General features: G+C 47.8%; 1 pseudogene; it reads right to left on the bottom strand.

Moving 5' to 3' along the window:
• Positions 1–36,493: 36,493 nt before the first annotated feature.
• On the bottom strand, positions 36,494–57,255 carry LOC102912407 (exportin-5 pseudogene; annotated as a pseudogene).
• Between the last annotated feature and the right edge of the window lie 14,150 nt (positions 57,256–71,405).

The following is a 71,405-nucleotide window of genomic DNA, read 5'->3' as shown; positions in this document are numbered from 1 at the left end:
CCCCATAAGTTGCTTTTCATTGTAAGAATGCCGAGAAGTTGCCACAAAATTAAACCAATTAGGATAATAAGGGGAGAAGGAGAAGATTAAATTTATTTCCATCTGATTTAACTTATTAATTTCTCAGGGGAAAGGGATTTCCCTGCCACTGGCTTCATGTTTTAACCTATGAGTCCCTCAAGCTCTCAAGACACGTCAGAGATTTGATTCATCTCTGCCTCTGTCTGCATCGCTAGCCTCTGTCTCTGGGAAGGAAGTTTGAAAAATGGCAGTCAAGGAACAAGTTAGTCAATACATTTGTTTGAAGCCTCTACTGTAGGTAGTTGTGGTGGTACACACCTGTGATCCAGCACTTGGGAAACTGAGGCCGGAAGACCATCAGTTCAAGACCAGTCTGGCCAGCCTGGATATATATTTATGCACTCGCATAAATAACAAGATTATAAACACACCAGCACACCCACCAATACAATAATCAATCAGTGCAGCAGAAAACAATGGGAGAGAGAAAGGAGACACATCCCTTCCCAGGCTGGGGATGTGGCTCAGTTGGTAGAGTCCTTGCCTGGCATGCCTGAGGCTTTGGGTTTAATCAGTCCTCAGCACCGCATAAACCAGATAGAGTGGCACACGCCTGTGATGCCAGCACTTGGGAAGTGGAATCGAGAATTTGATGTCATCCTTGTCTACACGGAGTGTGTCTGAGAGAAGTTCTGTGCGGCCAGGCAAGGCTGGGGAGGAAGGCAGGGCTGCATTACTCTCTTTCCTAACAACCCCACTGTTGCCTGGCAACCAACATCTTCTACACCCTTTCCCTACCTGACAAGAAGCTCCTCTAGAGAAAACGGTCAGGGAGGAATTGGTCGAATTCTCGTGCCTGCTAAGCTGTCGGTTTTTGATGAAACAAGAAACTACTGGCTTTTCTTTCTCAGACCCGTTGGAAATATGGCTTTAGAGAAGCTTAGCTGAGGCTTGACCCAATCACAGTGACCTTGCCGAGTCACCCAGCTCTGCCTGCTGCAGCCAGTATAAACCTGCTCTAGGGTAGGCTGATGGGAATAGGAGATATATAACACCGCGGGTCACTCAGGAGGGATGAAGATAACGATTCTAGGATGAACACCAAAGAACTCCTCTGGAGCCCGGGGCCCCATGAGAGTTGGCCCCTCTGCTGTACTTAATGTGGAACTTCAGTCACAGAGGGCTGGTGGTCCACCCGCCTCTGCCCCATCTCTTCCAGCTCAATGGGCAGCTTGTATTGTCCTGTCTCGCCTCATAACTCCATTCCAAAGCAGAGTCTTGAGTGGTGATTCAGTGAGGTCTCAAGTACCGCCTCAGGTCTTTGCTGTAACGTAGTTTTCAGGAGGGAGCCTGGGAAACTGGAGTAGGTGCCGGGCAAGGGAGTGTACCAGCGTGCCACCCTCGCAAGCATGATTACGCTATCTCCACTCAACCTTGGGCCTCCTTCCAAGCGCTTCTCCTGTGGTGTGCATGAAGGACAGCGGCAAAGCCACAATCAATTTCCTTTTCACAGCTTCGGCAGCCAGGGGGGTGTGTCCCCGGGCAACATTTGATCAGGACTGAGCTGGTTTCCTCTGGCCAAGGTTTGGAGGAAGAGTTGATGAAGAGAGGTTGTGTTCTGACTCCAAACTCTAAGGGGAGGGCAGCCGGGACTGGCTTTGCTCATTTTTTATAGCTGCCATACTAAACATGGATCTTGACATATAGGAGGCACATGGTAAATATTTATTGAGCAAACAAGTAAATGGATAAAAGTAGAACTGGGAGAGAAGCTTTCTGGCACCGCATACCAGGCACATTCACTTGGGCCCGTGTTTGTTTAACAAACGCTAATAACGCTTGCTCTCCTCTAAGAGCTTCGCAAATATTAACTCATTTAATTCTCATAATTGCTTGATGAGATACGTGCTGTTATTAATCCCACTAAAAACACAGGCTCAGAGAAATCATGTTACTTGCCAAGGTCACACACAGTCATGAAATGGCAGAGCGAGGGGTGCATGGGAATGGGCTCCCCCTCCTCTCTTGTGCTACCCAGAGAATTGCTGGTTACTGATTTGGTGTCCCTGGTGCATCCTGAATAACTGACCTGTGGTGAATGCAAGGTGCATAGGGCTTCCTCTTACATCTCCTATATCTCCTGTTCGGGGGCCTCTTCCAGGCTCCTCTAGATCGTATCTGCCCAGGTGTCTTCTCCCTTCTTCCTCTTCCATCACAGATGGGCTATGTGGGCCTCTCAGAAGTCCCATGAGCCCCAACAGCCTAGGTGAATTCCACAGTAGGCATGCGGCTGGGAGCACCATCCCTCTGCCTGGTTCAGGGCAGATCTGGGGATCTTGACGGCTACAGCTTCCCCAAGAAGCTGGTGCAGAGGCCTCAGCAGCACAGGGTGAGTATGCTGTCCCTGCTTCCCGACAGGGACCAGCAGTCACTCTCCCCTTGGCCGGTGTGTCTGAGGGAAATGGATCCCTTGTAAAGCCAGATGGAGAGAAAGCTCTGAGAAAACTCCAGGGCCCCAGGAAAAGGCTGCAAATACTCTGGAGGGCTGGCTCCTTATAGGTACGGGCAAGATAATTTGCAAAATACGACACAACACAACATAAAAACACAACACAACACAGGAGACCACTGACAGTTCTCACAGACCACAGGAGCCTGTCTACAGAAGCAGAGGACGAGGGAAGGAGGGCCAGAGAGGAAGGGTTACGCCGTTGCTTCCGAGTGCTTCCCATCCATCCCCCTGCCTCTGGGCATTGCAGCTCTTCCTAAGCTTGGATCTCTTCCCCATTGCTAATCCTCTGCTTTAAGACTATGGGAGTCCAGCCCCATTTCTTACATAGGGGAACATCCAACTTCATGTTGACAGAAAATTCCCATGAGATTAGGGGGTTGGGGCTTTCGGCATGTAGGGAGAGCCCCCCCCCCCCCCAGGTTAGAGCAGGCCGTGTAGTGCTGGACTTTTTCTGAGTCTCAAAATTCCATTCCCTGCTCATCTGTACGGAGCATAGCTTTTTCTTCAGCTAGTTTTTTTTTTTTTTCCCTCCCTCTGGTGTTTATATGAACTGGTTGAACCCATCACATGGTGACTGTGTTTATATTTGCAGAAGCACCACCCCGGGGGAAGTTCTGTTTGCACAGAGGTCACCCCATCTCCTGGGCTTGGCTGCAGCCCCACACTGGGGTTTCAGTAGCAGGAGCTGAACCGCATGCCAGGGCCCTCCTCCCTGTTCCTTGTTCGCTGGGCTCCCTTTCTAGGCTCTCCAGCACTCCTAGAGAGGAAGAAGAAGGTGACTCCGTGTCTTAGTGATGAAACACCGTGACCAAAAGCAACCTGGGAAGGGAAGGGTTGATTTCAGCTCACAGCTCTCCAGTCAGGCTCCATCCCTAAGGAGAGTCAGGGCGGGAACTCAAGGCTTCAGCTGAAGCAGAGGCCATAGAAGAATGCTGCTTGCTCACTTGCTCCTCATGACTCACTCAGCCTGCTTCCTTCCTTCCTTCCTTCCTTCCTTCCTTCCTTCCTTCCTTCCTTCCTTCCTTCCTTCCTTCCTTCCTTCCTTCCTTCCTTAATTTCTTTTTTTTTTTAAATTAAAACTTTTTATTTATTTTACATACCAACCACTGTTTCCCCTCCCTCTTCTCTTCCCATTCCCTCCCCCCACCACCCCTTCTCCATTCAGAAAGGGGCAGTCAGTCTGCTTTCTTAAAGCACCCAGGACCTCTTACCCAGGTGTGGCACCCCTCACCATGGGCTGGGCCCTCTCCCATCAATCATCAATCAAGAAAATGCCTCACAGGCCAACCCTATAGAGGCATTTTCCCAATTAAGATTCCTTTTCCTCAGATGACCCTAGCTTGTGCCAAGTATAAAAACTTAGTCAGCACACTGGGGAATGGAAGGGTCACCATCCCATGCTTCCAACCACTGTGCAACCCAGCCTCATATCCCAGCTCCTGCTGTACCCTTTCTTAGAGCCTCCCTGGTCCCTAAACTTGGATGGTAGAACAGATGACCCTACCCTATGACCCATGGGTAGCTGTTACTAGGCCAACTGGATTTAGAGTTAGGCTGCTGTGAGGTCGGCCTTTTCAGAGGGCCCTGATGACTCGGGAGGATCGCGACCATGGACTGGGCAGTCAGACAAAGGAAGATGGAACCATGCCTCCACCAAGTCCTCACCGTGTGGCCTTGGACAGTACCGCTGGAGTTTGGTATTTATCATCTTGGATGAGTGTAGTAGTCTCTGTCCCTTGCAATTTCCAGGAGGGATAACCTAGGGCAGAGGTATACTGTGTTTAAGGATGCCGCTACTGTGACTGATAACTGTGGTAGAAGTCAGGACCGGAAACCTTCCCGTGTTTTTCCGCTGCTCAGAGTGGTGCTCATCAACAGTGTTTCATTGGTACTCCAATAAGGAGCTTTTGCAGCTATTGATTTTCTCCTCTTCCCTTAGCACTCTTATCTTTCCATGGGTTGTGACACTTCAGAGACCTGGAGTTATTGTAATGACTCAGATTTTTTTTTTTTTTAATATTCCCTTGGGCTGGTTAGGATGAACTTTCAACTTGATAGAATCTAGGATCACCCATTTGATGGGCCTTTGGGCATAGCTGTGAGGGATTATCTTAATGGAGGTAGGAGAGCTGCCCACTGTGGGTGGTACGGTTTCCTGACTGCATCCCGAACTGTGTAGGACGGGGAAAGGGAGCTAGGCTCTAGCTAGCATGTAGTCATTGCTGGTTGTGATTGAGATTCCACAGCCATCAAATCAGCTGCCTTAAGTTTCTGCTCCCTTGGCTCTCTAGCTGTGATGAGCTGTACCTCAGACTGGGATTGAAGAGAAATGCTCCTCCCCTTAAGTTGCCTTTATCAGAGAAACTGAGATCCCGATTCAAAGCAGTGTTTCCCCGTTGATAATTTGAGTAGGAGGAGGCTGTGCTCACTGGGCAATCTGCAGGTGATCACTAGCCTTGGGTTAGACAGAGGGGCAATAAGCCCCAGTATGGCCCTGGCTCTCCACAGGAGAAAGGCCAAAGAAATTGAATGCTGGCCTCATAATGAGGACCCATTGACCACAAGGGCAGAGCAAGCCTCTTCTTCCATTATCCCTGTTGACGGTTCATCTCAGGATAGCTCTCCCCATCAAGAGAACCACAGATCAGGCCCATCGGCTGGAGTCCTTTCTTCTTGTGGTGTCTGAGGTTGTGTGGTGGCTGCATGGACCACTCTACCTGAGATGGGAAACCAGGAAAGTGAGACCACTTTGAATGGAGAGGAGAGGAGGGTTCCTGATAGAGAGAGGCAGTGAGAACACAGAGCTTGGTGCTGGAGGGCATGTGAATGATCTGAGCGCAAGGGGTGACTTACGTGGGGGAGAGGCAAGGCTGCTTCATGGGTAACTTGGTAGGATTATGAAACACTTGGTGAACCCCATCTTTTGGTGTCTCTGTGAGATTGTCTCCAGAAAGAATTAACTGATGGGAAAAGGCCTGCCCTGAGTATGGATGGTGCTGTCCCATGGACTGGGCTCCCAGACTTTTTTTTTTTTTTTTGGTTTTTCGAGACAGGGTTTCTCTGTGTAGCTTTGCTCCTTTCCTGGAACTCGCTCTGTAGACCAGGCTGGCCTTGAACTCACAGAGATCCGCCTGGCTCTGCCTCCCGAGTGCTGGGATTAAAGGCGTGCACCACCACCGCCCGGCCCTGGGCTCCCAGACTTTATGAAAAGAGGAAAAAGAAGACATCCAGCCAGATTTGGACGTTCCATTTTTTTCTCCTTCCCAATTTACTGAGAGATGAGCAAGCAGCTGTCATATGCTGTCACTGCCAGAGAGCTACCCACCGGCATGCCTTCCCCGTCACAGTGTACAATGTCTTCCTAAACCCTGAGCCACGGCACAGCCTTCCTTAAGTTGCCTCCCATCAGGTAGTTGAACACAGAGACTAGAAAAGTCACTCAAGTTGTCGGCCGCACTGCACACACGATGGAGAGCCCATGCACAGACTACTGTGGGAAGGTGCTCCCACAGGGTGCCATATGTGTGACTCTGCCCAGATGACCCTGTGAAAACCCAAACCTCTGATATCTCCTCTTGGGAATTAGGATGTCCACCTTTATAGTTCATTACGAAGGAGCCAAACAATCTGTTTCGTTTTTTTTTTTCTTTTTCTTTTTCTAATTCTTCAGTAGTGATTGGTGTGCCACCACAACTTGGTGTGTTAGGTTGGTGGTAGCCAAGGAGTAGGAGAGGTGTGTGTGTGTGTGTGTGTGTGTGTGTGTGTGTGTGTGTGTGTGTGTGTGTTATTGTTGTTGCTGCTGTTGTTCCTTTCTCTGACAGAGAGTAGTAGTGATCTTTGGGATAGCATGGTTCCAAACACTTGGGGTGACCACAGGACAGACCTAGGTGAAGCAGCAGAGCATCTTGTAAAGACATATGTAAAAAAAATAATTGGGTGACAGTGGTGGCGCACACCTTTAATCTCAACATGCAGGAGGCAGAGCCAGGCGGATCTCTGTGAGTTCGAGGCCAGCCTGGTCTACAGAGTGAGATCCAGGACAGGCACTGAAACTACACAGAGAAACCCTGTCTCGAAGAAACAAAAACAAACAAACAAACAAACAAAAATAATTCATGTCACTGTTTTGTTTGGTTTTGTTGAGACATCTCTCTGTAGCTCAGGCTGGCCTGGAATTCATAGCAATTCTCCTTTCTAAGTATTGGGATTACAGATGTGTGTCTCCACCCAGGGTTAGAAATGACATTTGACCAATTCCTGCAAGTTCCTATCTAGGCCTGAGAGGGACAGGGAATCTGGGAAGGACTCTTGAGTGACAGTCCTTTTAGCTGAAGTCTCGCAGCTTGCAAGGTGAACAGTGCTCAGATTCCTACCATTGGCTGGCAGTGTGGATTCTGGCTGGTACTTAGCTTCTAGAGGTGTCCTTTTAAGTGAAAATAAGTTTTTGTTTTTGTTTCTCAGGTTGGCTTAGCAATGCTGTGTTCAGGTCCTTTCTGCTTTTGACATTTTATGCAATCTATTTGAGACATTCTTTAAAAAGTAAAATCAGTATTATTAGTATTTGTTATTGCTGTTGTTGTTGTGGTGGTGGTGGTAGTGGTTTTGTGTGTGTGTGTGTGTGTGTGTGTGTGTGTGTGTGTGCAGGTCACAGTAACACCTCCAGGAATAGGCCTTCTCTTTCCCCATGGTTCCAGGGATCGTACTCAAATTGCCAGGCTCACATGGCAAGTGTTTTTCCCTGCTGAGCCATCTCACTGGGCCTGCCTGGGGGATTCTTCAGTCAGTCACGTCACAGTGTATGGGAGGGATGTGTGCAAGAAAGTGCTTGTGTCTTGTGGCTCTTTGAGTAGCAGAGACGTGCTCAGCTTTCCCCCAGCAGTACTAGGAAGCACAGACATCCCATATTCTCCATGTGTTGACACATGCGTTTCCTCTCTTCCCAGTCATTGGCTTCCTTCCTAAGAGGCCTCTTTAGTCCCGGTCCTCCCCCTTCGTGTGAGCCTCTATCTACCACGTGGCATCAGCTCTGCTTTTGCAGGCAGGGCAGCCATTGTGGGAACGAATCGTCACGCCAAGTGGAAGAGTGTGAGGCAAGGCAATGGCTCACTCAGCAAGGCTCCTGGAGCTTGACACTCAATGCGATTAGGAGTGGGGGGGGATGCTCACTCTGGCCTGACTTGCCACCTCACTTTAGTCAGCTGACAACCTGGGTGCCTTCACCACAAAAGGGAGCAATTTCCAAGACAGTCATGAGGTCTTTTTTTTTTTCTTCTTCACCTACTAATATGTGCGCTAGTCAGTTTTCTGTTGCTATAATACAATAGCTGAGACAGGGTACCTTACAAACAAAACAATGCTTATTTATCCTCCAGTTCTAGAGAATCAAGAGCATGGCCCTCTTATCGACTTGGTTCTCCTGGAGCTGTTCTACCTACATCAAAATGTGGCAGCTGGTGCTAGGACGGGCTAGGAAGCCACAGAGCAGGGAGGGGACACACTTGCTCTCTGTGCAACAATTCAGGGAACCAACCTGGGCTCTGAAAGAGCTCCATTAATCTCTTCTTAGCATGGCATCCCCGGTGGTCTACTTCTGGCATCCCTAGTGACCTACTTATCTTCCTGAGGCCCCATTCTTAAAGGTTCTAGCAGATCAACACCACAGCACTGGAGACCACACTTCCAATCCGTGAGCTTTTAGGAGACAAAGCCCATCCAAACACAGCAGCACATCACACTGTTAAAGAAATTAGTCGAAAGAACCAAAGCCTGTCCTCATGGCAGGGCATGGCTCATTTGCCAACCTCTCAGGACTTGGAAAACATCGTGTCTTGCCAGATTGTGGTGCTCATTGTTCTGTGAGCAAGAAGGAAACATTGATTTTCACTGGAGCCCTTATTACAATGCTTCTCTATTGCTTTGTGCTCCCAAACCCTATCTGCTTGTCCACTTGTCCATAGTCAGGAGGACAATTCTCTGTAGGATGCTGGGTAAAGGAAGACTCAGATAACTCAGTTCCTGGAAGCTGACTCAGAAAGGGCTCTCCAAAGAAAGTAGAGGAAGAAATCTAACAATTGATGGTGCTGGTCAATCCTTCTAATTATCACTGCAAAACCATGAAGAAATTCTCTGTTCTCCCAGCACTTCAGGCATCCGTCTTTGGGGAAAAGAGCCCTCCATGCGCCCTGTTGGGCATTTTTGGTTCAGCCACACATTTCTTCTTCTCTATGTTCTAAAGGCCACAGCAAGATTGTGTCAAAGCAACTATAAAGTCCCACAGGGCTGGATGATTTATATTTTCCTACCCAGCTGGTTTCAGCTGGTATTTCCATGGAGACTTGAGAGTGGGAAAGAGTTGATTCCTCTCCATGTTGGTCTTTATAACATCCCCCCAGCCTCATGGACTACAGAAGAGGTATTGAATGGCAAGGTGTGTTAGTTTTCCAGTCTAAGGTCGGGAAAGTCTGCTCCCCACACACCTTCTGTACCACATTGACGGTTGCCTCTCCAGAGGTTATTATTTCAACAAAGCAATAACTGCCCCACCCAAGAACACCTTTTCATTATTTAGCCAACACTTTCTGCTTCACATGTTACACCAAGTTCTATTTTGGCATCACGTTGTAGAGAATAGGAAGGTAGAAGCTGAGTTTTGGCAGAAACAAGACCCTAACTCTTGCTAATAGTTAACTTTTCCAAGCTCTCCATCCTAGAAGAAAGGTAAAATCAGGAAACACACACACACACACACACACACACACACACACACACACACACACACACACACACACACACACGGTACTCTCTCAGTGCATCCCACTTGGAACATGCCCAGACCAGAGAAAGCAAGGAAGAGAGACTGTGAATGTTCAGGACACAGGAAGGTACAGTTGTGGGCTGTGGGAATGAGTATGGATTTGTTTTACAAAGGAAATAAGTTCTTGAAGGACAGATCCATTAAGTATCGTCAAACATTAAATGCTTTTGGTAAAGAGGAATCACATCTGTATCTCTTGGCATCCAGGAAGAACTGACTATAATTTACCCCAGACAGAAAGATCCAGGAACTTTAGTCGTTTATAATTTACCTTACTAGTCAGCAAAAATGTCAAATAGCTTCAGTTTTCATTGCTCTTATTTTATTTGGACCATAAAGCAACAGAAAAGATTGCCTCCTCTGTTGTATTTGGAAGTGGCCTCGAAGGAGCTCAAACCAGGTGACTTCAGCCTTCCCTTCCTGGCCATGAATCATAATGAACGTTTTCAACAATCTATCCTCAAATTGGGCTTCGTCTTAGAAGAAGCCTGCATGAGAAGACTGTGTATGACATGGAGAAATGTGTGTGGTATAATGTGAGAGAAGAGGGCACCACCATAGGAGAAAGTGTGGATTGTAGGGTAAAGAAAATAGGAAGAAATAGACCAAAAATTCCACCAGGATGAAATTACCCTCATCCCACCATCAATTTGGAATCAAGAGATTGCAAATGCTCATCTTTTGCAAACATGACTCTGTTGGAAGAGGCACCGTGGTGACCTTCCTGGCTACCAGACTTGAATTAGACATTTATCTGAATGGAGCATCTGTAGTGGATTCTCTGGTTCTGTACTTTCCTTGGCTTCTGATTTGTTTTGTTTTGTTTTCCTTTTTGAGACACTCTCTTATATCTTAGGTTGGTCTTGAACTTGCTATTGACTTTGAACTTCCGATCCTCTTATTCCTCAGTGCTGGGATCACAGGTTTGTGCCATTTTGCCTGATTTATGCAGTATTAGATTCTAAACTCAGGGCTTTGTAAATATACTAGACAAGCACTCTACCAACTGAGCTACATTCCCAGGACACTTCTGACTCGTCACAGGTACATGGGTAGGCACACACACACATTTACATGCTTACTATCTTCCAATGTAAGCAGTGACGAGATGGAGAGGTGTCTCTGGGTGGGGGAATCTATACAAAGGACCTATGTGAAGGCCAACCAGCTGGTCCCAACCTTCCTCTAGTCACTTGAGGAACTCAGTGGCTGCAGAGTTGGATGTTGGTGCTGAATTCATGGGCTAATTGCTCCTAATCTAATCTGAGGGGACAGAGAAGAGAATTTTCCTAAGTTTAAGGGTTCAGGGGGCCAAAATCCTTCTATCCTTGACCCTCCTCCGAGGATTATGTTGGGGGAGGGCAGGTTGGCAGACTCCTAGAGGATGGTGTCAAGGTTCTTGAAATTCAGCCACATGGCCACCACCCTTTCTCAGGAGCTAGAGTTACACTGACCTCGTAATAGGACCCCTGTCTTTTTCCTGGCTCTGGGCCAGATGTCTATCTCCAAATTTGTCCGTGACTCCTCCCACCTTGTCTGTCCTCAGTCCTCAGTCCCACAACAGTGCAGCGAGGGAGAGTCAGGGGCAGGAGAAACCCTCTCACACGTGCGCGTGTGCTCATATCTGAGTCTCCCGACGACGACATACAGGCTAATCTTTCCAACGGTCAGGCTCGCCCCTGGCCTACAGACATTCGAAAGGCCTGGTTTCCTGTACTTATGTGCTTAGCGATCTGAGCGAGGAGGCCAGATTCTTGATCCATTTGCAAAAACCATCTATCCTTGCTCAGGTCTGTAGCCGTTGGCGGCTGTTCTTGGGCTTGGCAGTGGCTTTTGTTACTATGTGCGGCCAGTTGCAATGGCAACGGCAGCTAATGTTTATGGAGTGCTTGATAGGCATCAGGCGCTGTCGGAGCAATCCACATGCTAACCTGCTCAACCCCCAGCTCTGCACCACAGGGCAATTATATATTAGCTGTTTTGCAGATGAAGAGGCTGAGAGGCCCTTGCCCTTAAGCCAAGAGTGAGCGGGAGCCTGCTTCTGAATGCAAACAATATAACCCCAGAGGTCACTCATCCCTGTGCTTCCAGGGCCACGGCTGCTCTGAGAGAGTGGGGATGACTCAAGAGAACGTGACCCCCAGTATCTGGAAAGCAGGCCTCCAGCACGGCGGGGAGGAGGACAGGGGTGTGCAGGCCCTGCTGGCGTCCCAAGCCGCCATCTTGAATCAGCCACATCGCTCATCTGTGTGTTCCCAGTTACCAGTGTGAAACCAGACTCCAAGCACTGGAGGCTCGATTGGTTGACTGTCTTGTTGGGTTGGTAAGTACTTGCTTGAGTACTAAAGGGGTAGGAGCAGGTCTGTCTATCTGTGGATGATGCTGAGCATGGAGTAGTTCTGGTTACTGTTTCTTTCTTTTACATAGTTGTCATCCTCCTTTCCCCCAGCACACACATCACCATTCCTAATGGTTCTGCCCAAGGAAGTTTCTCTGGTGCTTCCTTCTAACTGATCTTGGTCTCTCTCTTCCTCCCGGTCTTGGGGAAGTTAGCTTCCCTAACTCATTCTCTGGGACTGACAAGCAGTCATCTAGAGGCTCTCCAAGACCCTAGGACCAAGGCTAGAATGCTTCCATACCCCCGAATTATGGAAGAAAGAATGGAAAACCCCAGCCTGGGCTTCAGGAAGTTTCCCCTGCTGTTGTGAATGATAAGAAGAGTTCACACTCTCAGCTTCCAGGCTGGACCAAGCAGGCATGTGCGGTGGTGCTGGTGAGTGGACTTGGCGATCACAATGGGACCTTGAAAGCTGGTCAAATGGCTGTAAACGTGGATGCTTTGAACACCTGGCTTTCTTTTTGCCTCCTGCCAGCTTGGACCCAGAACTAGCTGGACTCTGTCAAAGGGACCAGGGCTATAAGCAAAGCAGCTCTTACCCAATTTGGGTTGGCATGAGAGCAAACACATTGTCCTGGAGGCACATCCAGGTTGCCAACTCCAGACGATGGCAAGTGGTGTCCAGGGGCTCTGGCCTGGATAAGTGGGGCATTCTGAGTATTGACATGCAAATATACAGAGTACCATGTGTGTAGGTGGGCGGGAGCATTGCCTACAGGTTTAGGGCATTCCCCATGGGACTCTCAATTTCTCTTGAAGGCAGTGGCTTACTAGCCTGGTATAGTAGTGAACACTTGTGATCTCAGCATTCAAGAGGTTGCAGACAGGAGGATCTCAACGGTTTAAGGTTATCCTTGGCTACGTACCACGTGTGAGGTCAGCCTAGGCTATTGGAGACCCTGTCTCCAAAATAAAGTGTGGAGGCGGAGGGAGAGTGGGACGAGAGAGGAGAGTTCCAAGAAAAGAGAAAAGAAAGTGGGCAGCAGCGGGAGCCAGCTGCTAGGAGACATTGCTGGCTCATGTCTCAGGGGGATGCCCAAGAATGGACTTGGCTAGACCTCAGATGAAGTCTTGGCTGCCCAGGGTGCCCATCAGAAAGCTGCTCCTTCCCGCTCTGGCTGCTCCCATCCTGGGATCCCTGCAGGCGTACTCTAGACCTCTTGCTGCATCCCTTCCCCGTTGGCACGGGCACCTTGGCCGCATTCTCCTGGCTTCCCTGTGTTCTGTGTCCATCTTATCTCTCAGGTCTCTATCAGCAGCTTCCAGGTATGCAGCGTCCAGCGGACATGGAGCCTAGGCAGCATATTTGGTGACCTCCTCTCGGTCCCGTGACCCGAGGCAGCTCCAGGAACCTTGCTGCTTCCCCAAATATGGCTTTGCAGGGAGCTCTCCAGTGGGCCTGTTTCAGTGAGGGTAGGCTGAGTGCTTGAATGGTCAATGCCTTGATCTCAGTGGTGGCATATGATAGCTGTTTATTCTTGCCCCTATCTCTGGAGCAGGAGGAGTCGAATGACAAGGGGAAGGGCTTGGGGCTGGGGACTTCCTTCATTGTCACCGATTCTCTAGTGGGAGTCTTCACTGGCAGCTCTCCTGAGCAGAAGTTGTAGCACAGTGGTAGAGGGCTTGCCTGGCCTACTCAGAGAGCTGGGTTCCATCCCCAGCTCTGACACACACACACACACACACACACACACACACACACACACACACACACACACCACACACACACACACACACACACACACACACACACACAATGAGACAGCCAAATAAAATAAATAAAATAAAAGCAACTTAGCTACAGCTCTGAGTCTGGAGCTGGAGCTCTGCTCAAATGGCAGCCTGGTGAGGCGAGGGAGGACTCTCTGGGAAGATGACCTACCCAGTCTGTGGTGGCGCTCAGCATTCCTACCCATAGTCCCTCAGCTGATGCTGGGCGCACACAGGCCACCCCGGACTGGAGGCTGGACACGTAGGGCCTTGGAAATTAGAGATGAGCGTTTCGTGATCTGCTAGATCAACACTTTTCAACCTGCGGGTCCAGACTCTGTGGGGGCCGAGTGACCCTTTCACGGGGGTCACCTAAGACGGTTGGAAAGCACAGATAACTTACATTACAGTTCATAACAGTAGTGAAACTACAGTTATGAAGTAGCAATGAAGCCGGGCGGTGGCGGCGCACGCCTTTAATCCCAGCACTCGGGAGGCAGAGCCAGGTGGATCTCTGTGAGTTCGAGGCCAGCCTGGGCTACAGAGTGAGTCCCAGGAAAGGCGCAAAGCTACACAGAGAAACCCTGTCTCAAAAAACCAAAAAAAAAAAAAAAAAAAAAAAGAAAGAAGTAGCAATGAGAATAATTTTATGGTTGGGGGGTCACCACCACATGGGGAACTGTGTTAAAGGGCCACAGCGTTAGGGAGGTTGAGAACCGCTGTCCTAGATGGTCTTGAACATAGACACTTTTCAGTTTTGGACCACAGTCTTTGGTGACAGGAAGCCTAGAGTGGAAAGGTCAGCCCTACCACTCAGTGGTGTGTGCTCACCACTGCAGAGAAGCTGTTGGCTACTGAGGTTAACAATACACAGCTAGTCAAGTGATGAAGCACACACTCAAACCCAGGCCAGTGTGCAGTTACCCGGCTACTTGTCCTCTGGGCCTCCCCGTTCTCCATCTGCACGCTGAGGCTGGTGGTAATGGACAGAGATATTGTCTAAATAAACACTTCACATGGAATGCCACTGTCACTCCCACAAAGGATCCCGGGGTTGTTATGTCTCGCTCAATCCTGCCATGGAAGCTGGGATCCAAAGGTTAAGCTGAGTAAAAACTATCACTAAGGGGTCTCATTGTATTTATCGGAGACAGCATTGTGGCTTTCCTTCATGAAGACCGAGGCCAGAGGGGAATGAGTGCTTGGTCTCTGTGTGTTAGTGAGTCTGGGAATCGGTGGCTTCAGATGCGGTGTGATATGGGGCGGGACTTAGGGACTGGAGAAGTGGGCAAAGGCTGTGGCCGGGGCTTAGCAGGTGGGGCCGACAGTAAGCACCGAGGAAGGGGGCAGAGGAGCTGAGCTGTTCCCCTCTGGATGACGGGAGGACAAGGAGATGTCAGCTGGGGCCCTGGGGAGTGGGTCAGCAAGCAAATATGGCTGCCATTGAGCCTGATCGTCTGCGTTTGATTCCCAGACTCAGAGTGGAGGGAGAGGACCAACTTCCACAACTTGTCTGTGGACTTCCACGGGTGTGCCATGGCACATTTGCTCAAACCCCTCACCCAAAATAAACAAACAAGTAAATAGGTCATTGAGAGAGACAGAGACAAGGACAGAGAGAGACGGAGACACAGAGAGAGAGAGAGGACAGAGAGAGGGTGGAGAAAGAGAGAGAGAGGAGAGAGAGAGACAGAGAGAGGAGGGAGGGAGGGAGGGAGGGAGGGAGGGAGGGAGAGAGAGAGAGAGAGAGAGAGAGAGAGAGAGAGAGAGAGAGAGAGAGAGAGAGAGAGAGAGAGAGAATAGCTAGAGTCAGATTAGGGAAACGGAACAAAACGAAACTTGACTTTGGCCTGCAGACATCAATTGGGTCTTCTTGGCAACCCCCAGTCTTGCCTTTTGCTTGCCTTAATACCAGCCTCAGCATGTTGCTGTCACTTTCAAAGCTCCCAAGTCACGCTCCTGAAGTGGGGGTGAGCTGCAGGAAGAGGGTGTGTCCTATCCGCATGTTGGAACCTTCTAGAAGTCTCGGTAGCTCTCCTGATCTACCTCTCACCACCGCCTTCTGACTCCCTCCAACCCCTTCGCTTTGCTCCTGTTTTCCTAGTGCTACATAGAGTCCGAGCCCCCTCCATCTACTCGGAACCCCATCCTCCCCCAGGGCCCTCCTTTGTCTGGCGGGAAGCGCTTGTGAGTGCTTCTTTCTGTCTCTATGCACACTTCATTTCCTACCTATAACACAACTGACCTCGAGGGTAAGCAAATGTTTCTTCCTTTTCAGTCCCCGTCAGATACCAATCGACTGAGCCTCTACTGTGGTGATGTATGGAAGCAACAGTGTATGGCAGCCATCAGAACCATTTTCCACGGAGACAGGCTTTCCTTTCTCCTCCTCACTTGAATTTAGATGCTGCTGATGGCCTACTTAGGATAATGAAATGTGAGTGGAAGTGATGGATGTCATGTGCTATTAGAAAGTTTAAGAGCAGGTGTGAGCTTGTCACACCTGTTCCATTCTGTCCTATCTCGGACACCAACAATGTCTGAGCTGATGGACGTCCTCATCAGGCCGGGTCCTGGAAAGGGCAACATATGCATTTGCAGCAGACCCACATAAAGAAGGTGGTAGAATCCACCACTGGGCTTTTAATCCTTAGAGACTCCGGGGCTTTTTTGTTACAGCGCATAACCTCCCTGAATGTTATGACGGATACACTCGGTCACTGGTTTGGTGGGCTTCATTGTTGGCAGGGGTCACCATCCTCTGCAGATAGCGCTCTGGATTTCCGTGCACCATGAGATGCTTTCTGAGGAGAAAGATGATGTTAAAGTGATGGTAAGAAGCAGACCCAGTGCTCAGTGGGCTCACTTTGGACAACAGCAGACACTGCTGTCCAAAGAACTGAGGAGGTAGAGGCCCTGACAGGTTGTCCCTGGAGGATAGCGACAGGCCCTGTTTGTCTCTCACATTCCTGCATGGTCTGTGCAGGCTCTCGGTAACCCTCTGGCTGTGCCAGGACACTTTACAAGGTGGGATGTCATCTTGGGAACAACTTAACTATGTGGGTCAACGACCATCTAAATTTGTGCTTTTATGGGGCTTGGAGAGGATGGAAATGGCCATTTCATGTGGCTGGAACACAGTGGAGGGAGATGGACTCAACCATCCGTTTTCTAGGCCGCTCCACAGTTATATCTATTTTGGATCCATCTGCTTCATTCCCTCATCAAAATCAACGTATGTGGACGATTGTAGGCACTGAGCTCAATGCCGTGAATTTGAAGGTAGTTAAGATGTGACTTCAGGTCTCCAGAAATGCTTGGATAGATAGGGAAATTCTTCCACATTTACGTGCATGTGCGCGAGTGCGTGCGTGCGTGCGTGCGTGCGTGCGTGCGTGCGTGCGTGCGTGCGTGTGTGTGTGTGTGTGTGTGTGTGTGTGTGCTGCAGTGGAAGAATAAGCATACTAAAGCATGTGGTATGGAAGCCAGAGGACAACCTGCAGGAAGTGGTTTCTTCTTCCACCAGGCCCACCTGGGCTCCAATGACTGAACTCAGATCCTCAAGCTTGGTAGCAAGTACCTTTACATCGTGAGCCATTTTACTGGCCCTAGGTAGGGGAATCTTTAAACTGCAAAAAAAAAAAAAAAAAAAAAAAAAAATCTTTAAACTTTAAATCTTGGACTTCCGGGATCTGCACGTGAGTGGGCATGAAGCCATAAGTAAAGCTCCCTGGATATGAAGAACTGGTTCACTTCTAGCCGAGTCTAAGAGTAGCAACTCCCCTTTCCTGCCAGGAGAATCTGCAACGTTCTCCTAACGGTCAGTGGAGAACCCTGGGGGTCTGCCCTCTCAGGGCCCCTCCAGAGAGAAAACTGCTGGGCTACACAAACAGAATTCGCATGCTGTGTTATTATAGTAAGGCAGGTTGATTTGTTTATTTATTTTTAGAGCTGGTTTCAAAAACAAACTTTGACAGCTGGAGATGGGCAGCCCACAGGCGAGGCAGATCGGGAGAGTGGAGAGCCACAGCTTCCTAGAGCTGATAAAAAACCAAGCAGGTGCAGGCTTGCATGGCACAGGAGGAAGCCAACACTTTTGATTTGTTTCTGGTACTTTGGTTTTGAGACAGGCTCTCAGTATGTAGCTTGGCTAGCCTGGGATTTGCTATATAGACCAGGATGGCCTCAAAACTTGTGGCAATTCTCTTACCTCTGCCTTCCTCAGTGCTGACCACACCTGGTTTTGAAGCTAAAATTTTAGCAAAATAGATGCAAAATCTATGTGGATCTGCCTTTCTCATTAACTTTTTTTCTCTCTTTTTCTTTCTTTTCTCCTCCCCCCTTCTCTTTTATTTTCAAAAAGTTTAGAGTGAGACTTACAGGTTAAAGTTTTCTTACCAGATCCAGAGGACCTTAGTCCACAATTAGGGAGGCTTCGGCTCCCTGAGGCACATACCACCAGGCCAGGAACCTCTTTCAGCTTCTGCCTCTGCCAGTCTGGTCTGGTCTGAGCCGGTCAGACTTACACAGGCTTTGTACCAGGGCCAAGGAGGAACTGGCTTGCCTATTCCTTTGGGGCTGGTGACTCCAGCTCCAACTTAGGTGCTCAGTGAAAATGTCTTTCCAATGAGGCAAGCTTGGGTTCTGTTTCTAGATGGCTTTGGGTGTTTGAGGAGGAGAACACCATTTTTTTTTCAAAGCACAGGGGAGGATGGGCAAGCTGGTGAACTCTGGGAGCTAAGGGGCTGAGGATGACTCAGCTTTGTGCTCAGCCCAGAGCCTCAGAGGCTCACCATTTCAAGATACCAGGCAGGCCAATAAAAGGACTCTGTGCTGCCAATCCAGGTTCACTTTCCCCAGGGAGGCCAGCTGGATCTTCATCAGAGTCATGGGGTATTTGGTCTGAGTGTTCTAAATATAGGCTGGCCTCGAGGGTAAGACGGCCACTCATCTCTCCAGCAACACCTTCCTCTGTAGGCTCAGATCTGTGGAATAATGAGAAGGCTCTTTCCAAACGACGGCGTCCAAGGATTTCTGGGGCCTCAAACTCACTATGGAGCTAAAGATGACCTTCCACTTCTAATCCCCCTGACACTGCCTTTCAGTGTTGGGATTACAGGCCAGTGCTACCATGCCTGGTTTGATGTGGCATTGGAAATTGAACCCATAGCTTCATGCATGTTAGTCAAGCACTTTACTAACTGAACTATATTCTTGGCCCCCTCTTTCTTTCTTTCTTTCTTTCTTTCTTTCTTTCTTTCTTTCTTTCTTTCTTTCTTTCTTTCTTTCTTTCTCTCTCTCTCTCTCTCTCTCTCTCTCTCTCTCTCTCTCTCTCTCTCTCTCTCTCCCTCCCCCTCTCTTCCCCCCCCCCCCGAGTCTTTAAAGAGTATATTTTACAATGAATCGCAATGTTTCAATATGCAACCTTTTTTTTTTTTTTTTGAAACAAGACTTTAGTAGTCCAGCAGTCCCGACTGGCCTCAAATTCTCTGTCCTCCTGCCTCAGCCTCTTGAGTACAGGGATTATGGTCATGAATTTTATACCTAGTTGTTGTGTAATGCTTTTTTTTGTTTTGTTTTGTTTTTTGAGACAGGGTTTCTCTGTGTAGCTTTGTGTCTTTTCCTGGAACTCACTTGGTAGCCCAGGCTGGCCTCGAACTCACAGAGATCCGCCTGGCTGGGATTAAAGGCGTGTGCCACCACCGCCCGGCTCGTGTAATGCCTTATAAGGGGACAGCCTTGAAACTGTGTTATATATATATATAACTATACTATATAGAAAACACTAAAAAATTGCAAATAAGCTAAATTTACAATGAGGGAGGTGGGAAGTTTATCCTGGAGTGGCAGTGAAAGCCCCTAATTACAGTCAGGAGACAGAACACAAGTGTCAGGGGTTCAAGGCCATCTTCAACTACATAGTGAGTTCAAAGCTAGTCTAAGATATTTGAGATCAGGTTTCAAAAAAAAAAAAGTAAGGAAACGAATGAACAGTCAATAATCATGGCTAATATAGATGAATCACAATGTCCCTTTACTACAGAAGGCTATCAATCATGGAAGGTCATGTTGGAGAGGGTGCATATACATACAGGAGATAATTGTTAGAGAAAAGGAGCCTGGAGTCATAGCAGTCCAAACGGATTTCACTCGGGACTATTGTTAAAGGGGAAAGAGAACTTGACACCCAATTAGGCTCAGTCCTGAGAAAAGCGTGATTTTGTAACCTAGGAGCCAGAGTGGAGGTCAGCTGATGGAAGGAGTGTGGATTCTGGCTAAGATGCTGGGGCTTCTTCCCTTCTCCCTGACTTGGGGCTGGGGAGATAGTTCAGTGGGTAAAGTACTCACCATGCAAGTGTGAGGACCCACGTTCAAGTCCCTAGACCCAGTGTAAGCTGGGAGCAGTAGCAAGAGTCTGCAATTTGAGTGCTCCTCTAGACATGATGAGAAGCAGGACAGAGAATCCCTAGATGCTTTTGGCCTGTGGAGAAAAACAACAGAGACACCCTATCTCAAACCAGGTGGGAGGTGAGGTCCAACCCCCAAGGCTGCCCTCCGACTTCTACCTACATGCTGCGGCATAAGTGCACACACCACCCCACACAGAAAAAACGACCTCGATCCGGGCCTTTAATCCCAGTACTCAGGAGGCAGAGTCAGGTGGGTCTCTGTGAGTTCGAGGCTAGCCTGAGAGCGAGATCCAGGACAGGCACCAAAACAACACAGAGAAACCTTGTCTACGAAAAAACCAAAAAAAAAAAAAAAAAAAAGAAAGAAAGAAAGAAAGAAAAAGAAAAAAAAAGGAAAGAAAAGAAAGAAAGAAAAAAAAGAAAAGAAAAGAAAATGCACTCGACTGGATTTCTTCTTGCTGAAATAGTCCAATGGTAGTTGAATATCAAAGATGCTCGAGGACTTTAATTAGCTATCAAGACTCTGGGCTTCTTTCTGAACTAACTTGGACAGATTCTTGGTGGAGATGGGCCATGCAGGTCCAGCAAGGACTGAGGCCAAGGTCAAGGTGTCCGGGGCTTATAGTATGTTGGCTGAAGGTCTATGAAGGATGAAGTCCTTGTCAAAATCTTTATGAGTTGTTTTTACAACACCAAAGCAGGACAGATATTGGTAGACACAAGGAGCTCCTGATTATGTTAAAATATTTATAGACAGACACGTATGGAATAGAAAGGAGTTTGGTTTTCTTTGTGCCTTTTCTTCCTTTTCAAAGTTTCTACAATGAACTTGTATTGTTTTTCATAACTAAAAATACATTAAGTTTATTACATATATTTGAGAGGTAGGAAATTCTTCACCCTGACTTTCTAAGGTCAGACTTATTGAAGTTTTATTGAAATTATGCATCCCTTAAAGCAACAATTAATAGTCTTTGTAGACCACTACTTGAAGAAGGGCCATTAAGCCTCACCCTGTGTGTGTGTGTGTGTGTGTGTGTTCTAAGCTTTGGCGAGAGGGATGCTGGAACCAGAAGCTACTATTAATGACTATGGCATAAACACGACCTAGTTGCCTGGTCTCAGATAGAAATAATAGGGCATCTCATTCTGTGATCCAACTTACACAGAACCCACCATTCACTCTTACAGAGGATTCCTCATCCTGAGCACAGGGAAGCTGAGTGGTTATATAGTGCACATTTATGAGGTCAGTTTGGGTAGAAACAGAGTAAACCTAGATATGACCCTCAACTGTCCCTATGAGCAGGGGCATCCCGAGAAGAATGCTATGGACCATTATTTTAGCATTTTAGGAAAGAGTTTGGAAGGACACATACCTTATAGAACCTTCAAGAGATGGTATGAATGAGTTACAACAAAATCTTAAGTGAAGTTAGTAGAGTTGGGGTGTGTCCCTAAGTTGGTGGTTATAGCAGCAATTAACAAGGCAATTCCATGTAGTTTATCTGGTAATTAAAAGAGATTCATTTCAGGGGTAACTTACAGTCTATAAGGGGTCAGTTACAGGATCCAGGAGAGATGAGGTACAATCCAGCATGCTTCTCTGGAGAACTCTGACTTGGTCTGCAATCCAGCATCCAGGATCACAAGGAGTCAAGAGAGCAAGCACGTACACATCTTGAGTCTTAAGGGGTTTTTGTCTCAGCCACGCCCCAGGGGCAGGCCATAGGCAGGTGTGGCAGTTACTTGTTGCCACACTAGGGGCAGTGCTTCAAGGCCAAAGCTGAAACAGCTACCCACGACAGGTGGTTTCCAACCTTTTTGTATTGGTAGCGTACTGCTGAAGTACTCTAGATATAACTCAAGAGTTCAAGACCGTGCTTAGTGTAAGCGTGACAGCTTGGATGGAAAGGTATCATGGCAGCTGGGAGCCAAGAAATACCACAAAGTCATACCTCACAACAAACCTCACACAAGAGATTCACCAGGAGGGAAAAACCCAGGATGGTGACTGCCTTTGCTTGGGTGAGAAACAGCAGCAAACTGAACAGGATACAAGGCTTGTATAGAGTTTCTTGGGAAGGGGGTAGAACTTTAGAGGGTGGAGTTTTCCAGGGTGGGAATTGGTCAGACTTCAATCCCTGAGATTGGGCTTTTTACTCTGTAGGATGTGAACAGGGTCCAGCGGTTAGGGCAGTTAGAGTATTCTGTGGGTGGAACCTGGCAGTTAGAAGACCTTGCGGGAGAGGCCTGGCCCCTGTGTGGCTTAAGGGGCTTACACCTAATGTCTCAGGATCCTTAGAGTTCAGGATCTTGATAAGGCACTTTACCTTATGGTCTAGCACCGTGGTTCTCAACTTGTGGGTCATGACCCTTTGGGGGTTCAAATGACCCTTCCAAAGGGGTCACCCTAAGACCATTGGAAAGCACAGATATTTACATTACATTTCAGAACAGCAGCAAAATTACAGTTATGATGTGGCAAGGAAAGTAACTTTATACTTGGGGGGTCACCACAACATGAGGAACTGTATTAAAGGGTCACAGCATTAGGAAGGTGGAGAACCACTGGTCCACTAGTTATGAAAGCATTCACTTATCCCATGATTCACTGGAGTACTTTTCAGTGTTCTGATCCTGATGAGCAGAACTATTAGTTACTCTGAACTCCAGGGCAGACTCCCATGGTCCGCTGAACATGTCCTCTTTGGAACTCACCTCTGCCCTCTTACCTATGTTGTGAAGACTCCATTCCAAGCCGAGTTACATAACGCAACCACTCATAGAGTCACAGGACTATCTCTGCTCTGTTTAGTTGCAACAGAATTCTAGAACACTCTTTAGATTGAAGACTGGCTTGTGAAGCATGTGGGGGGGGGACATTGGTTGGGAGGGGGTCTCCAGCTTGCACCAGTAGTGAGCCTGGCAGTCCTTGGCAGTGTCTGCTCATGGAACACCTAACACAGGGCTGCAGGGTGGCATGACACCTTTTATGTTTCTGTACAACTAACATTTGTGAAATGATTGAGGTGTTCATGGTGGTCTCATGGTCAGTGGGTATTTGCTTTGCTTCTGTTTCTGGAACTCTCTGGGTAATTGACAAGTCATCCACTCTTCTTTTCAAGCTCCATTATAAAATGAAAAAGCAGCTAGGTGAGGAATGCTTTGGGTTATCACCATCATCCCTGTAGTGCCTCCTGGAACAGTCTGAGAAGTTTTTTACAGAGATACCTAGTAAAATTAGTTTTCTCCAATGGAAATATGGGTATATTAACCACACAATAGGGTAGGCCCAATGCCCAGGAGTAGCTGGCCAATACAAAATGAGCTGAATGATATTTTTGGTTTCTGTTTTTGTGGGTATTCTTTTTTTTTTTTTTAAAAAAAATATTTATTTGTTTATTATGTATACAGTATTCTGTCTGCATGTTTGCTTACAGGCCAGAAGAGGGCGCTGACTTGAATTATGCATGGTTGTGAGCCACCATGTGGTTGCTGGGAACTGAACTCAGAACCTCTGGAAGAGCAGACAGTGCTCTTAACCGCTGAGCCATGTGGGTATTCTTTATGTGTGTTTCTTGTTTTTATCTTTTGTTTCTTTTGTCGAGGGAGAGAGGAGAGAGAGAGAGAGAGAGAGAGAGAGAGAGAGAGAGAGAGAGAGAGAGAGAGAGAGAGAGAGAGAAGAGAGAGAAGAGAGAGCGTAAGCCGGAATGAGCAAGAATAGAGTTGGGTGTGTGGGAATGTGGGGCGGTCTGAGGAGAGTTGGGAGAGGGAAAAAAGCAGGATCAGAACATGCATGGTGTTAGTAATTTTCCACCAAGCCACGTCCCGTCCCCCATGGCCCAACCCGCCAAGGTCTCTTCCGTGCTGTTTTAAGACAGAAACCTCTCTACCCTCAATTTCTTCCTATCGTCTTGTCTTTCTATCCTACTTCAAAATAAGGGAGACTTAGCTTGTAGAGACCATTATTTAGAAGAATCCTGTGATTTAGAAAACTTTGCAATCATGGTTTCATACCAAAGCCTAACTTGAGGTAAGATCATGGATGGAATAAAAAAAAAAAAGAAATGTGTGTGTGCTCATGCACCTTCGTGTACATGGGGCGAGAGTGTTTCATGTGCTTGTGCTTGCACATTGATTAGACAATATGTTGCTGTGATTGCTCTCACAGATCGGCTCTCAAGGCTGTGGTCTTCACCGGGTTAGGACAGTCCGTGTGGAGGAGAATGAGTCTGATGTGAGCGCTGAAAACATTCCCCGGGGGGACTCTGGTTCACTCCTCTGAGATAACTGCTGTTTCTCCTCTGCTTCCTCATGAAAGCATCTTCTTGATCACTTCTCCGGATTGCCTTCACCCACACCCAAGGCTTGGCCCTCTCTAGGCTCCTGGTCAGAGGGGTAAACATGCCAACTCACTGATATGCTAATGAGACACCACTTGTCTGAATCCACAGCGCAAAGACTGGCCCCAAGAGAGACAGGCCACCCCGATTCCTGTGACTTAGAGCCTCGGTGGATGCACCTGCTTTAAATCTGTGGACTCCATCTCCTGAATGCACGAGGCTCGCTGGACTTGGACTCCCTGATGATGAAGGTGCCACGTGGGGAAGGGGCATATCAAAAGCAGCGTTGAGAAGAGTTTTAAAAGGTGCCTCATTAAATATGCAATTTTTTATAGGATCTGGGTACTGGCTCATGGACGTTTATCCCAGAGAAAGGAAGACTCGGTTGGACACCAATGCAAATGTTGATAGGATCCTAAACCTAAAAGCAACCCAGAAGTCCTTCACCAGGTGAATGGCTAACCTGACTGCCATCCCTTCACACAATAGAGTAATATTACTAGGCTCTCAAAAGGATAAGCTGCTGGCACAGGTAGGCAGTTGGGCTAACCTCCAGCAAACTATGCTGAACGGGTGGCACTCCTTTAAGACGGGACTTCAAGATCAAACCGAGGGCCTCGGTGCCTGCCAGGCAAGCAACTCTGCCACTGAGCTACATGGAGTCCCAGCCCTGAAAATGAGCAGTCTCAAAAGGTCACGTGTGAGTCCATTTATAATCACAAAATAGATATCAACTCATAGAAACAGAGACTAGGGATGAGGAGTGGGAGGACAGTGAACGTAGCTTCACGAGGGCCTGGGAGGGACCGGATGCTGGAAATAGTCCGCATCACAATAAATAGCAATAACCCGGCTATGACAGAGTGCTACATAGTTTCAAAAGACCTTCTCCCTGGGAGGATAAAAGCACAGGAAAATTTGTATAGTATTTGTTACCACCTCGTGTAAATCTACAATTTTCTCTAAATACAAACTGCAATTAGCTCTGTAGATCTTGGTCCTTACAGAGCCAGTCCTGGTCCTGAAGCAATGGTTCTGTACCATACAGGTTCAAGTTGGTATAAGATCTTCTTTGACTTAACATTGTGTGGTCTTGGAAACAGGCCCCTTCTCCGGGTTTGAATGCAAGCAATGGATTTACTTCCTCCAAGGCCCTGGAGGCCTTCTCTTGTTTTGTTTTGTCTGAGGAAGGGGTTCTAACTCAGAGAGTGGAGGATGACTTTGGACTTCTTCTGGTTCCTCTGCCCAACCTCTTGAATGCTGGGATGACAGGCATGAGGTACTAGGGGTTAAACCCAGGGTCTCCGGGGTGTGAGGCCAGCATGCTACCAACGCAGCTACATCCTAAGCCTTGCTGAAGTTATTTTTAGCATAGTAACATCAAGCCGATGGCTCTCCACAGAGGCTTTCCTCAACAGAGAGCACATCTCTGTAAGACTCCATGGGCTATCCTTTTTTTGTGCGGTCTCACATCCCGTCTTCCTTCCCAGGAGTCCCAATCCCTGCCTGGCAGAAGGCAGCCAAGGCCTGAGAGATGCTGAGTCCAGGAAGCCAGAGAAGGGTGACTGAAGGGTGCGGCTGTCTTTCTCCCCACCCCCCATTCCCTCCCCTCCCACAGCCACGTGCAGCCTGGGGTGGGAGGCGAGGTCAGGGCCGGAGGAGGGGCGGAACACTTAGGTCAGCAGCACCAAGCCCAGTCCTGCCTGGCTCCGGGGTTGGCTTTGCTCAGGCCAGAGCTGTCAACTCTGCCCTTTAAGAAATGAGCAACAAAAAGGGAATTAGGGAAGAGAAGGGAGGTGGGAGGGCACACAGACAGGGTGGGCGTGCAGGGCGGGGGCGGGGTAGGGGGGTGGGGGCCAGAGCTGAGGAACAGGTGGGGACCACTTAAACAGAAGGCCTGACTCAGCCCTTTCCTTTCATGGACTTTCTAAAGCACTGTTTGTTTAAGCTCGGCGGGAGGGTGGGGGTGAGGCTGGGAGGGGAAGAGAGCAGGCCCTGGGCTATAGGGAGGAGAGCAGGCATCCACAGGACTCCAGACACCCCTCTTTCTGGGGACACAGTGAGGGCCCTCCATAGACTCTGAGTTCTGGTTTCTTAGCTGGACTTCCATCTAGGAAACATTGGGATTGTAAAGGCTGGAGACCTTGGGACTCAGAAGTGTCCGTGAGTTATATATGACATCTCTACTCCCCTCCGTGAAATAATGACGTATTATTCCAGAAAATGTGCAGATGAAAAGAAAAGAGTGATAACGGCCTGGGGGAGAAGGAGGGTGAATGCCCATGCCTCCTGGATTTGTTATTATAACGCACTTTGATCTTTGCAGAATTGAGTTTCTAGTTCCCCAGTTACCATCACAGACTGTGCAGAGCTTGCAACTGTCTCTTGGCAAACCAGGAAAAGCCTCTGAATGGTCTCCCCACCCCCACTTGTATGTGGTGTTGGGAGCTCTCAAAAAATCCCACCAGATAGAGCCACGGGGGTTGTCGGTGTGCAGGGCAGGGCAGGACTCTCCTGGGGAGGGGTGGAGAGGTTTTCCGTTTGTCTAAGTAATTGTAATGAAAGCGGATGGTTTCAAAATGTTTAACGTACTGGGCCCCAGTCCATATCTATCAATGAAGCAGGTAGAGGATTTGATCTCTTTCTCCCCAGGGAGTCAGGCTCCACCTGAACTCAAGTTTAGAACAGTTTTGGTCCAGAAGGCAGAGCTGTGCTTAAAGCAGTGAGGAGGCATGGGTTTGCAAGCTTCCTCCATCTTAGTGCAGCCTGCTAGACTGTCTCGGGCTTGCTGCTTAGCAGGTTGGTGGACAAGTCTCCGATCTGTGTTGGCCTTCTCCTCCAGCTCTTCCCCTCTCCCTAACTGCTGCCTTTCCAATCCCCCTGCTGCCTAAAGGGAGCTCAGCCAGCCTCTGCCTGAGCTCGTCTGGGGTCAGGGGTCAGGGTATCTTGCATTCCCACACAGAACCCAGCACAGAGGCAGGTGTAGCTGCTTATTAATAGATGTCTTTTGACTTTGATGTATGGAAGGGGAGCGGAGGGCCGGAGCCGACCAGCAATATTTTACCTGGTTGCTTTGCTGAATGTCAAGACTAGGGTCAAAAGACAAAGTGCCTGTGATTTTCCATATTTGACTAGACTTGTAACCCATGCAGAGAAAGAAATGTTCTCGCTCGAGGGTGTAACGAAATTAACACCTATTCTAATCACTCTACCTTAGCAAGAGCCACAGGGCACAGCGGCCACTAAATCAGTCCTCTGGTGACTCGGGCAAGTGGCTTCTCTCTTCTGTTATTAAAGATGGACAAGCTGGGTGAGATGGCAGGTTCCTCTCTGTTTTTTTCCTCACCACTGAGCTACCGATGATCCAATTGTTACTTTATTTTATGAGATCTATGTTGTGGGATATTTGTGATCAGAGTCTTTAAGGATCGTGTTTTGTATTCCAAAGCTTTAAAGTCAGAAACTTTGGTCTGGAGATATAGATCAGTAAGTGATAGATCACTTGCCCAGCATGTGGGGGGGGGGCCCTACATTCAACCACCAGTGACACACACAAGCACACGCTCTTGAACGCATGCACATACCTTAGTGTACATTAACATACACGATAACCAGTGCTTAACCTATAGAGTTTAATTCCAAGAAGAAAACAACTATATTATAACAACTGCTAAGTGCTACTTCCTCTTTGAAACTACTGCATACACAGTCTTTTTCACCCTTACCAAACCTCTACATACTATATTGTCAGATATAGACAGCTGTGGTCCATTTTCAATATGAGGTGTGATTAGAGTTCGTCAGAGTGACTGGAGGGGCCTAGCTGGCTGCTGGGGCCTGCTTATCTCAGACTTCAAGAGCTAGAAAGTTTCAGGGCGTCTGTTACTTAGCTGAGCCCAAGATGGGAAAGGGATTTGAGGGTTAAAAAACAAACAAACAAACAAACAAACAAACAAACCAAAAACCCACTGTCATGGCTGAGCATGGTGGCACATGCCTTTTATCCTAGCACTTGGAAGGCAAGAGGCAAGTGGATGTCTGTGGTTTCAGGACTAACCCAGGCTGCCTAAGTTTCAGGACAGCCAGGAATACACACAGTGGGACCCTGTCTCAAAAAACCAAACCAAACCAAACCAAACCAAACCAAACCAAACCAAACCTACTACCGTGTTCTGTCAAACAGACCAGTTTTGTTTTTTTTTGGCTTTTCTCTATGCCTGCATCCCCCACCCCTTTTTTTTTTTTCATATCAAAAACTGGTTTGTTTCCATCAGCCTTCTGCATTTGTTATTGACTTTCCCCAACATGGATTACCATCTCGAACATTATGCTATTTGATTGATTAGTTAACTACACTGGGAGTCAGGAAAGCTGATGGCAGAGTTGGGATTTGAGCCCAGCTCTGGCTCCTTCCAGACCCTCATCCCTTGTTACTCGGTGATGCTTCCTGGACACAAAAGTGTCCTACTGCTTTTGGTTTGTTGGCTTGCTTTTGGTCTGTCCTCTCCTGTGCCTTCTGACATCTAAGGATGGACCTCTACAATCAGGCTGTTCTGACAGGAAGATAACATGCCCAAAGATGGAGACAGAATAGATACAATTTTATCTCATTAAAATTAAAAATACTTATGCTTTAAAGCAAGGCTTCTTCAATTTTTTTTTTCCACTTACAACCCCCTTTAGGTCAAGAAATGCCTATAATGTGGGCAATACAGAAACGGGGTTGTTTTTGTGCCCTGGTTCTGTTGATCCCCTCCAGTTGTCCTGCAGGCTTCCAGAGGAAGAGCTATGGCTCTGAGGTGACTGGCCGGTTTCCTCAGGGTCCAGAAGTGCCGGTGGTCACTGTTTGCTTATTTCACTCAGTGCAGTTAGTGTGAGGAAGCACCTTCTCTCCAGTCCGTTCTGCCCAGCGCAGGTACAGCTTAGTGTCTTATTAATTAATTGTGATTATTTTATTTATTTAATAACAATTAGTAATTCATCTTCATAATTAATTATTCGTCTGCCTGCCAATTCCCTCCTGAAGTAGAAACGCAGCTGCATCACAAATGTTGTTTGTATTTCTTCCCTCATACTTTTTTTTTTTGCTTTTCTTTTGTTGCTGAGCAGCGTGTAGCTAGAGTTTCCTGCTTTGCCCACAGTCAGGACAAATCTTTGTCACCCGCCAGTCCCACAGCCGCTCAGACCCAACCAAGTAAACACAGAGACTTATACTGCTAACAAACTGTATGGCCGTGGCAGGCTTCTTGCTAACTGTTCTTATAGCTTAAATTAATCCATTTCCATAGATGTATACCTTGCCACATGGCTTGTGGCTTACCAGCGTCTTCACATGCTGCTTGTCATGGCGGTGGTTGGTAGTGTCTCTCTGCCTCAGCCTTCTGCTTCCCAGAATTCTTCTCTCTCCTTGTCCCACCTACTTCCTGCCTGGCCACTGGCTAATCAGTGTTTTATTTATTGACCAATCAGAGCAATTTGACATACAGACCATCCCACAGCAGCGGTGGATCCAAGTGTTAGCTTCTGTCTGTCAGGTGCTTTATTACGGTCAGTAGCCAGAGAGTGCACGTGAAGATGGAGTCACATTAACTACCGTGGATTCAAAACTGAGCTGCAATGCGTAAATTAGCTTACTGCACAGGGTGGCTGGGGCGGGGGTCGGGGATGCTGAGCCTGAGATGGGTGCTGTCTTTCCTGCCTTTCCTGGGAGTTAAAGCAGGTTATTGAACCAGCAAGAGGCTGATGCATTCACCCAATGGAGGGAATCAACAGCTCACCTTGTTCCCAGGAGACAGCTCTGGGAGACATAGGCTCTGGAACTCATGGTCCATGGAGGGTGCTTCACTAGGGCCATGCTTTGTACCCCCAGTGCTTGTCTCGGTGATGGAGGGCACCATGGCAGAGCACTGTTTCTCCCAGTTGAGAAGCAATGTCTGAGACGTCTCTCTGCACCGGGGCTGCTCTGTGTTTAGTTCTCTTTCTGACCACTAGCATCACTTACGCTATCTCTGTCCTTCCCTTTCCCTCTTTACAAACAGCTTGATGGGCCAGGCAGCAGTGTGCACACCTTTAATCCCAGCACTCGGGAGGCAGAGGCAGGTGGATCTCTTAGTTTGAGGCCCGTGTCACCACTGCCTGGTTCTGGTTCTCTCATGTAGCCCAGTGTGGTCTTGAATTCACAGAGATCCAGACGGATCTCTGCCTCCCGAGTGATAGGACTAAAGGTGTGTGCCACCACTGCCTGACTTCTATGTCTAATCTAGTGGCTGGCACTGTCCTCTGATCCTCAGGTAAGCTTTATTGGGGTACACAATATATGACCACAAAACTGTCGTCTTATCCATCCATCCATCCATCCATCCATCCATCCATCCATCCATCCATCCATCCACCCACCCATCTATGCATCCATCTATCCACTTACAACACTTACCAATCCATCAGTCTATCCATCCACTCACCAATATATCCATCCATCCTTTATGTAAGCATGAGTGTATTCATCCATCCATTCACCATTCATCAATCTGTCATCCATCCATTTATCTACCCACCCATCATCTATTCATCTATCATCTATTCATCTACCATCCACTGAAACATCCATTTGTACAACTAGTCATCCACCCATCTATCCACTGATCCATCCATCCATCCATCCATCCTTCTGTCCATTATCCCTCTATCTACCCATCACTCATTAATCTATCTATCCATCCTACAGTGGCCACCTGTCTTTGGACAGAACCCAAGGGGAATCTAACCAGAAGTTGTGAAACAGCCCATGATCCCCGAAGAGCCTCGAGCATCCCTGTGTGGCCATTCTGTCTGGAGTATGCCTGACTGGGGAAGGTGGGGCCACAGAATGTCCCCCTTTCTCTCTTCTTACTGAAGTTATCTTTGCAGACTCTTCCTAGTCCTGTCTTTATTTTTGTTTTCTCCAGAGGTTTTGAACTCTTAAAGAATACCTCATGTGTGCACAGAGGTCAGTCCCCAGAGGCCAACACAACCTTCCAGAGCCTGTGTTGGCTCCCTGTCATAGTGCCTCACACTTTACAAATGTGCAAGAGGCAGCTATGATTTTTCATGGCTGCCAACAGAGGCTTCCATGGCAGGGCCTGGTTGCTCTGTAGGCTAGAGGGCTCTGAGAAGAATTCTTTTTTTTTTCCTTGAAAAATTCCTTTACATTTATTTCATGTGAGGAGGTTCATGTGTCATAGCACACTTGTGAAGGTCAGATAACAACTTGGGTTTGAGTCTCTTCTTACAATGAAGGTCCCAGGAATCAAACTCAGGTTGTTAGACTTGGGGGCAGGCACCTTAACCCACTGGACCATCTGGCCATCCCTAACTTAAATGGTGTTGCTAGCATGTGAATTCTTAAAGAGTGTATTCAGAGGTTCCGGAGAGCTGTATGGGTCTGGGTGTTAGGACTCCTCACCATGGGAGCCTTTGCTATAGAGACCATCAGTAGACATGGATGGGGCAAAGGTGGGTGGGTAAGGAGAATGTCCCAGACAGATGCTCAAGCCACGGAGCTGTGCTTGGTGCCAAGGCCTCATCTCAGGAGTCCTGCCTGCTTGTCTGACTGCAAAGAGTCCAGGTAAACTGTTCTAACCACCGGCCTGCTCTGGATATTAGCTGCATTCCTCAGTCAGAAAAAGCAGGCCAAGTGCCAGGCTTGGGCCTGTGTGTTCCCCACTGGCTACATGCCGTCAGCAGGCTCTTTCTGCTCCCTGGCATCTTGGACCTGTGGTCTCCCCCCAACCTCCTTGTCCCAGATGATGCAGATTTTTGCTCAGTGACTGGCAATGTTGTCAGTACAGGAATTTTCCCCAGAACTCAGGCTTGTTGTTGTTTGAGACAGGGTTTCTCTGTGTAGTTTTGGTGCCTGTACTGGATCTCACTCTGTAGACCAGGCTGGCCTCGAACTCACAGAGATCCGCCTGTCTCTGCCTCCAGAGTGTTGGGATTAAAGGCATGCGCCACCACCGCCTGGCTCTTGTTGTTTTTGAGACAGACATTTGTTGTGTAAACATAGATGGCCTTGAACTCATTATACATCACTGGCTGGCCTTGCACTCCTGGTAATTATTTCTGTCAAAGCCGCTTAAGTGCTGAGATCACATACAGGTGACTGCCACTGTACCCAGCAAAGGTCAGAATTCTGGGTTTCTCAAGTGTGAGTCTTTCCAAGCATTTTTTACTTTTGATCTCTGTAGTTCTGGGGATGGAACCCAGGACCCTGGGCATGGTGGACATTCATGCTGACACTGTGCCACATCCCCAGTCCTCAGAGCTCAAAAACTATGGAGGGCATTGCAGGGCGTGAAGGGAGGGGAAGGTGGTCACAAGGTCCGGTGGCACCAGAATCGCCTCTGTCTCAGGGTCCTTGGATGCTTCTGGATAACCTGTGAAGTGTCAGTGAAGTTCTTTGGAGGACTCACGGTGGGGGTGGGAGACGGGGGAAGAAAGGATCCAAGACTATCTAGAGGAATAAGAGCAGTTTAACTTTACCCCCTCCCCCACAAGACACACAAAGTGAGGATGAACCCGCAGACAGCCGTAGGCACCTTGCGCCTAGCCTCCGGCTCTCGGGCCAGGTGCCCTCTGTGTCTGGAAGGTAGCTTCAGTTCTTGCCCCACGTGCTTTCGGGAAATGATAACACCTTTAGAGTTATGGAGAGTTCTAGATGGCACTGCAAAGACCCAGGAGCTGTGTGGGAGGGAGAGGGGAGGGGAGTCTAAAAATAGTCTGCAGGGAGGGCTCCTGAGGCCATCAGCCCTGTTTTCTCCGTGTTGGACAGAGCAGCGGAGTACAGTCATCCCCATGGAGCAGAAGCGAAGATGCTATGCGGTGGACTGGGAAAGGGTCCAGAGCAGGGACCTAGAGGTGATGCAATGGCTATGAACTAGGTCTGGAGGCCAGGTCGAGTGAAGGGGTTCAGTGCCCCCTGGGGAGCAGGGTGAGGGCAGCACCCTCTGTGGTTGTTCTCTGATCCTGGAGAGGGGTTAGAGGGAGGGTTGTGTCATGGCTTTTTCTCTTGTGACTAGACCATGGCTTCCTGCAGGCCAGCCTCCCACAGCGGAGACCTAGGCTTCCGATGACCAGGACACTGGCCCTCTGTGGATCTGAGGGAGGAAGATGGACAGCCACTGCTGCGAACAGATCCCAAAGCCCTCAGAACCCGGAAGAATGACTCATGGGTGGCCCGTTTCAGACAGCTGGCTCTGGGGACAGTTTGGAACAGGTGGAGGCCTGCCTGGTTTCCATCCATCACCCACTCTTACACTGGGTCATGGAAAAAGGAATGGAGAGAAGTTGGGTGGGTAGGAAAGACCTCCTGTAGGGGAAAGGACTAATTCTATCTATGGAATCAGCAGCTTTGCCTGGGTGGTCATATTTGGGGGATGGATTATTCCTCCAGTTTTAGGGATTAATAGCAAAGGCAGAAACAAATTAATCAACTAACTGGCCCACACTGGCACATTATTTAGCATTTAGTTTGTTGGGGCTTGAACATGGATGTGTCTAACTCTCCATAGTTGGGGCAGGGGGGGATGTGAAAATTATAGTTAGCTGTTTTATTTGTCCCCTGTGCTCAGACTATGACCAGCTCACTGTCCTGGTCAGTTTTTGTCAACTTGACACAAGCTAGAGTTAAGGGAAAGGTCCCTTGATTGAGAAAATGTCTCCATCAGATCTCCTGTAGGCAAGTCTGTAGGGCATTTTCTTGATTGATGATTATTGGTGTAATTATTAAGGCCACTCCACGTAGTTAAAAGAGAGGTTTATTTAGTGGCGTAACTTACAAATGAAGGGATAGGTAGGTTGCAGGGTCTGGGAAAGACGTAGCACAGTCCAGCGGTGTTCTCTGGAGAACTCTGCTCGGTCTACCTCCAGTGTCCAGGGTCCAGGAACCAAGAGAGATGGTGCATCCAGATCTCAGGTCTTCAGGGTCCTCTCTTGGCCCCACCTTGTAGGTGTGACAGTTACCGAAGCCTCAGTGGGGGTTGGAACTTCCAGATCAAGGTTGGAATGTCTACCCACTACAGATGATTGATGTGGGAGGGAGGCACCCCTGGGCATGTGGTCCCAGGTAGTCTAAGAAAGCAGGCTGAGCAAGGCAGGGAACAGCAAGCACTCCTCCATGGCCTCTGTTTCAGTTCCTGCCTTGAATTCCTGCCTTGGCCTCCCTTAAGGATGGACTGGAACCTGTAAGCCAAATAAACCTTTTCCTCTCCAAGTTGCTTTGGGTCAGTGTTTTATCACAACAAAAGAGACCAGCTAGGACACTCACACTGGTCACTGACTCTTGGGGTCCCTACGTTCAGAGACAGTCAGTGGAGGGGTTGACCCTGTCTATGGCTTAGTTTTGGGGGGCCTGATTTGGAGCATTGCCGTAGTCCTTCCTTGGCTTAGAGAAGAAAGATGCATCCCCAAGCCCAGATTTTCGCTGGGTATCTTGTTGCCCCAGCCTGGAATCTGAACCCATCCATTCTCCATGGGTGAATTAATGAAGCAATCCAACCTGGATAGGGAGCACCCTTAGCAAGCCTGTGAATGGGCTCAGAGGAGCTGCCCAGGGTGAAAAGGGAGGAGACAAGACACTGGCCTCCTCTTGTCTCACTGCCCCCCACCCTCACCCCTAGCCCTCTCTGCTCAAGAACCTGCTCGGATGCTGGTCTCTGTTCCCCCGCCTGCTGAACGGTGGGAATTGCTTTTGGTGGTAGATTATATTTTCCCCCGAGACGGTTTGAATTCCCTCTACCTCCTCTCATTTAATTAGCCGGAGGCTGGTGTCCATTGTGTCCAGCGGGCCTTCCGGCGTGACTAAATAGCAACATGTTTGTTTTCTTTTGGGTGGGGTTCATTGTTAAAATGGTGGGTAGACAAAAAGAGGAGAAAGAGAGCGTGGGGGAGATTGTGAAGTCATTGCGTAAGAGGTCGAGGTAAAGTTTTACACCTCCGCCCCCCAGCCTGCTCAGTCACTCTCTTCCCTGTTTCTTCTTGCCAATAGTTTTGTACAACGTATTCAGACCCTCCTCTGTTCTCACTCCTCGCTGGCTAGTCTCTCTCTCTCTCTCTCTCTCTCTCTCTCTCTCTCTCTCTCTCTCCCTCTCTCTGTCTCTGTCTCTGTCTCTGTCTCTGTCTCTCTCTCTTTCTCTCTCTCTCTCTCCCCCTCTTCTTTTTTCAGCCCCGCTTGCGTAACTTTAGCCCTGCTCACTTTCCTGTAGTTTCCCATCTGGCCCTTCACCCTCTGCCCTGCTCTTCCCCAGATCCAGGCTACCACAACTAAGCCACAATACAGTCTTGCCATAAAATAGTATGCAGCCAAGAAAAAAGGACCCAGGGATCCCTACTAGACCAACACAGAGCGGCTATTAAAAAAGTAAATAGTACAAACCACTCGTATTTTTAAAAAGTCCTTTACCTTTGTACACAGCATTTCTGGAAACATCTGAAAGATGGAGAAAGGGAATGGAGGCTGGATTTAGAGAGAGGCTTACACTTACATGTTTTAAACAGTTACATTTCTTTATCCCCCCCACCTCTGTGTGCGCGTGCGTGCGTTCGTGCGTGCGTGCGTGCGTGCGTGCGTGCGTGTGTGTGTGTGTGTGTGTGTGTGTGTGTGTGTGTGTGTGTTTGGGCTAACCTGGAGCTGTCTGCTTCCATATTTACATACAGTATTGGCAGCAGGCAGTGGAGTCTATCAGAACCTCCGCAACTCCCCCCCCCACCCCCGCATTTCACCATGCACTCTAGTTCCTCACAGCATGCCTTCCAGGCCACTAGAAAGCATCTCCTCAGAGAGTTCTAGCAGCAGTTTATCTGCTGCAAAGATGGGCGTGGGAAGAGCCAGATGTTGCAAGCAAGCAAATATTTGTTAGAATTTGCTGTGTGTTGAGACTCCAGGATAGGGGTGGGAACACAATGGTGAGCAAAACTAGATACAATTGGAACCTCCTAGAGGTGAGGGGTGAGGAGGAGACACTGGCTTGTCAAACATGCCGTGTAGACTCTGCTGTGGTAGGTCCTCGGAAGGAACGTGGGGCTGTGAGTTCCTCTAAGAGACTCTTGATTTTATAGTCAGAGAGGGGGAAGGAAACGCTTCCCCGAGGATGTCTGAGTTGAGAAGAAAGTAGGGTGGGAGGGGGGGGGTTAGCAGCATCAGGGAAGAAGGTGGGCTCTTCACACCCAGGTGCTGAGGCAGGATGGAGTGGTACGGAATGATTGTGAGGTCCTGGGGAGAGAGGAGCGTGTCTACAGAGCTCAGTGGCTCTAGTCCACTAGCCAGACCCCTCCCTTCTCTGGTGTTTGAAACATCTGGTCAACCATACTTTCCCTTGCAAAAATCCATAGCTTCCCACTGCACAAATGAAAAGGAGAAGATGGAGCCAAAGCCTCCCTCTCTGGTTCCAGCTGCAGACAGCGGTTCACTGGTCCAGTATCGATAGATGTCGACAGCTGTACCTGAGCCGCTCTGCAGCAATCTGGAAGCTAGTCTTGGGATCCAAGCGATATATCCACTTCATTACTTCTCCTTGCTGGACTTAAAGAGGAATCAAAGAAAGCTTTTAAGTCCCTCATCACTATGGAAACCAAGTGCAGACTATTTATAGCTAGGGAAGTCTCTGAAGGAAAGTCCATCTTGACCAAGTTGGTCCCAGAAGTATGAAGATATTTTGGTATTATTGCTAATAGCAATGGATTGGGAGATGCCTGAAGAGTCCTCCCCAAGTCATCTGGGTTAAAAAGCATAGAAACTGACTTGGGTGGGTTGCAAAAGTGAGAAAAAATTCTGTGTGCTTTCCAACGTTTGCTAGTATCTGTGAATTAGAATCCAAGCCCAGCCATGTGCACAGGTGATTGCCCAGCACACGTAGCATCTGATGGGATCTCTTCAGGAAAAGGTAGTGTTTTCCTACCAAGGCTCCTCCACTAGCAGTCTGTGCAGCAGAGAGAAAGGAACGCTTAGCAACATCTCCACATGTGATCATCAGGGTTTCCGGGTGAGCAACTTGCCTTTTCTGTTGACGGCAGTGATAGGCACTCAGCTGCTCCCAACTGTAGTTCTTGTTCATTTAGAAGCAGCCACAGTATCTAGGAGTTTACAGTTCTCAACAGCAATGTGATTGACAGTTACCCGGCTGATGTAGCCACCATAGGCATTCCGTGTTGCGATGCTTATGGAAGAGTTTGCTTGAGTCTCTCACTCAAGAGAGGCGTCAGTCTTCATTTGCTGGTACTTGGTTACATTTCCATGAAGTGTGATGAGTAGAGAACTGAAAGTTCTTTCCACGTTATGAGATAATGTTTGTTGAATACCCCTTCTTCTTTGAGAGGATTGTCTGAAAGGTCACTACAACTTCGGCCAGGTGCAAAAGGATGAGCATGCCAATTCTGTCTGTGTTTCCCCTGGCCTGGAGAGAGTGTCCAGCTCCATCAGCATGTCAGGCCAGTGCTATGGCCACTCTCGTTGGATCATCTCTACCATAGTCTGACACAGAATGTCTTTACTGTGGTCCTCCTCTTCCAAAATACTCAGCGTTCCACTTGTGATCAGCTCCATGATGCTGGCCTTCAGAGACCTCCCGGAGAGACATGCTGTTCCACTGAAACCTGGCAATATGTTCCAGGATCCGAAGGCCAAAATGACCACGGCAATCTGTGTTTTCTCAGCCAACCTTAAGCCACACAGGACACAGATCGGTACCTTTCTTTAAACTCTTCACAAGGGTTGAGTGCTGTCTGCTGTTAGTGCTGGGTGGAGCTGGATACCATCATGACTGTCACTGATTTCCCCAGTTCCTCTCTCAGTATGTCACTTGCTCCATCGGGATGGCTAGTGCCAGGAATACCACCATCATCCCAGAGCACAAGGCATGCACAGTTCCCTTAGCAGGACCACAGATGGGTATTGGGCCACGGCAGGCTGGTAGTCCCTCAGCATATTTTACGGGGATAGCTTTTAAGCCAGAACAGCAACAAGTATTTATTTCACATATAGACAAGGTTACTTCTTTTGCTTAGCATAAAATCAGACCATTTGAAGGCAGAACTGATGAGCATCTGTTGAAGAGAGAAGGGGACAGTGGAAAGAGAGGCTGTCTAGAACTGCCATCCATTGAGAGCTGGAAAGATGGGGACTACCCAGCTAGTGGGGAGGGGTTGGATGCCCTTCCTACTCAATGGAGCAGAGCCCAGCCAGCCAGGGGTGGAGCACATCTCTAATTCTAGCACAGTGGTAGGGAAAACATCCTAGCTAGGCAGATCAGCGAAGACAGGAAGACATGGGGGAAGATTCCAGATCTAGGAGAAAGAACAGACACTCTTGGGATCCCTAATGGGTTGTAGAAAGCACATTAGATGTTATATGCACCCTGTATCTGTTAGATGCTGCATGGACAATTCCATCCTGTTGCGACTGCCCCATCTTATAGATACGAGTTAGGAAGCAACTGTCACAAGGTGAGACCACAGCGTGGTTCCATGTGGAGATAGGAATCCACACCAGTATACTATGTCTAGTGATTTACCTAAAGAAATGGGGTGGTACTAAAATACCTCACAGGTGGAAGAGTGCTTGGCGGATCAGGTATGCTTTTAGCTGTGCCCCCAAATGATGGGACCCTACTCCACCATGGAAATGAACTAGAGTCAGGCATTTGAGACAAGTCTTAAGCTGGCCTTTGAATCTCCAGGAAAGGTTGCGAACAGTCATGGTGGCTGAGACTGTAGGATTATAGTTCATTGTTGAACTTGCCATCTTCAGAGTACTTATGAAGGGGTGGGCCTTTATCTCATGAGAAAAGCACCTATCTGCTTCCTATGTGGAATCAGGAGGACCAGGAGTCACCTGCTTCTGTACTTAGTCCAGATGACTGTCCCCATCTACTGCCTCCAAGGTCCTTAAAAACAGAGGGTGAAATAAACACACAATTCAAGCATCTCTCTGCCTCAGAATTTAGATGTAAAATGTTCTTCCCCCCAGTCCTTATGTGTTGAAGGATGCTTCTCCAATGCAGTGTTCAGAAGTGGGGATTCTGGGAAGTGACTGGCTCATGAGGCCGCTGACTTAATGGGTTAGTCCATCAATGAATTCATAACTGAATGGCTTATTTCAAGATGATGGAAACTAGAAGGCAGGGCCTGGCTGGAGCAAAGGCAGCACTGGGTGTGATGGTTGGTCTTGACTGTCAGCCTGACTGGGTCGAGAGTCACCTAGGAGACACACCTCTGGATGAGTGTGTTTCTGAGAGCCCTTCCAGAGAGGTTTGACCGAGACAGAAAAACTCCCTCTGGATGTGAGTAATACTTTCCAGGGACTGGAGATGCAGATTAAATTAAAAAAGGAAAAAGGAAGAAGTCAGTTGACCACCAGCGTTCATTTCTTTGGCTTCCTGACAGAGATACTGGCTGCCTCAGAGTCCTGTCATCACAGTCACAGCTGGAGCTGTTTTTGCTACCATGCCTTCCCTGCTGTGATAGACGCCTGGGTCTCCCCCATCATAAGCTGGAACACATTTCCTTAAGTCGCTTCTGTCAGGTGTCCTGTCACAGTGAGAAAGGCAGCTCAGACACGGGTGTCCCCTTGGAGGAGATACCTTGGGCCTGGCACTCTGTCCCCTATGTCACTGCATTCTGATGTCTCAAATCTTGCCTCAGGCCCCGCACAGTGGAGTCAGCTGACCACAGACCGGCACTTCCAAATACGGAGCCAAAATAAAGGTATCTTCCTTTAGATTGCTGTTCTTCGGCATTTTGTCACTGTAACACAAATACTGTGTCTGAACTTGACTCTACCCACTGAGTCTTCCTGCTGAGTCTTCTCACTTGAGTCTTCCCACTTGAGTCTTCCCACTGAGTCTTCCCACTTGAGTCTTCCCACTGAGTCTTCTTCCCACTGAGTCTTCCCACTGAGTCTTCTTCCCACTGAGTCTTCTTCCCACTGAGTCTTCCTACTTGAGTCTTCCCACTGAGTCTTCCCACTGAGTCTTCTTCCCACTTGAGTCTTCCCACTTGAGTCTTCCCACTGAGTCTTCCTGCTGAGTCTTCCCACTTGAGTCTTCCCACTGAGTCTTCCTACTTGAGTCTTCCAACTGAGTCTTCTTCCCACTGAGTCTTCTTCCCACTGAGTCTGCCCACTGAGTCTTCCCACTGAGTCTTCCCCCTTATGGTGTGCTCTTGGTTTGTCAGGGTTGTCCCTCAGCTTTCTCATGTAGACGCTGACGTAATACTTAACTCACAGGGTAGGAGTGTTTGTTGAAGGAGGCCACAGGTATGTCTGTTAATGTTAGAGTGCTGTATATATGCAGGTTATGGATCAGTTCAGTAAGCTTAGGACTCTTCATAGAGCTAAGTAAAAAGGTGTATCTTCATCATAGTATGTGAAGGAAAGGGTGGGTTTTACACTTCTATTTTTTTTTTAAGATTCACTGTTTTTATTTATTTCTTTATCTATCTATCTATCTATCTATCTATCTATCTATCTATCTATCTATTTATTTGTGTGTGTGTGTGTGAGAGAGAGAGAGAAAGAGAGAGAGAGAGAGAGAGAGAGAGAGAGAGAGAGAGAGAGAGAGACTACACTTAAGTATAGATGTTTAAAGAGGGCTAGAAGAGGACACCAGAACTGGAGTTACACGTTGTGAGCTGCCTGATGTGGGTGCGGGGAACCGAACCCAGATCCTCTGGAAGAACAGCAAGTGCTCTTAACCACTGAATCACCCCTCCAGCCCTGATTTTTTTTTTTTTTTTTTTTTTTTTTTTTTTTTTTTTTTTACATTTTAAACCATTGGTAAGAAGAATAATATCTCATGGCACGTGGAGATAAGATGAAATCCAAATCTTCATGTCTATAAGTATAAAGTGTTATTAGGATGCAGCCATGCCCATTGGTTGCTACTCGTGGCTACTTCTGTCCCTGCTCCTTTACTATATGTGGTCCCTGTCCACTGCACCAGAATAACAGAGCTCCCAGTGAACCTCAGTTCTGAAGCATCACATGGGCTGTGTCCACAACTCTCAAATCGCTGGGCCTGTGATAAATTCCTGCAGACCTGGTTTCTAAGAGGACCTCAGCTGGGTCTGCTCTTGCTTGGGCAGTGTGGACAAAACCCTTGAGAGAAAGCCCTTGTGCCCAGGGCAAAGAGAAAGGCCTGTTCCCTTAGGAGAGAGGCAGCTGTCTCTGACCGAGTCCAGAGGCACGAATCCCACCCTGCCTGCTGCACCGGAGCTATTGAAGTTGCCTGTGTGTCAGCTGGCCGAGGGCTTTGCTTGCTGACAGGTCTCCCATTTAAATATAATCACCTTTTTATATCCACGGAGCTCTCTGAATGCCTCTCCCCACCCAGAGCTTTCCCCGATGATTGAAAAGAGCTAATCCAACAAATGGCATTATCTCCTCTGAATGGACCCCGTTTATCACCTGGACAAGCCCAGAAACTTCCACCCCAAGCTTCTCTTTGTTGTAGCAACAGGTGCTCCGGAAGGGAGTGCGGGTGGGCGGGGAAGGATGTGCTTAAGGCCAGAATGGGAAGAGGGGGGCTGTGGAATGTTCCTTAGGGGAGACCTGGAGAAGGGGAGTCAGCTTCCCTCTGCCAGCATGGTCTGCAACAGAGTCCCTGCAGCACTCAGGGTGACAGGCGCCGGACACCAGGGTCTTCCGGTGTTCTGAAAAGCGTTTCATGGCTGAACCAACAAGTGTGCTAGAAAATGAATGTTTCCGGAATTATACCAAGGGAACGAACATTTTAAGGGAAGAATGATTTTTCTTTGTTTTCAAATCCTGTATGTGAGTATCAGTATGGCTTAAGCCAATTTTATGACCATAGTGGTGCACACTTGTAATCTCAGCACTTAGGAGGTAGAGGAAGGAGGATCAGGGATTCAGTACCAGCCTGGGCTGCATGAGATCGTCTATCAAAAACAAAAACCACACACACACACAAAACCAGAAATAAAAGGAATGAAATAGGAAGGAAGAAAGAAGGAAATTATAAAGGGGTGGGGGGACAAATGCATGAATAAATTCATTTAATTTTTTTGGTGAAGGGAGTGTTGGGGATTGAACCCAGGACCTTGTGCATGCTAGGCAGATGCTCTACCACTGAGCTCCACACTTCTTATCCTGCATGTCTTTCTTCATTTTTTATTATTAATTAATTTTTTCATTTATTTTACATCTCAACCTCAGTTTCCCTTCCCTCTTCTCTTCCCATCCACCTCCCCCACCTCCCCTCTGGTACCCTCCTCTGTTTCTGTTCAGAATCGAGCAGGCCTCCCATGGGTGTCAACAAATCATGGCATATCAGGTTGAGGTATTAAGGCTAGGCGAGGCAACTCAGTACCGGGACAAGGTTCCCCAAAGCCAGCTCAAGCATTAGGGTCAGGCCCTGATCCCACTGCCAGGAGTCCCACAAATAGACCAAGCTACACAACTGTCACACATACCTGCATGGCTTTCTAATTGCTCTACTTACAGAGTCTTTTCTCCCCGTGTTGGTGGGGTTGTTCTTGAGAAACAGGACAAAGGATATATATAGTAGTCCATGATTACTTACGAGCAGCAGAATCGTCATAACCAACTGAGGCTCAAAGGGGAATTGTTAGTTTCTGTAACTGAACCAAAGGCCAACAGAGTAGGGCTGGCTTCAGGGACAATTGGGGACGCAGAAAAGACAAAAGGCTAGGACTCAATGCTCCTCATGTTGTTTCTGCCCATCCACACATGGGTCTTTCTTTCTCAGACAGGCACCAACAGTGACCATGGCAACCAAGTGACAACCTGAAATCTTTACCTCAGGGAAGACCCGCCCTTTTCTCTGGGGTTGAATTCAGAAACTCTCCAGGGAGCATTGGTCTCCCTTGGCTCATGTGCTTATTCTGGAGCCTGGGAAATAATTTCCTAGCTGGAAGCTTCTAGTAGAATACAACCAGCATTGTGCTGGAGGAGGATGTCACTAGAGGAGAGAAGGGGTGTATTTCTAGAAGTAGGTGGAGGGGTCCCAGGCAGACAGAATAAAGAGGTACTCATCTAAGTCTCCCCTTTCTAAAAATAGCCTTCCTCTAGGCTTGATTCTGAGTTGAGTAGAGATACATAGGGAGTATGGGGAGCCATTTTCCTTCCATGCTACCATCTTTCATTCCTTCCTCAAAATTTATCTTGAGGCTGAGAGTACCCCAAAATATCCTTTCCCAGAGTGCACCCCCTCCTATGTCCCCTGTAGATCAAGAACATTCTTTTTGTTTTTCACAGACAAATGCCACAAGCACCTTAGCTTTTGTTTCTCTCTTAATTTTAGAAAGTTGTATGCATTGAGTAGACAAGGCCCAACCTTTGAGCAGAGGACTACGTTCCCCTACTGTAACAAAATGCCCAAAATAAAACATCTTAAAAAGAAAAAAAAACACGTTTATTTTGGCTCATCGTTTTAGAGGTTTTAGTTTATGAGTTGCTTGGCTTTGTTAGTTTTGGGCTTGTAGTCCGGAGCATATGGTAGAGAAAACTGTCACCCAGCGGAGTTTAAGACTCAGAGGCAGAGAAGAAGGAGCTGGGGTCCCAAGACCCCCTTCAAGCACCTAAAATATTCCTATTTCCTTCTCAAAATGGTAACAAACACCCATGCAAGGTACATCCAGCTCAGACAGAGAATTCCTGCTCAGCTCTCGCTGTTCCCATATGAGTGTGCATTAGCTTTATTTCACAGTTTATGTCTGCTTGAGCTCACAGCTCTGGGACAGATAGATGGATGCATTTTTATCTTACTCTCAGGTGAAGGAACTAAGAGGGGCTTGTCTGACATTGTATAGATTTCAAGAGGTACATCTGTGGTATGGTCATGGGATTTTGTGGGGCATGCTCAAAAAGCAGAAATTTCCAAGCCAAGAAGCAATGGCTCTTTAATAGCAGATCCCTACACCTGCATTAAAAGCTTGGAGAAATTCTAGAGACATTTGTGGTGATATTGTGTTCCCCCAAACATTGTGCACCCTAATAAACTTATCTGGGGTCAGAGAACAGAACAGCCACGATATAGAGGCCAGAAAAAGATGGCACACACCTTTAATCCTAGCATTCCGAAGGCAGAAATCTGCCTGGATCTCTGTGAGTTCAAAGCCACACTGGAAACAGCCAGGCATGGTGACACATGCCTTTAATCTCAGGAAGTGATGGCAGAAAGCAGAAAGGTGTATAAGGCGTGAAAACCAGGAACTAAAGACTGGTGAAGCTTTTAGGCTTTTAGCAGCAGTTTAACTGAGATCCATTTGGATGAGGACTCAGAGGCTTCCAGTCTGAGGAAGCAGGATCAGCTGAGGAACTGGCAAGGTGAGGTGGCTGTGGCTGGTTCTGTTTCTCTGATCTTTCAGTGTTCACCCCAATACCTGGCTCCGGGTTTGTTTTTATTAATAAGACCTTTTAAGATTCATGCTACAGACATTAGGAGGTTTTGAAAATCTTCAACTCAACAAAAGGACTGGGTTCTGTCTGCCCACACTTGTCCAAGTCAACCACCTTGAGTCTCCTTCTTCTGGGTTTTACGAGGGAATCTGACAATTTCAAATAACTGATAAGAAATACACACACACAAACACACACACACACACACACACACACACACACACACACACACACACACACACGAATGAAATGAAAATAGCAAGGGGAATCCGAGAGGGAGGGGGGTCTGCAGGGAAGAGAGAGGGAACAATAGTGAGTAGAAGGATATACGTATCATGAAAGCAGAAGGGTGGGCTACTGGGGGGGCAGCAGCAAAGTTGGGGGGATGAGAGAGAGAGAGAGCAGAGGGGAAATGGGTAAGAAGATGTAACGATGTGTATGTATGAGTATGTCACAACGGAACCCATTTCTTTGTTAAAGAGAAAGTTAATTTTTAAGTGACTTTTTTTTAAAAGCAGGGTTTCTCTGCATAATCCAAGCTGACAATGAACCTAGAATCTCCCTGCCCTGATGTCTGAGTGAGTTGGATTACAGGCATGTGCCCCACGGCCTCTCAGTGATGGGAAATCTACTGTGCAGCCCCTTCCCCAACACTGAAGCTGACCTGCTGGCCCCTCGATGCCAATGCCCATTTCATCGGTACCAGCTGGCCATGCCACCGCTGCTGCAGCCGAGTGTGGGGATGAGGGGCGGGTGCTGGCACGGCCCTCCAGATGCCCTGGGTTTCTCTCCTAAGACTCGTTCTCATGCCCAAAGCAGTCTCGTGGCTCAACCCATGGGGCCATGGGGCTCTGGTTCCAGTTTCTTTTTTCTCGGCCTTCAGGACTTCCCAGCGCTGGTCTCTTGGGTTCCTATGCAGCCTGGGAATATAGAGTAAGACGAGGGCTGGGGGAGGGAGAGTGGAGAGGGGGTGGGTGGTAATATTTTCCAGCTCTTTCTCTAAAGTGTCTGCCTTGCCTTCATGGACACGGAAGTGAGCCAGCCACTGACTGTGCTGCAAGACTGGGTACGCTTACATCATCTGGGCAGCCAGACTGGGGAGAGAATGGGGGAGGTGGGGAAGAAACTGAGCAGGGATTAATCCATCCCCGAGTGAATTGGTGGACAAAGGCAGCGGCGATCAGGTAACTTTTTTCCCAAGCCCATGTCTTGGGGAGATGGAGGAGAGCCAGGGAGTGGCATTAATACACGCATGGGGGTAGTTCTTACTTGCTTCACCCTTTGCCAATGTCTGAGAGTCCTTGGCATGCCACTCTATTCAGTTCTATTCTGTGAGCGTGAGTTCAGATTATATCGTGAAATATGTCTCGAGTGACATCAAGTGGTCCAACATGCGTGGCTCTCTTGGTAGGAGAGAGATGCTGTGTAGATTAGGTTCTGCATGAGGAACCTCCTCCACAGATGGAGATGGTTGACAACACTCCTTTATCACTGTCCCGTCATCCGAAGACCAGTAGCAAGGCCTGCGGAGTGGAGGAGGACATCTCTGATCCTGGCTCTGGGGGGTCTTATGTGTTTATGGGCTGGGTGGTGGGTCACTTGGCTAAATCATGATAGTCTGGACCCAGTTATCCATTCTACCCCACATACACTCACTCATCTTCCCACAGGAGAACTTGGGTCTGTCCATGTGACAGGGTTAGGGTTCCAAGAAGGTGAAAGGCACTGTTGCTTTGGATTCCACTCTATTGCTCAAGAAAATGACAAAAATAGCCTGGATTTGGGAGATGGGAGAAGATGCTCCATATTGTGTGTGTGTGTGTGTGTGTGTGTGTGTGTACATCCATGGAGGTCAGAAATTAACTTTAGGTGTCTTCTTCAATCATTCCTCACTTTCTTTTTTTTTGGGGGGGGGGGAGGACAAAGTCTCTCACTAAACCTGAATCTCAATAAGTCAGCTAGCTTGGCTGTCCAGGAAGTCCCAGGGAGCCCCTTGTTTCTGCCTCCACTGCACATCCCCGTGCCTGGCTTTGTTCATGGGTCCTGGGGATCAAACTCAGGTCCTCATGTTAATGAGGCAAGCGCTTTCCTGGGTGAGCTGCTCAGCGGCTCCACAATTGTGCGCCATCAGTGCCGGGGTCTACACCAGGAAGCGAAGAAATCTCCAGTTGGCCTGACCCAGCTTTTTATCAGCCTGCGGCACTCTCCTGTCTTTTCCTTTTGAGTTCCTTCCCCACATCTCTCTTTCCCACTGTGACTTTTGAAGGATGTGGATCTATGACAGTCAAGAAGGAAACTGTAAGTAGCACTGGCCATTATTCCGTTGCTAATGGAAAACGATCCATCTCTCCCTCTTACTTGGTGGTGGGCCCCAGTGACTACGCCATCCTTCATATGTGGACTCTACGTGCCTGCTCAATACTGGGCAGAGAGGGTGAGTGGTTAGTAACTTGCTGCAACTATTGTACCTAGATCTCAGAAGAAACTGTAGGTTGAATGGGTTCACTCTGCGTCTTCTTGGTGAGGCAGCACAGAGCCCAAAGGACAGGCCCTGGACTAGAGAGATGCATTAAAAGGACCCCTTCTGAGTTCGTCATCTCAGAATTAAGTCATCGGGCAGAACCTCAAGGGTGACTTCAATTCAAACTCATTGCAGCCACTGCCTTTTGTGGTCCCAGGTGATGTGTTTTGTTTTCTCTGGAAGCCACAATGAAGTGGATAGAATGAGGCGTCTCCTTTCCTTGTGGGAGACTTAGAAAAAGAATAAACAATGGTCAACAAACCAATGGAAATAAATAAACAACAATTATTAGTCTATCAAATGATACTAAATGATTTAAATTACAAATCAGGAAGAAGATGGAAATGTTGGGGAGGTGGAAGATACAGAAACCATGCAAACAGAGGTTAAAGGGATGAGCTTTTATTAATGGAGAAAGACAAGCCTACTCTGTTCCTTCCCTCTGCTCAACAAATTTTGTTTCTTCTTTCAGGAAATTCAAGAGGGAGGGCTCTGGCCAATGGCTCTTTCACCTGCAGATGCTACAATTCCTCTGATGGTTCTTTTGGTTTGTTTGTTCTTCTTTTTTATTTTTTTTTGGTTTTTTGAGACAGGGTTTCTCTGCGTAGCTTTGCGCCTTTCCTGGAGCTCACTTGGTAGCCCAGGCTGGCCTCGAACTCACAGAGATCCGCCTGGCTCTGCCTCCTGAGTGCTGGGATTAAAGGCGTGGGCTACCACCGCCCGGCTTTGTTTGTTCTTTTTTTGTTTTTGTTTTTGAGACAGTGTTTCTTTTTGGAGTCCTGACTGTCCTAGAAGCCTCTATGTAGGCCAGGCAGGCCTCAAACCTAAGGAGATCCACTTGCTGAATGCTGGGATTAAAGGCATGTACCACCATGCCTGGCCTGTCTGATTTGTCTGTATTTGCACTGTAAGGTCATCCACAGCAGAACCCAGGATGCCAAGGTACAAAACCTAATTTCATTCGGTCATCAGCCAAGTTCTTCTGAAGCTGTGAGATGGGCATCTGATGGCTGGGAGGGCCCTTCCCCTGTGCCCTGACTCAAATGTCCCAGTGTACAAGGACGTCTCAGGAATGTGTGGAGAATCTAGGCTTTGTAGCGGCTTGTATACGGCGATTTCGTGGATATATGCGTCTGCATGCTTACTGTGCATGTACATGCAACATCGTGCCATGAACTTGGCTGTACTTCCTCTATGCGGGAGAACGGATTTGGCCTTGGCAGGGAGTAGGCGTACGTGTGGACTTGAGTCACAGCAGGCTCAGAACTGGGCTCAAGCATCCCAAGGCCTGTCACCTGCGAGGCTCATTATAGAAGAGACCAGGTGCTTGGAGTGTGCTCAAAGCAACACCGCCTGCACTGTCATGAGTTTGAAAAATATTCCTGCGAGAGATATAAATAAAGACACTGAGCCCAGAGCCAGGGTTTTCGAAAGCCATCCTTAAATGCAGGGTGATTTACGGTCCCCGCTGTCCCTTCCTGTGGGTGACTCAGCTCTCTAGTCCAGTAGGCCCAGCCTGATCCAGTAACCTTCAGGCTTGGCTGAAAGGGTAGAGCTGAAGCTGGTCTCAGGGACCCCAATAATCCAACCACCCAGCTCCAAAGTAAGGCTTTTCTGCCTCTGTTTCCTCTAGCTGAGACATGGATGAACAGACCCCGTACCAAGAGTCAGGGACACCGACATTCCCAAGTGGTTGACCCCCAGAAGCCTGTTACATACCTTTGGGACCATGAAGAAGTCTCCACTCCTTGGATGGGGCAGCTCAAATCCCATTCCTTCTGTTCTCCAGTGTTCTGCAGCCATAGCCTGCAACCTTGGGAATGGCAGCCTCAGGACAAAATCCTGCCACGGCTACAGCTTTTCTCACACCCAGCTGCTTGGGAATAGGAAATATAGAAATGAAAACCATTTTCCTTTTGACATAAGAAATGCCAAATTACCCGATGTCTGGAGAGATGGCTCAGTGATTAAAAGCGCTAGCCACTCTTCCAGAGAACCCAGGTTTGATTCCCAGAGGACTACAAGAGTCTGTAACTCCAGCTCTGGGGGTTCTGACTCCCTTCTCTGGCCTCCAAGGGTAGCAGTCATGAATGTGACACATAGAATACATGCAGGAAAAACAACCATCCATGTAAAAGAAATAATTAAAAAAATCCCCCAAGTCTAGTGCCTCAAAGGGGCAGAGGGCAATAGGCATAAGCCTGGTGATAAAGGTGTCATGGGGGTCGGTGAGCAAGAAATTGACCTAGATACTGGATTCTCTCGGCACCACGCTCGCATGCCTACACCTGTTTTCTCTCGATATGTCTCTGAAGAGACAGGTGAGGTTTCAGAGGGGCCATGGAAAGACCAAACAAGGTTTTGCTTTCCCATTTACATAGTTCCTTCTTTAAGACTTCCAGGAGTGTGCAGAGAGCTGGAAGGCTGGAATGTTTCTTAGCCACACACCTTCCCCCAGCTTGGAACTCACTGGTGTTTTTGTGCCAAGGCCCATACACCTGGCTGTCCAAGCATAGAGGAAAAAAAATCCATCATCCGGGATTGTTTTAAAAATAGTGTAGCTCTTTGATGAAATGGCTAAACAGCCCTGAATCAAACTTTCTCGGTTCTAGCCTGTGATTTGTATACTGACCTAATTTTAGTACAAGCTCTAAATACAATAGTTATGTAATGATTGGTGAATAGATAAACAATTCCTTAAATTGGTAATGAGGTGCCTTCATTCAACATGAATTGATTAAGCCAAGGTGTGTGTGTGGTGTAGATATACATGCTCCTATAAATGTGTGTCCTCCAAAGCCTTTTTCTGCATTAACACTTTATGATGCTGTGACCTATATCCTGGGTACATGTTGTCATATGTTGATAGTAATACACACACACACACACACACACACACACACACACACACACACACACACTACTGTACTCCAAACCTACAGAAACCAACTTTGCAAATAACAGGAAGCAGAATGTCTCAGTCACTGCCTACCTCAAACCATGGCATTTCTGCCTGCTTTGGTCTGGCTTTGCTAGACTCCAAGAACTTCATCTAGACCAGTGGTTCTCAACTTGTGAGTTCTTACTTTCTTGCGGATGTGTGTGTGTGTGTGTGTGTGTGTGTGTGACACATCAGATATCCTGCATATCAGATACTTATGTTATGATTCATAACAATTCATAACAGTAGCAAATTACAGTTACTCAGTAACAATGAAATAATTTTGTGGTTGGGGGTCATCACCACATGAGGAACTGTATTAGAGAGACTCAACATTAGGAAGATTGAGAACCACTGCTCTAGACACTGGCCCAGGCTTGGCAAGTTTCTATTCTCTGCTGTTTCCTTCTGATTTTGTTTGGTTTGGTTTGGTTTTTCGAGACAGGGTTTCTCTGTGTAGCTTTGGAGCCTGTCCTGGATCTCACTCTGTAGACCAGACTGGCCTCGAACTCACAGAGATCCTCCTGGCTCTAACTCCCGAATGCTGGAATTAAAGGCATGCACTACTGCCGCCCAGCTCCTTCTGCTCTTTATAGTCCCAGGAGATTGGGGTATCTTCCATCTTATGTTCTGAAACACTCCTAATTAACCATGTCCTTTCTGAGTGATCAAAATAAGACAGACTGTAACCTTTTGGCAGGTGTGGACAGACAGCTTCTGCGGAGTGGTTAGCTTTAGAGACCCGTGCATGTTATGGCAAGAAACTGACCAGTTGAGATGAGAAGATTTGCAAGTTTGCATAGGTACCAAATAGCCACGTTGCCATCCCTCATCTCTTACTGATGGAGAGTAACTGCTACCTAAGAGATGCAGACAAAACCCCACAAACCTGTCAGTCAGGACAATGGAGGTGGTGCTGAGGCTGGGACAAGCTGATCTTTCTGCATACCGCTCTCTGACTAGTTGATTCTTCTTTTTGAAATCTACACCCTGCGTCAGAATTCATAGACCTGGTTGCCTGTGCCTAATGCCATCGACTCTCTGAAGTCCGCAGCCACCAGGCAGAAGATTCCCAGATGCACCAGCCCTCCCTTTGCAATGCAGGAAGGTTGTTTGGTAGACGTCCAGCCCTGGAGTTCTGTTTTCCCTTCCAGATGGAGACAGGTCCTTTCTGGTAGGCTGCAAAGTTAATCGTGGGCACCCCTGCCCCACTGTGCATGCTTACCCCATCACACAGCTCATTCCTGAACCTGAAGGATACAGGAACACTGCCTGGGGTACCACAGGGTCTCCCCCAGCCCCAAAGACGCAAAACTTCCATCCCGCTGGTTAGCGTTGGAAGGAAGACAGGTACACACGAGTATTCTGTTGCTCAAACAAAAAGGACTGTATGCACGCACATGGAAGACTGATGGCCTCTGGCCAACATGACATAATTGTGACCTGAAAGACTTGTAAGATGGCCTGCTCACGTGTACCCCAGCCTAGGCTGAGGTCACGATACACATGACGAGCCTGGGAAAAGAAGTCTGCAGTAAGAAAATTGAAATGAGTGGGGAACAAGAGAAGGAGAGGCCAAGAGGGGAAAGCGCGTGCGCGCACTCGCGAGAGAGAACAAGTATTTCCATCTCTCAGACCCCACCCCCCCACACCTTCCCTAAGTCAGAAGAGCCCACAGCGTGGGACAGCCCGCCCGCGGGGACAGCTGCCTCTGCACTGCTCATGCCCTGTAACTAGAGCTGGTGCTTGCAGAAGCTTCCTGACAGCTGCGGAGATAGGAGGCTTTAGCCTCTCAGGATTGGATGACCTGTGTTGGCGCCCATCTGGGGTTGGGGGTGGGGCAGCTGAGCCCATAAATTTCTCAAGCCAGTGGATGGCAGTGGGAACAACAACAACAACAACAAAAAAAATGAAGCCAGGTGCTGGCCACTGCTCATGGCAGCAGATTTGGAGAGCCATCTAGTACACCTGCGTGTGTGCCCACTGATCTTCCGTTCTGAGTGGGTTACTTCATAAAAGTCAAGGGAGGTAAGAAGAGTTCTATGCATTTCCTCAGACTGCTTCTCCTCAGCCCTTTACCTCTGTCACCACCGAAAATAGAAGAAACACACGGTGAAGCTCTGGGTCAGGCTGGGGTCTACATCCTGTGGCCCACCCACTTTTCTGCTCCCAGGGCTTTGTCCCTTACTTCTGCCCTGGGCCTCCTCTCCAAGGATATCCTTGTCTCTCTTCCCAGCTGGGTTTCCATGGACTTAGGAGGCAGGGTCAGGATTTCCTTCATCCCCTGTCTACCCCAAGACACCAGGACACAACTCTCCCAGCCTGGCTGCTGATTCTTCCAGATGGGCTCACGCCACAGGTTCTCCCACACCCCAAAACACATCAGGTGAACCCCATATTCTGGTCCTTCTTAAGTCTCTCTCCATCCTTTCCTTCCTTCCTTCTGGTACTGGAGATCAAACCTGTGGCCCTCAAACATGTTAAGCAAGCACTTAACTGAGTACCACTGTGTTGTGGGATAATGCTCTTGTACACTGGTTTAATAAAACACTGATTGGCCAGTAGCCAGGTAATAAGTATAGGTGGGATAAGCAAATGAGGAGAATTCTGGGAAGAAGAAGGGCTGAGTCGGGAGTTGCCAGCCAGACATAGAGGAGGCAAAATGTGAAGGCAGAACTGAGAAAAAGTACCAAGCCACGTGGCTAAACATAGATAAGATTTATGGATTAATTTAAGCGTAAGAGCTAGTCAGTAATAAGCCTGTGCTAATGGCCAAGCAGTTGTAATTAATATTAAGCCTCTGTGTGATTATTTTATAAAAAGCTACAGGACTGTGGGTGAGAGGTTTGTCCTGACCGCCAGCCAGGTGGGACACTGGAAAACTTCAGCTACATCACTGAGCTGAATTTTCAGCACCCCCTCCTTTTTTTTTTAGGAAAAAAAATCAAGATAAGATATCCTCACAAATTGCCAAGCCACCAAGTTGCCCAGGCTGGCTTTCAACTCTCTCTACTGTCCAGGCAGCCTTGAACTTACTATCCTCCTGCCTCAGCCACTGAGTGCAGTATAGGTTTACCCCACTGTATCAGCTACTTCCTTTTTTCTGTCTCTGATGACGTTCCATTCGGTGGCTGCCTCTGCCTGCGCTCTGGCCCCTGGTCCTGGGTGTGGAGATACATCGTGTCCTGGTTTGCAGTGTTCACACCTCTCATGAGATTTGCACGCGGTTAGACTGTTCTTGTTGGTGTCCCGCTCTCCGCGCCACGTTGGCACGGAGGAAGGGGGGACTTAGCTCAGGCTGGTGCCCGTCCCTGCGTACTCAGGCTGCCTGCCAAACAACTAAGACTGTCCCTGCCTGTCCCCTTTCTAATGGCATGGCAGCCTTGACAGAATTGGAGACAGCGATCATGGAACTTGGCTGAGTCTGCTCAGCAGCTGCCCCAGATGGACTACAGAGTATGGAGAAAAACCAACAAAACTGGATGTATTGACAATTAGGGATCGGAGTTCAAGACCGTGCATGGCCACTGAGGAGATGTGGGGCCCCAGGCAGTTTCCTCATCACTTAAAATGGGAATGGTGAAAGAGTCGTGCCCCTGGAGGTGGATATTAGCATATGGCCACAACAGGGAGGAAGATGGGTGGTACATTATTTTGTAGATGATTCCCTGCTGAGACAACATCTTATTAGCCTCCATTTTCAGAACTTGGAAAAGTGGAGATCCAGGAAGTTCTTTCTTTGAGTTCTCCCTTTCCCCTTCCTGCCTTGTGGCTGACACTCACCACGAATCATCTGCAAAATAATTTTTTACCACCCATCTTCCTGGGGCTTATGCAGGGACGCTTGGCTCAGTCTGGGAGGAGGGGACTGGACCTGCCTGGACTGAGTCTACCAGGTCGATCTCAGTCCTCGGGGAAGGCTTTGCCCTGGAGGAGGTGGGAATGGGGGGTGGGCTGGGGGGAAGGGGAGGGGGGAGAACAAGGGAATCCGTGGCTGATATGTAGAACTGAATGGTATTGTAAAATAAAATAAAAGGAAAAAAAATTAGATGTTGTCTCTGGAGTTTGTGTTCTGGTTCCAAGTCTGTGTCTTGCTTGTTCCCCACTGATGAGGATTCATTTTCTTTCTCTTCTCCTTGATCAGAGTCTCAGGGAGCCCCTAGCCTATCTCCCGACACAGATCCATTTTCCGAGATGTTGGTTTGTGCTCCATGGGCCCCTCCCATGTTCTCCTCATGCTGTGCTCCAGTCCTAGGCTAACTTTCTACCCTAGCCTCAGTCTTCCAATTTCCTGGTGTCTATTATGTGGGAGTCTTCACCCCTTTACTCCTGTACCTGCCCATGATAAGTCACTTCTACGACTGTCACTTTCCCAGAGTGGCCTGAATGGGTCACTGAATCCTTCTAGGGTCTGTCTCCTCCTCTGTAAGGAGTACATCTGACTTTTTGGGATGTGGTAGGGGGAGTATTTACCCCGTACTATATAAACAGGAACCGAAGTCCCGCTATTTTCATTCCTTACAGTAGATTCTCTCCTCTGCAGTCTCGGGAGCAATCCCTCTCCATTCTGTTTCTCAGTCCGTTTCTCCCTCAAGCAATGTGTGGCTTTAGGGTGGGATACTCTTCCCAGCTCCCATTTTTCTCACCAAAGTCAAGCCTGTCACCTCCTGACCTACCTGTTCAGATCATCCCTGCTTTCTTAAATGTGGGAGAAGCTATACAGATCTCAGAACCGCACACTATCCTGCTGGCACATACCTGACGGTTAACTTTCCTGTGGGGGCCGCAACTAGGAGTTCTGTCGGCTGTTTGCCTTATAGTTGCCGTGTGTGTGTGTGTGTGTGTGTGTGTGTGTGTGTGTGTGTGTGTGTGTGTGTCTATGGAGGCCAGAGGACAGCCTTAGATGTCCTCTCTCAGGCACTTCGTACCTTAAAAAAAATTGTTTTGAGACAGGGTTTCTAACTGGTCTGGAGCTTACCAAGTAGAGTAGCTGGTGGACCAGCAGGTCCAGGGATATGACTATCTCTGCCTCCTCAATGCTGGAATTACAAGTGCATAATACTGCACCTGACTTAAAAATGTAGGTTCTGGGAATTGAACTTAGGTCCTTTTGCTTGCAAGACAAATCCTTTACCAAGCGAGCTATCATTCTAGCCAGACTTGAAATACAAAACAAATCCCCCACCACATGCATGTATATATTAACTGAAGGGCTGCTCGTAATTAAACAAACACTTTGAAATAGTTGCGTGTGTGACACATGCTTGTCACGAAAATAATTGAGCACAGCAGTGGCACACACGAGGAAAGGCCGAGGTGGTGTGCAGATGTGCTCACTGAATGGCGATCACTCCTCACAGGTGTTTACTGCCCGTGGCGATGATGGGATGATGCGACGCTCATTCATAGTTTTCACTGGTGTAGTACACTGTTCACAATACAAGCCGCTACTTTTTTCCCTCCTTCTGTTGTCTTTTCTTTCCCTTCCTGTTCCTGGTGTGGAATCAAAGTACCCTTAGGAAAGCTGCAGACAGCCTGAGTACCTCTGCTGTAAGTTGCGGTTTCTACAAATGCCTCCCTCATTTTGGAAGAGAGCTGTGATTCCTGAGTGTTCTGTTCTGAAGATGCAGCTTTGGCTGTCAGAGGGGCCCCATCATCATCTGGTTTGGCCATTGAACTTTCTTTCCTTCCTTCCTTCCTTCCTTCCTTCCTTCCTTCCTTCCTTCCTTCCTTCCTTCCTTCCTTCCTCCCTCCCTCCCTCCCTCCCTCCCTCCCTCCCTCCCTCCCTCCCTCCCTCCTTCCCTCCTTCCCTCCCTCCTTCCTTCCTTTCTTCTTTTCTTTCTTTCTTTTTGCTCAGCCATCCTCTTCCTCCTCTGTCATGGATCTGTCTTCCACCTCTGTTTTCTATCAGATGCCTCCTCCTGCTCTTGGTTGGTGACTATGGTGGTGTGAGCAGGCTTGAAGCCGGGAGGAGCAGAACCTGGGCCGGGCAGCCAAGTGGAGGAACACCCTCCTGCTTGGATTTCCCAGAGCACGGAGGTAATAATGTATCTCTGAGAACCCTCGCCTACTGGATGGCTGTCTCTTAGCAGTTGACTGGGGGATGTAGCCAAGAGTGGCCAGTGGATAATGTTCATTCTTTGCAGGGCTGCCACATGCCTCAACTCATGGCTTTGACCCCGGGGCTGGGAAAGCCACAAGAGATTTCCTTAGCAGTGGTTCCCAAATGTGAGTGTGCAGAAAATCACCGAGATGTTTTCTTAAAAAAGAAAAATCAATTGACAGTTCTCTCCACGTCCTACACAGACTCAGCAGGTCAGGTGAGTGCCCAGAAACTATCCTTTAGCAACTTGGGTATGGAACCCCAACCACCATTGTGAACACTTGAAAGTATCTCTTGTTTATCCTATTAGTGTTCATGACTAGACTCGTCCCATTGCCGCGATTAACCACAGCCCTTCTGCTAGAGTGTGGTTTCTAGGTGATTTTCCATGGCTAATGATAGGGCCATTGAACCTTGAGTTGGGTAAAGCTGGCTGCTCCTTCTCATTCACGTCACAACTCTTGAGTTTGATCTCTGACCAAACTCAGACCTGATGCTGTTGAACAATTATTCATAGTCACACAGTCACAACCACACACACATACACCACCACACACCACACACACACACACACACACACACACACACACACACACACACACACACACACATACTCACAGTGTTAGCTTAAGTAATATCTGCTCTTTGTCCTAGCAGGTGCTCTGGTCTTCCAGAAAAGATTCATTCCAGGTAGAAACTACACAAAGTCAGGAACCTGTTACCCTTATCCTCAGAACTGCTCTTGGCCAATGTGAGACACAGGACTGCTTTGGGGTCGTAGCACATAGCCTCCACATCAGGCCTTTGCATAGTTTTACAAAAAGAACTGGTTTCTATCATTCTTCATTCCGATAAAGAAGCCATCCACTTTACCTGTAAAAGCCCCCTGTGTGATCAGAGAATTGGTGGTCAAAGGTGTGATCATAGGACTTGACGTTAAGGAGAAGGATCCCAGGAAGCCACGCTCTGCTGGACTTAGCCCTGAGCTCACATTTTTCGCTTGGCTTCTGTCTGGCTTGGTTTTTCCCTTGGTCCCTTCATAGCTGCCGGGGTAATAGGAATCCTGAGAGTCCATACTCCCAGAGGTACAAGGTACACATACAGATTTCAGGATCACAGGGGACTGATTCAGCATGGGAGAAGGAATCTCCATTTTGGCAAGCACTCTAGAGGGTCTGCTGTCTGTGGCCCCGGGGCTTCCTTTTGGGAGCAACTGTTACAACTTCTGGAAAAGTAGGAGCGGGCAACTCCAGCCATGGGCTCCTGCAATCCCAGGCCTGCCCTGACATCCGCTGACCCAGCAAATTCAGGTAGCTTGGCCTCAGCCAGGAACAAACTGCTGCTGTGTACAGTCCAGCTGGCACTCTCCTGGTACTAGGCTGACTCTCCAGGACAGGTCGGTTACACCAGGCTACAGCCCCAGTGGGGTACTATTTAGACCCACATGCTGAGTACGCAGTTGAGACTCACAAGGCCCTGGGATCTATTCTTCTTTCTGGCCCCTGCTCAAATAGCTGGTTTTCATTTTCTTGTTTCTGCCTCTCTGCCCTGCCTCTTACACACCCTTCTTTATCTCAGATCTTAGACTCAGAGGGGTAGGACAGGACTCCGAAACAATCGCTTCTGACTATACATCTAGTAGTGACACACGTGAGCTGTTTTGTCATACTTTACATACGAGCAGTATTCTTACACTTCCTGGGGTCAATCTAGATCCTGTTACTAACCGGCTGTGAAACTCTGGGCAAGCAATCCCTTCTGTTCCTAAGGACCATGACTGGCATTTAGAGTGCTCAGAAAACACTAATTAATCCTATTGTACAGGAAGAATACCATCTCCCACCATAGCAAACAAGTGACTTAGAGATGAAGGCCTGTACTTTTCTGCAAGGCCTGGGGGTGGGTTGTCCATCACTCGGGGGTCCGTGAGGTCTTGCCTGAGTTCTCATTATCTCTGTGTGCTCCCGACAATGGGGAGATGGGAGCAGAAGCTAGCTGAACAAATGTTTTTCAGTCCTTCACGGTTGTGTTTGGGGCACAGTTTTACACACACACACACACACACACACACACACACACACACACAGACCTTTGACTCAAGTGCAGCCAAGAGACAAGCAAGCTGCAGGATTTGTACAGGAAAGCCTTGTCTAACACAGACTCTTGAACTCACACCTACTACACAGGAGCATACTCATACCACACAACTCCATCATCATAGCCTCAGATACTGCTATGTACATCTGCACATAAACACACCTTATATGTTTTCTTATATACACACACATACATATGCACACAGACCACATGTATATCCAAACATAAATGCTCATTTTCTTTTTTAATTATATTTTTATTATTTAAAAGTTTTAAAATTTAAATATATTTTGATCACATTCTTCTCCTCCCCCAAGTCCTTTCAAATCCTCTCCCCTCCCTACCTGCTCAACTTTTTCTTTCTCGAAAAAAACCCAAAACAAACAAAAAACTAATAGAACAACAATGCCCCAAACCAAGAAAACAAAATAAAACTGCACCTAAGAAAAGACAAAACAAAACAAAACAAACCCCACCAAACCGTAACCAAATAAAAGCACACGAAGCATTGTGGAGTCAACTACTGGTCAACTGTATGCTGGTCAACTACTCCTGAACACGAGGCCTGTCCTGGAGTGGTTGATATACCCAGTGTCACTCTATTGGAGAAAAGTGATTTTCCATTTCTCAGCAGGTATAAGTGACAGTTTAGTTGTTAACCTTTACCCTAGTGGCTAAGTTTTCATTCATTCATTCATTTAAAAAATATAACAAAATAAAATATAAATAAGATAAAACAAAACTACCATATTGAAGTTGGACAAGACAAACCAACAGAAGGAAAAGAGCCCAAGAAAGGGCACAAGAATCAGAGACCCACTTGTTTGCACACTCAAGAATCCCATAAAAACAAATATGCTTACTTTCATATGCTCATGTACATATTTATATTTATAGTTGTATACACTCACATGTACACATTCACACCTACACTTAGACATTTCCATACTCTCAATACTTATAAAACACTCTTAATGTCCTTCATGCCATTTTTTATCGACTCATTCCTGATGATCTTATACACACACACACACACACCATTTTCTTATAGATTCATTCCTGATGATCTTATATTCACACACACACACACACACACACACACACACACACACACACACACATCGTTTTCTTATAGACTCATTCCTGATGATCTTATATTCACACACATATACTCTCTCACACACTGGTGCTCACATAGACACACAGAATCACATATTCTCATACATTCTCACAGAAACACGCCCTTCCTTCCTTCCTTCCTTCCTTCCTTCCTTCCTTCCTTCCTTCCTTCCTTCCTTTCTTCTATGTGTCTTTTACATCACGTATCTTGATTCCATTCATTTCCCCATCCCTTCCCACTCACCCTCCACCCTTGCACCCCCCTTCATAAAACAAAATTTAAGAGAAAAAAGGAAAAAAAATAAAAAGAGAAAAAATTTAAAACCCTCATTATGGAAGCTGCAGTGTGACACAGTGAGTCACACTGTAAAACCTTTTGTCCAAATAGCTTCACTTGCAAGTGTTCATTGCAGAGTCTTTGGTCTGGTTTGAGGCCTCTGGTTTCTACTGCTCTATCCGTGCTGGGTCCTTGCTAGAACTCCTCCTGGACATCCTACTGTTGCCCTGTATTGTGGAGATCCTGCAGCTTTGGGTCTGCAGGTCAGGTTCCTTCATATGCTCCACAGCAGATCATAGATGGGGTGGATGTTGCGGTGGGCCAGGTCATCACCCTCTGTCTGGGCCTGGACAGTTGTAAGGTTGGTCTGCCAGGTGAGAAACGGGGACAGCTCTTTCACATTTATAACTTTGGGGATGACTGTCCTACGCCTGCGCTAACAGGGTTGGCTCTCCTCCCTTGTGACCACAGGGCCAGCTCTTCCACCTGCCAGGCATTGATGGGCATGGGGTTGGGTGGGTGGGAGGGCAACTCTCTTCTGCCCATGCTGCCGCCACAAGACAGATGGGTAGTGGGGACAGCTCTCTCATACAGTTTCAGGGCTGGCTCACCCATATCTGTGCGAACAGGGTTGGTTCTATTGTGCCGCTCTGGCAAGGTGCAGGGCCTGTTCTCCCGGACACTCACATTCTTGGGCCTCACACACACTCTTCTCACATATGTCCACTCCACTGTCAGAGTTTTGTAGGGGTGGTGGGGAGAGGTAGGAACTAAGGAGAGATGGGCAGGAAGAATTCAATGCACATTGATGTTAGTTTACTCCATGCCTATCTTAGAGAAGTGCCAGTTAAAATCAGACTTGAGTGAGAGCCCACGAGTAAAACCAAGCTGGTTCCAGAGCTGAAGACCTCAAAGGCAGGGTGTGCTTGAAGGGAGGAGGCAAGTTTGATGAATTCTGCTCTGAATACGGCAGGGACAGGGCCAGAAGAGCGTGTCAGATGCCGTGGAACTAGAGTTATAGGTGGTGGTGAGCTGCCACGTGGGTGCTGGGAACAGAACCCAGGTTCACGGCAAGAGCAGGAAGCAGTGTTAACTGCTAAACCATCCCTCTAACTCCCTTTCCCTCCCTTTAGATCTCTTTCTTGGAATTTGCCTTTTTATAAGTTTTCTCAGGCAGAGGGAAGAAAAGAGTTGTGTCTGAGGAAGATACTCTGACAGGATGGGTGGGGAAGGAGACAGCCCTGAGGAAGGACCCTCTGAGGTGGTTTACATGGAAGAGATGGAAGGGAAGATATGCGAGTCAGGTGCTGGGCAGCATGCTGGCAGGCGGGATGCTAGCCGCTTCAGGAGTGCCGTGATCAAGTGTTCCGACGGTAGGAAGTGGCCATACGAGAGAAGAAGGGCGTACCAAGTTTGGCAGGTGCACTCATAGGGGAGATGCTAGGACAGCATCTCTTGTACCCTAGGTCAGGGAGCGCTGGAGGAGGATGTGCGCATGCTCCTTTGGCGAAAACTCAGGGACAGGAATGGGGGTACGCAGCTCTGCTGAACTGTGGGGCATCCTGGGGCAGGCACGTGGGGCTGTGCCCTGAGGGGAATGCTCCTGTGTGGGAGGCTGGGAGAGCCGCCAGCTCTGGACACCAGAAAGGTCAGACAGAATAGTCCCCCGGAGAAGAATGGCCAGTGTGTGTGTGTGTGTGTGTGTGTGTGTGTGTGTGTGCGTGTGCGCGCGTGCGTGTGTCTGGAGATGGCCCTTGCTGCCTTCCTCCTAGAAGCCCCCCCCCTCCACCCATATAGAAGGGTTCAGGGTCTGCCTGCTTCGGCTGACCTCTTATCCAAACACCAACGAGGCCAGAGCTCCTGTTTCAGCTTTGAGCTCTTTCTAATTTTTTCACTGATCCTGGGAAAAAGCAGGGGCCCTGAGTGATCCTTCCTGAAGAATTGAAGCATGAGCCTGTACCACAGCTAAAGCCCTCTGTGAGCAGAAGGAAGGGCAACTGAGATGTAATCCATCCCCTAAACCTGAGTGGGACTGAAGTGGATGGCAGCCGGAGGCCTCCTCTTTTCCAAGCTCTGGACTCAGCCCCAGAATATTCAAATAAAGTGGAAGTAATATCTACACATGGAGTATTATTTAGCCTTAAAAAAAGAAGGAATGCCTGTCATCAGTCACAGTACAGATGACCCAGAAGACATCATGCTATGTGCAGTTTAAGAAAAGCCACGGTGACAGAGTCACACGGAGTGGAATGATACTGTGTGGAAATGTGGGCACAGGTGTGTGGGCGAACTGGGAAGGAGGAAGGAATCAACTCCACGGGACAGCCTGTGACCACCGGAGGGTGAGGCCTGTGACCACACTGCAGTCCGGGTGTGGTTTGTTCTCCAAGGCTTATGTGTTACAGGCTTGGTCTGCACACCTGTGTTGGGAGATGGCGGGTCCTTTAAGAGGCGGGAAGTCCTTAAGTCACCGAGGGTGCTGCCTTTGGGCAGGATTAAGCTAGTTCTCATAAAGAGTTACCAGTTCCGTTCACTTTAGAGTCAGTGCTTGAATCACACGCTGCCCGCCTGTTTTCCGGTGTGGCGCCATCCCACTGTGGTGGCTCCACAGAGATGAGCTGACACCGGAGCCGTGCTGTGAGCTCCAGAGCCCTGAGCCGAACAAACTTCACTGAGCTTGGCTTTGTAACCCAGGCCTGTCATCTCAGCTATTTGGGAGGCTGAGGCAGGAGGATCACAAGTTTAAGGCCGGCCTGAGATAGAAGGGGAAGTGTGAGAAAATTAGTGAAACTCTATCTGAAGTCAACATATTGTAAAAGGGATCTGCCAGGGTGCTACCTGGCACACGCAAGCCCCCCACACTCAGTCCTCCGTGGTTCCAATAATCATGTCAGCCTGCTTCAGTTCTTGTTAGGGAACATACTCATGCAGGAGTAGGTGGGTAAGTTGTCCTTTTTCTGTCCCTCCAGGAGACTGTTAGGGGGCACTTTCTGCATGGTGTTTCAAAGAACACCTGCAAAACTGAGCCTCGGTTTCCCATGGTGGTGGTGGCCAGCGCATGAAATAGCCTCGTCTGAGCTTCTCTGCCTTCCTCCCATCTCCCACTCCTGTTTCCTGGGTCACTTCCAAAGCTAAGCCACCTGCACTCTAGCCCTTGGCACAGGCTTGACTCTCTGGGGGCAAGATCAGGTTAGGGGAAGCTTGGAAGAAGAAATTGGATCTCGGGGCTCCACAGAATTTTAGTAAATTTGATCTGGAAGAATACTTAGAGACCGTATGGCATGCTTACACATTTAACAGATCTGAACCTGGGCCAGACATTTATCCCCAACTCTCCCTCCAAAGAAAATTTGGAATGTGTACTCTTCACCAAGCAAGCTAATCCATACAAAAACACAGCACCTAACACGCAGCCGGTGCTTGGTAAATGTAAAGATAAAATCACGCTGGAGAGGAGAGGATAAAGGTCAGCTGTGGTGTTGCACAAAGCATTTCCATATGTCTGTGACGAATTTCTGTCTCCAGAGGCCTGGCTCTGCTCCACCTGCTGCTGCTCTTCTGAGCTGTGATTTGCATATAGGAACGACAGAAACTCTATAGAGCAGTGGTTCTCAACCTTCCTAATGCTGAGACCCTTTAATACAGCTCCTCATGTGGTGACCCCCAACCATAAAATTACTTTGGTGTTACCTCATAACTGTAATTTTGCTACTGATAGGAATCATAATGTAAATATTTGATGCACAGGACATATGATATGCAACTCCCTATGAAAAGGTCACTCGACCCTCATAGGGGTCGTGACCTACAGATTGAGAACTGCTTTAGAGGGTAAAGACATACAAGAAAGGCAACCTTTAGGCAAGATGGTCCCAGTAAAAGTTAAAAAAAACCCTCAATGGACATTTATTATTATTATTATTATTATTATTATTATTATTATTATTACCACCAGAACCAGGGAATAGAGACAAAGGAAGCAGTACTTCATTGGAATTGCATAGTACCTCATTGAATCAATCCACCTCAAAGAACTTAGTTTGGTTGCAAAGCTATTTTTGTGCTATAAACTTGGTAATTTTGAAGACTCTGGAGATGGTGGGAGCTGGGAGGACCCTAAAGAGATGCTATCCTTCCTTTAAAAAGCCTCTTCTCTTTAGCCTTCCCTTAGTCTTTTCTTCCTTGCTTAGGAGCAGGAAAGATGTTGAAGAGCATTTTATTGAGAATGGATCCTTTCCATTCAAGGACTTCTCTGCTAACCATGGCTCTAACTCAAGGTTGTGAGGAAGGGACGCCTACCCTCACCATCATATTCAGATGGTGAGGTGTTTTTCTCATGGCCAAAGTACTATCACTGTGGAAGATGACACAAACAACTGGCTTTGACTTAAAACAGGGAGCTATGGAGACTTCAGAAAACCCCCAAAGTCGATTGGGGATGGGAAGAGGGAAGTTGATCCACAGGAAATTGCTCTTTCCTAGATCACAAATGCTTAAATGCTGGTGATTTCATGTAATTCAACTTGTAGCTGGCAAAACATTTAAGAGAGACCCAGAAGGGGGGCAGAGGAAGAGTGAGGAAGCAAGAGAGGAGGTGAGCCAGCGTGAGAGAGGTGTTGCTGGCTTAGATGGGACGGAAATACTCCCCTCACTGACAGAAGGTAAGAGAAGAAAGTTCTTGGCATGATACGGATAGGAAATGTTCCCACAGGCCCATGTGTTGGAGGCCTGGTTCTCTGTGTTGCTTCTGTTGAGAGGTGATTGGATTATGAGGGTGCCAACCTCATGGATGGACTCATCTGATGAACTCAAAGCTGAGTGGACTACTGGGAGGTAGGATTAAGTCAGGGAAAGTAGTGCATTGAGTCACACCTTGTCCCCATATCTTGTTTCCAGATGTGTGGGGCATTTACCCACCACCCCCACAGTTCCCCAGAGTTTTCTTGAGTGCAATCAGCAGGAAATATTAGATAGAAGGATTTATTGTGCAGAATATCGCGGAGATAAACAGATAGAAAATAAAGGATAGCCTCGAGAGGGCCTGGAACCTATTCCAACGGGCCCCGACTGTCTCTGGCCCAGGGTTTTTATAGAGACGCCAAGGGGTGGAGCAAAAGACCTCCTCCCCCAGCACAGCCAAGTGCAGACCATCTCAGACACCTGTACTCAGGCCGGTGGTCCTGATCATCCTCTATTAGGACCTGCTGGGTAAAGCCATGAGGAACCCGAGAACGGGCTCCCACACAGATGGCTCCCCCTCCTCTGCTTCCCTGATACCACCAGGTGAGCGCCCTCCTCTGCAAGTGACATGTCACTTGGATGTGCCACTGGCCAAAGGAATGAAGCCGAGTAACCATGGACTAAGACTGCGAAGTCATGAACCGAAACAAACCTTTCCGTTTGTTGACTTCTTCCTCTCAGGGACTTTCTCACAGTGATGGAGAGCGGACTGACACATCTCTCATGGACATATTCCAAGTGGTGAGTAATGAGGTTACAATTCCATGAAAGATCTAATGGAATAAAAAGTGGAGCTTCTGGGGTCCAGACTGAAGGACATGAGGTATAGCACTGGTCTCTGGACCAAAGACAATGGGAGCTGCCTCTGCTAGTACATCAAGTCACAGGATGTAATGGCTCAGTACCCATAGTGCCCAAGGCCTTGAACCTTTTCTACCAATGAGTTACATCCCCGTCCTGCTTTAATGACTTAGAAACAAGACAAAGTGAAATAAGGAGTCTATATTGTTAGAAGAATGGATTCCAAATCTTGAAGTTGTGGGGTTCCTCCTCAACCTTCAGCTTGTTCCTTCGCTCATCTTCTCCCATTAAACCCAGAAATACAAAGTGGTGGCCTATACAGTAGGGCTGGTGTGGGGTGCATTGAGAATTCTGGCTAGTGTGGGGGAGCGTGAGGCTAGAAGTTGCCACCCCATCCCCTCACCCAGTCCTTTTGAAGGAGAAGTGTAGCTGTTTTCACGTTTTATAATAATTTATCACAAACAAAGCTGTCTACAGATACGATCTCCCTTATTTTCATTGTCAAACAACCCAGAAAGAAGGAATTGATGGATTATTTTCAAGATTAAGAGAGCTGGCTCAGAGAGCAAGTTCCCCAAGGAATGTCATTGACAGAATCAGGTTCAAACCTGTGCTTTTGGACGCCAGACAGAATCCCGTCTTGAACTTCCAGGGATGAGAGAGAGGTCATCAAACAACCAGAGAACTCTAATGCGGAAGCCATTGTTCAGGTATGGAGATGGGTAGACAGGTCCAAATGAGGCTGCCTAGGTCTAGGACAGCAGGGTGCTGGCAGGGGACTGGGATGCAGGACTGGTGAGAGCTAACGCCTTGATTACAAGGATCCCCTGCTGCTTGCGGAAATCTCAAACTGATTTTTTGGGATGGAAGCTGGGAATATAACTAAGCAGATATTTATTAAGTGCCCGCTGTATAACTGACACTGGGGACGAAGCTGTGAATAAAATGGTGGAAAATCGTTTTTGATGTCAACTTCTCCAACTCTTAAGTGTAAAGAACTAAGAGAAAATTTAGAAACATTGTTCGGTCCAGACAAAACGCATCTGTGGGCGACATTTGGCTTACAGGCTGCCACTTTATGACTTCCATCCAAAGGCTTTGATGGTGCAAGCATTCCGTGAAGAACCATGTACTAGGACCAGGGGGAAAGTGTTAGCACATCTATGCATATTTGCTTTAAAAAAAATCTCATCTGTGGAAATTTTTTGTGCATGCTATATTATACACACGACATTCATAGGGCTTTTTCACTGCATTACAGATATTTAAGTAGACATTACTTCTATACATGGGGATATGTGATCGAAATATTTTTACTGATGGGGTATAAAGAAGAAGCTGAAGACTACTGGGATGGTAGTCTCTGGAAAGTGTGGAATGCTACATCTGTTGGAAACAAGACCCATGTCTTCAGCTCAGTTCTCAGAGGCCTTTAAGGGATGGGGGTTTGGGACAGAGTGTCTGTTGCAACTCACTCCACGGGAGCACTGTTGTGTGAGTGAAGCATATAAACCCTTCTGCATATAGGGTGATGGGCCCAGTTAGGGGGGATGGACATTTGAACCACCATGGCAGAGGCTACAGGGCTGTTGCTATAGTAACTGCTTTTACAGATGATGACTCTGACATGTACTTGCCAGTGGCTCAAGCCTGCCCGGCTAATGTCTTGCTAATGGGAGCCTGGAGGGCAGAACAGGAGACAGATTTGGGGTACAGTCCCAGAATGTACTTTGGACAGCAAGCTTCTTGTGAGTCCTGCCCTAAGGCCCGTTTAGACAACTGTCCTTACTGCCTGCCTGCAGAGGGGTAATGTGGTCTTCGTCTGAGAACGTACTGCATGGATAGTTAGATGATGAACAGTCCAGCCTGCCAATGTCCTTTAGCCTTGGTGACCTCAGACAATGCTGGGTCTGTCCTCCTGACCTCATTCCTTTCAGTGATGAGGAGGGCTTGGTCTATGGTCTCTGAGTGATTTCTACTTTCACAATGAGTTTTATGCTCTTCATTGGTCCTAGACAATGCTCTTTCTTGGTCCTAAGACAGTTGCCTCTGATCTATATTAGCTACTTCCCATGGCTAGCCCTGTACGTGGGGCCAGTGACAACAATCTATTTTTTTTTCTCTTAGCAACTCACCTTCTCTGCTTCCTCAAGAAACAGATTCCTGAGGTCTCCAGAATGGCAGTTAACCAAATGCTTCTTCACTCACCGAACATAAGCCTGCCAGCTCTCAACTCCCCCTCCCCACATTGTCCCATGCCAGCAGGAAGTAGCCAGACTTGAACCGGTGGGTGCCCCTTTATCCAAGAAGGTCAGGATGTTCAGCTGGAACCTCCAGCTCGGCCCCACGCCTCTCTCCCCAAACCCTGCCCTCTCAGAAAAGTTCAGGCTCCTCCCTCAAAGCTGCTAGCTGCTCAAGACTACACCTACAGGGTATTTAAGTCTCCTCCTCTAGATCAGTCATGTGATTTCCCCTGTCCCTTTCCCTTGTCACTCCTCTGGGGGCTGGAAAGGTCACTGGGGGGTGCTTTGCTCAATAAACCTGGTCTTTTACGTTAGTCTTTTATGTTTAATTCAGCTTGATCAGGCTTACTGCATTGGTGGAAAAACCTAATATGGGGTATGAATACCTTTCCACCACCCCTTTTGTCTACACAAGGCCACGTCTCCTGAGGGCTTTCTGGGTCCTCTTTTTCTTTTCACCATCTGTCTCAAAGTTACCATTCTTGTGATGAAACACCGTGACCAAAGGAACTTGGGAGGAAAAGGTTTATTTGGCTTCCACTTTCAAATCATTGTTTCTCCTCTAAGGAAGTCAGGACAGGAACTCAAATGGGGCAGGAACCCACAAGCAGGAACTGATGCAGTAGCCACAGAGGGGAGCTGCTTATTGGCTTGCTGTACAAGGCTTGCTCAGCCTGCTTTCTTACAGAACCCAGGACCACTGGCCCAATGGTGGCTCCACCCCCAATGGACCTTCTCACATCAACCACTCATTAAGAAAATGCTCCATAGGCTTGCCTACAGCCCAACCTCATGGAGGCATTTTCTCAGTTGAGGCTCCCTGCTCTCAGATGACTCCAGCTTGTGTCACGTTGACATGAAACTATGCAGCACATCATCTGGTTTCCACTAAGTGGTCTTTCCTTCCTTTACCTTTCTCGTCACGCTGGGAATGAAGTCACAGTCCTTATGTTGGCCTGCAGGAGTTCTGCTCTGGAGCGATTTAACTTATCCCCTTCTGGTCCTGTCCACTTCCTGCCACAAGGCTGTGGTCATCTGAACTGCAGCCATTTGAGCTGTGTGCTCACATACGGGGCTCATCTCAAGGCCATTTTGCCCTTGCTGCCCTTCTGTCTGGGGGCACTCTCCTTCCCAGTTCCCTTTGGTTCCTTCCCTTCCCCCATTCATGTCTTCACTCACAGGTCCCTTCTTTGAAGGAGTTTGTTCCAATACATTGATCTTTCACCCCCACTCCAACTTGACTTAAAACACTCTTACTATCTGACATCATTTTGTGCCTTTATTGGGGGACTTGTGAGGGCTTGTCATTCTTCACTAAACTGTGAGCCTGTAAGTGCCCAGACCTTCCCTGTTTCACTGTATTTGTCGGGGACTGTGTTTGCAATCATTCGATAATTATTAACTGAACGAATCAAGGCGGTGAAACTGAGCATAGGGCCTCTTTGGAGACTCATCTTCCTTGGTTGATATTTGTTAGTAAAGGGAGGAAAGCTGGGGATTTGGGTCTGATGGTTGCTGGGGTGACATCAGACTACCTTGTTTAGTACTTGAGCAGGGCATAGATCTCTGACACCAGAGGTAGCTGTTCTTGCTTGTTCTTGTTCTAGCGAGGCTTGCAACGCCAGTCAGTTCTTAGCACTGGGAGTCTGTGATCCCTGTTTCCTCATTTTAGAGGATGCTTGACTGTCCAGGGTTTGGATCTGGCTTCTTCTCCAAGATACTTGCCCTTGCAGCTGGGGAATGACTAAACAGATTCTTCATCCCTTGGTGGCCAGCTGCCAGCCTGTAAGAGTCAATGCTACCAGCTCTGATAGGCTTAGAAGGGTTGATCCTGTGTCTGAAGGAGCCTCTTCCTCTACTCGGCATTCAGAGGACACACAGGCAGATGCCACCTCCACTGTTTTCTATGAGATGTCTTCCTGCTTCTTTTTGGCACGTGCTTTGGGTTGGCTCTACAAGGAAATGGAGACAGAATGGGCCATAAGATTCCCACCCTTATTCCTCAGTGGCCAGGGCATGCTAGGGATTGCAGAGTGACTGGCTGCCAGAGACAGTTCAGAGAGGAACATTAAAAATGAAGACATCATTTTTTTTTCTTGCTGAGTATGAACCATGCTGCACATTTGATTCTCATAATGATCTTGAGATAAGTACCATGGCTCTGTAAATGAAGAAATGGATGTTGAGTTTTCTAAATATGCATTCTTGCTTCATAAAGGCTCTTGTGTATACAGTCAGGTACAGGGGGGAAAAAACCTGAAATAATTTTTCCAAACATTTTCCCTATCTCCACCTTAGTTCACCTAAGGAAGACCTCTGCAAAATTCAGTGAAAGGTAAGAGATGTAGTGTGGGGAACTGGTTTAGAAGTATTGTTTGACACTATTCCTGAGAAGGCATGAACAAAGATCAACTTACCCCATTGAGGACCAAATGAAGGACCAAAGTAAGGACATTACCAAAGTCCAACTATGTGAACCAATGAGTCTTATTGGGGTTACTTACAAGAGTATGGGTGAAGGGTTACTCACAGGAGTATGGGTGAAGGGTTACTCACAGGAGTATGGGTGAAGGGTTACTCACAGGAGTATGGGTGAAGGGCTACTTACTTACAGGAGCAGAAATGACTCAAAGATGGCTGCATTACCAAAGCCCACCACAGCATGGGTGACAGCTCATGAAAGCTGGAACCCTGGCACACCCTGGACAACCTGCAGGCAGCACAAGTTGGAGAGCATCTTTTCCAGGCAGCTTGGCTGGTCTAAGCCTCTTCTAAGCAGCTCCTCTTGTCTGAGGTTGCCTCTCAGTAGTCCTTACTGCTTATGTACATGGGGGGTGGTGGGCAGGGCTAGTGTATCTGATCAGTTTTAGGGACTTCCTGAATCCTTGAGCTTAAGGAGCTTCTGGGAAGGCTGAAATGTATCATCCCTGTGTCTTAATGAGCTTCCATGTTGTGGAATAATCTTTTTGTACACTGTGAAGATATATCACTCGGATTGGTTTAATAAAAAGATGAATGGCCAATAGCTAGGCAGGATTTTCAGGGTAGAAAGGATGCTGGAAGAAGGAAGGGGGTTTGCAGGGAGACCACAGGAAGAATGACAGGTAGGAGATGAGGTAACAAGTCATGAGCCAAGTGGCAGCATGTAAATGAATAGAAATGGGTTAATTTAAGTTATAAGAGCTAGCTAGAAATAAGCCTAAGCTATCAGCCAAGATTTCATAATTCATAATAAGTCTCCATGTCATTATTGGGGAACCAGTGGTCCCAATGAAAAATCTGTCTGCACTTCTCCCCAAGGTGGAAAGATTTACCTCAGAGAACATCGCCATACAACAGAAGAGAGCTGAATTGGGAGTTACTGGGTTAAACACACAGCTAGAAAGAATGTTGCCAAAATGCTGGCATTTATTGCAAATCCTCAAGAAAGAGATACATCATGCCGCCCTTCCTTAATTTAATTGACTAGAGAGGACTTGTTTCTCCCTTCCACAAATATTTTGGGGGCTCTAATGTTCCACAAACATTCTGGAAATTGCTGAGTTAGCACAATCATGGACCTACAAAGAAATCCTAAGCATTCTTTTCTTTTCTTTTTTTTTTTTTTTAACATTCTTTAACACATACAGCTCTCCCCATCTTGAATCCATCCATTCAAAATGGTCCCCATTTCAAGCACCACACATGGCTATTTTCTCATCTTACTCATTTGCAGCACCACACTGCTCTACAGATTTTTATAAAGACGGAAGAGTGAGAGGACTGCTTTTCAATCCGGATTTCTCAATTCAAATCCCCCATTTTCCTCGGGTTTTCTTCTAGTTGATGATTCTCTTTCTAGGCACATACCAACCGCTGACCCAAACCTTGTTTCCTCCAGTGCATTCTCCTTCTTCCTTACTTGCCTTGTGCAGAGAGACCCCTCTCTTTTTTAAACTCTAGTCTAAC

The sequence above is a fragment of the Peromyscus maniculatus genome, chromosome 13 (genome assembly GCF_049852395.1).
Source record: "Peromyscus maniculatus bairdii isolate BWxNUB_F1_BW_parent chromosome 13, HU_Pman_BW_mat_3.1, whole genome shotgun sequence".
Taxonomy (NCBI): domain Eukaryota; kingdom Metazoa; phylum Chordata; class Mammalia; order Rodentia; family Cricetidae; genus Peromyscus; species Peromyscus maniculatus.
The sequence above is the reverse complement of the archived record's forward strand: the minus strand, read 5'-3'. Positions and strand labels throughout refer to the sequence as shown.